Source organism: Osmia bicornis, unplaced genomic scaffold (assembly GCF_907164935.1).
Source record: "Osmia bicornis bicornis unplaced genomic scaffold, iOsmBic2.1, whole genome shotgun sequence".
Taxonomy (NCBI): domain Eukaryota; kingdom Metazoa; phylum Arthropoda; class Insecta; order Hymenoptera; family Megachilidae; genus Osmia; species Osmia bicornis.
Window position 1 is genome coordinate 202,947 of NW_025791442.1, and position 72,089 is coordinate 275,035.

Genomic DNA, 72,089 nt, shown 5'->3' on the forward strand with positions numbered 1-72,089 from the left:
CACGATCCGGCACCCGTCGACCTCGAGCCAGAGCTGGGCCGGAGGAGCTACCCTACGCCGAGGCTCGAAGAACCACATGGCCTCGGTCTTGTGAGGAGCCAGCGCCAGACCCAGCGCCCGGATCGCTCTTCGCACAATGGCGACCCCCACCTCGGAACGGCGGCAGGTTCTCAATCAGTACCGCCCGGTGGCCAGCAGGTAGTAGTCATCTGCGAATACCGCGGCCCACACCCCGGTCGGGAGGATCACCCGCAGCGCTGCGTTGTACCCCACGTTCCATAAGGGGGGGCCCAGTTTGGACCCCTGGGGCACTCCGCAGTCGTCCTCCCTCCAGTGCAGCGTACCGTCCCGGCCCGTGTTCAGTATCCACTTGCCATCCAGGAAGGCCCCGATGATCCTCTGCAGATACGGGGGGACGTTGTGGTGAACCCCCCGTATCGTCCCACGGGGCAGGGTGTTGAACGCGTTGGTAACGTCGAAGGAGACGCCCAGCGCCACCCCACCCCGGGACGTGGCCGACTCGGCGAGGGTGGGCACCCACTGGATAGCGTCGATGGTGCTGCGACCCTCGCGAAATCCGAACTGGATGTCGGCCAGATCGGCGGACGAGGCGGTTTGCGATGACACGCTCCAAGAGCTTTCCCACCCCGTCCAACAGCACAATAGGCCGGTACGCAGAGGGAGAATCTGCGGGCCGTCCGTCCTTTCGGAGGAGGACCAGCCGCCCCTCCTTCCAAATCGAGGGGAACACCCCCTGCTCCAAAGCGGCGCTGAAGATGCGGCACAGCCTCGGACCTAGGATACCGGACGCGATAACCCAGGCGCGGCCGTAGATGGCGTCCGGGCCCGGGGCGGTGTCCTTGGTCCCGATCCTTCTGACGACATCGTCCAGCTCCTCCTCTGTGACCCCCAAGTCGGCGGACCAGGCGACGGGCTCCGCCGGCCCTTGCTGGTGGCGCGGACGCGACGTTCCCCCGGAACGGAGGAAGAGGGTGTCTATTACCCGCGTCAGCAGCTGGGGTCCAGGCTCTCCGAGACAGGGGGCGCCCGTGCGCAGATCTTACCTATGACCATCCGGTAAGGGCGCACCCACGGGTCCTCGTCCAGAGAGCCCTGGAGCTCCTCCCACGCCTGGGATTTCGCGTTCCTGATGGCCTGCCTCAGGGCTACCACGACGACCTGGTATGTGCACCACAGCAGATCCTCCCTCGCCATGTCGCGGACTCGAGCCCTTCGGCCGCGCTGCCACTGGCGCCGGGCGTGCTGACACTCGGTTCGGAGATCCGCAATGTCGCCCGACCACCAGTACACCGCCCTCCGGCGCGGCAGGCACGGGGCCCGGGGCATGGCGGTGTCGCATATTGCGGTCATCGGCTGCCGGAACCACTTGGCCTCCCCATCAACGTCCACGACCGGCCAGGCCGGAAGAGCTGGCCAGGCCACGGCAAGGGCTGCGGCCATCAGCATGTCCTTGTCCAGCCTCCTTGAGTAGCCGAATGTGATGTATAGATGATCACTCAGCGTCTCCCTCGCCGCCACCCTTCAATTTTGCACCATGCGCCCGGCCACAGGGGACGCCCAGCCCAGATCCACAATGGATTCCCCTGAGCGCGAACGCAGGTGCTGGCGGAGCCCCTGTTCAGGAGCAGGAGCCCCGCGCCAGCCGCCCAGAGCAGTACCGCCCCTCTTCTCGCGTCGGTCCTCAGGGACTCCCAGGCTTCGGCCTTGGAGTTGAAATCCCCGAGGACCAACGTCGGCCGGGTATGGGAGCTAACCACAACGCTCCCCACCCGGTCCAGGAAATCCTCGAACCGCTCCAAGGTTCAGCTGGGCGGCGCGTACACGCCCACCACTGCTACGCCCCCCAGTCAACGGCCACGAATCCCCGCCCCGTGCTAAGATATCGGCGGGCGGGGAGACGACCCGATCCCCCAGGACGATGGCGATGGACCCCGCCGCGTCGCCGAACCAGTTGGGTCGGTCCAGTACGCGGTACGGCTCCGACACCACCGGAACCTCAATCTGCCACTCGGCCAGGGTTTGTAGCAAAAGGTCCTGCGCCCCGGCCGAGTGGTTGATGTTGGCCTGCAGGAAAGGACCCTTAGGCCCCATTGCGCGCCGGCTCCACCGCTGCCTCCACAGCTGCTCCTGCGTTGCTGGGGCCCGCTACCTCAGTGGGCGATGCAGCCGGGGACTGCTTCGCGTTCGTCTTTTTGGCGGACTTCTTCCGCCCTTTCTTCGCGGAGCCCGACGGGCATCCTCTGGTCCCCATCCTGTGCCCCGCGGGCCGCCCTGAATCGGTGCACAGGGGGCACCGTGGCGGGGCCGTACAGCCACTGGCTCGATGGTCCAAATCGCCGCAGTTGGAGCAGCGATCCGAACGTTCGACCCCGCAGGGACACCGCTGCCTGACATGTCCAGCCTCCAGGCAGCGGTAGCACTGCAGGGGGCGAGCCGCCAGGGCCTCGATCCGTGCTGAGGACCAGCCGACCCTCAGCCTACCCGTGTCGACGACCTTGTTGGCTGCGGTGAGGGGCCACCTCACCCAGACCCTCCCCAGGTTGGAGTGGGGCGCGAATTTCCCCCACCTTGACCACCTCCGCGGTGCAGGCTCCTCCGGTTGCCACCGCCGCTGCTACCTCCTCCTGGGTGACCGAATCGTCGAGCCCGATGAGGCGGATCTCGCCCATCTTAAATGGGCACGCCACCCTAACCTCATCGGACCCGCGAAACACAGTTTGGAGGCGGCTAGCTAGGGCCGCCGCCTTTGCCGCCCTCTCCGTCCAGGCGATCTCCAGGACGAGACCGCCGGTGGCCGCGCGGCTGGGCCGGAGATCGGTGATGCCGATCTCCGCGAGGTCGACCTCCTGCCTGGCGCTCACAGCAGGTGGTCTTCGCCCCGGGCGTGACCGTTAGCGTGACCGCCGAGGTTTTGGGGGGGCGGGCGAGGCGTGTCTTCGTTGTGGCCTCCTTTGTCGCCTTGCCCCCCGCGGTTCCCTCCTTTCGTGCGGCCGGGGGATTTGTCGTCCCGGCCGTCGTCCTCCTCCCCGTCTTCTACGCCGGCGGCGGAAAGGGGGCCATCTCCACACCCTTCTTCTTCGCCGCCTCTGCCTTCTTGGCTTTGCGGCCTACCACCTTGGACCACGCCTCGGTCTCCTGGCGGTGGTCCTCCTTGATTTTTGCCATCCTGTCGGCAACGAACGAGCCGGAGGAGGCCGCAGGGCGGGAAGGCGCGCGAGTCCCAGCCGCCCTGGAACAATTTGTCTCGGGCTGCGGAGTTCCCCGGATGTCGTGGGATCCCCGCGCTGTTACCTCTGTCCCTTCCCCTGCCGTCCAGAGGTGGCAGGATGGGGGCACCCGGCGGCGCCCGCCGGGGGGCGGGGTCGAGCCCGCTCCCCGACGAGCTCCCGCCGGAGGTCGGCCACACTCAGCGCGACGAGGGCAGCGATGCCATCCATGAGCGCGGCCGTCCCCGACGCCCCGCCGCCCCCCCTCCTTGGCGGCCGGGGCATCGCGCTCGGTGGGGTCGTCCACGACCCGCCCCCCTGCGGTCGCGGCAGGCGACGGTGAACGCACCGGGGCGCGGTCCTCCGTCTCCTCCAACGTGGTAGCCTTCCGACAGCTCCTCTTCGGCCGGGCCTCCTGCTCCAGCTCGTTTACGACAGCTTCCACGTCGCGGGATGCCTACCTGAGGGCACGGACACACGTGCCCATCAGGTTTTTGGAGCACCCCGCGACCTTCTCGACCTTTACGCCGCCCTCCATGGCGCGCGCCACAAGGTCTGGCGAGGGGAGGTGGCGCACCTCCTGCGCAATTTCCTCCGCCTCCTTCAGCTTCAGGGCCGACCGGCTTGGCTGGCGGGAGGCCGCGCCGACGTCCAGTAGCTCCCTAGTTGCCTGGAGCTCCATCTCCTCCCGCTGTAGACGCAGGAATTCGTCTTTCTTCGCGGCCACGTAGTCCCCCGATGTATGGGGGCGTCCCCTCGCTGCCGCAGCCGAGGTGCTGGGGGTCGTGGGCGGCACCGAGATCACCGACCCATCCGACTCCTCCTCGCTGTCAACCGGCTGTCGCTAGAATCCCCTATCAGAGGGGATGTCGCGCCCTTCTGGCCCGAGCGGGAGCCGCTGCCCTCCTGGGACCCGGCTGCGCCGTCTCCTCATCCCGCGCCGACCTGACCGTGTCAGGTTCCCTTGCCTGGTTTGTCATCGCTTCGTCCCGTCCTGCGTTTTATTTTTGGTTTGTAGAATTTTCCATGTTCGTCCCACGAGTAGGTCGGATCCTAGGTCCGCCCAGGCAGGTTGGTCGCTAGCGACTGGTGCACTTACCAGCCACCCCTGATGTTAACTCCAGGGGCACCCTACTCACCGCGTGCCGCAGCTTGGGGCTAGGTATTTATGAAGAAATTTCCATCCTCGCAGGCCGGCCGGTTAAGGCAAGCCTCCCGTTCCAGCGAAACGTGACCCCTGGATTATGGTATAATTGCTAGGGCACTCCGGGTTCGCTACCCGCACCAGACTGCCAGGCAGAATGGCCCCTGGAGAACTCAACGACGCCGCTGCAACCTTCATCGCCTCTCAGCCATGGACCTTACCGGCATGGTAGTACCTTCCAGAGTCCAAAGGCCGTAGCCCAAGGAGCCCGCCGGCATCGCCCCAAGTCCTCATTGAGGCCATTCCAACGGCAGCGATCGTCCCCCTTTCAGTCGCCTTGTACGACAGGCAGGGGTTACCGTGTGTGTATTCTATCCCCCAGTCACAGGGGAGGTTGTAATGGCCATTCCTTCCCTTGGTGTTTGGTCCGCGGGAGCTATCGCTCCTACCCTCCATGCCCTCCGAAAAATGCATGGCGAGCATTCGCCTATCCGCCACCTGGGAACGCGCCGCGTCGGGGTATCACCTCCCCGCCTATCCTGGATAACCAGGTAGGTCCGTGGAGCGGGAATCCAACCTAACCTAACCTTTTTTTTTTTTTTACGTGGGGAACTCTTCGAAAGACGCCCCCAGCCCCCCTGTGGAGGAGCCGAGGGTAGTACCGGATTTTTACCGGCTAAAACCCCTACGGTGGCCTACGCTGGGTATTGGGGAGGGCCCTGGGAACTCTGACGAACAACACCGGGGCCCAAATACCCATGGCGCGTTGACGCCGCCTTGCTCGGGGGAGGGTCTAGCTTTGGCCCTCCCCCTACGTGCCAAACTCCGCCGCCATCGGGGGCCATACCCGATGACGGCACTCCTCGGGCCGCGTGCAATAGGGACCGAGGCCCCAGCTCCGGCCCTACGGCCTTGCATAAGTTTCGTGGGGCCACGCGATCGGTGTTGGGGGAGGGACGTTCGCCCCACCCCGGTGCTTCTCTTCCGGGGGGTGACCGGCGTCCTCCCATAGAACTCCCCATCACGGGGAGCGGGTGCTCCTCCCCTCCTCTTCACCCCGTTGTGGGCGGTGGGCCTGGTATGTAACATCTTCACGGCCCACCGCCCCATCTCCCTCAGGTGACGCCGTCAGGGGGTCTCCCCCGACGACGCCCCCTCCTTGTTCTGCGGATGAGGTCGGTTCTGTCCCGACCCCGCTCCGGTTCCTCCTTCAGGGCGATCACCGTCTCGCAGTAATCGGTCAGCGCCCTCCACTGATTCTCGCCGGCGAGCATCACCACCAACTTCGCACCGCAGGGCGTGACGGGTCCGCGCAAACGCTGGACAGTGCTCCAGGGTATGTTGCGCGGTGTACCGCCGCGCACCGCAGTGATGGCATGCTGCCGTCCCCTCCGCCCGGATCCAGTGCAGGAACTCACCGAAACAACTGTGTCCGGTGAGCACCTGTGTGGTCCGAAACGTGAGCCTTCCGTGGCCGCGGTCCCTCCATTTCTTGAGCACTGGAAGGACCGCCCCGGCTACGCGCTGGGCGGTGGCGCCGCTCTCTAATCCTAGCAACAGCTTCGGTCATCTCTTCTGGCGGGATCCCGTCCAGACGAAGGGCACGCAGACGCCAGAAGACTTTAGCGTCACCCTCTGCCTGGAACTTGAAGGGGACAACCCCCACCAGGGTCATCGCCGCCTCGTAGCGGACCGTGCGGTAACCTCTGATTACCCGGATGGCTAGCCTCCTCTCAGCCCGGCGCAGCAGTTGCTGGCAGCGCCGGGAATCCATCAGGGCGTTCGCCAATACGGGCGCACCATAGAGGGCCATGCTCCGCACGATCCCCACGTAGAGACGGCGCACCTTCTCGTTGGGCCCCCCGATATTGGGCAGTAGACGGGAAAGCGCGTTGCTTGCCCTGTCTGGTCGGGGGGCCAGACGACCGAAGTGCTCCTCGAAGCGCCAGTGGCTGTCCAGGTGGAGGCCCAAGTACCTGTGGCCCTTCTCTACCTGGACGTCGACTCCACTCACATGGACCACCGACTGGGGCGGTGGCGCAACCCCACGTCGAGGCGAGTAAACACACATCCCCTCGGTTTTGTGGGGACATAGCTGAAGCCCCAGCCGCCGGATTCCCGCGGCAATGGCATCGACGCTAATCTCGGCGAGGCGGCTAGTCCTTTTCCAACCCCGACCGACGGCCAACACGTGCGTATCATCTGCGAAGCACGTGAGGCTCACACCGGTCGGGAGCTCGACCCGCAAGACCGGATCGTACCCCAGGTCCCAAAGTGTGGGACCTTTCGCAGAACCCTGGGGTACGCCACAGTCCACGTCCCTCTCGTGCATCTGGCAATCCCGGCCCGTGTACACCATCTTCCTGTCCCGGAGGTAGTCGCCGACGATCCTCCTCATGTAGAGGGGCGCCTTGTGGCGTATCAGCGCCCCCCTTATCGTCCCGTGGGGCAGGGTGTTGAAGGCGTTGCCGATATATAGACTAACGCCTAATGCCACCCTGCCCCAGGACGTGGCCGAGTAGCAGCGGGAGCGCATCGACTGGATTGCGTCGATAGTGCTGCGCCACTGCCTGAAGCCATATTGCGACTCGGCTAAGTCGGGACCCTCCTGGGACAGGTGATGGACGAGGCGGGATACCAGAATCCGCTTGAACAACTTCCCCACCTCGTCCAACAGCACGATGGGCCGGTAGGCCGAGGGACTGTCGGCGGGTCGCCCATCCTTCCGGATGAGGACTAGCCGCCCCATCTTCCACCGTTCTGGGAAATCTACTTCCTTAATGCAGGCGCTGAAGAGGCGTCTTAATCTCGGACCGAGGACGCGTAGAGCCTTCACCCAGGCACAGCCGGGGACGCCGTCTGGGCCCGGAGCAGTGTTTCGGGCCCTTATCCGTTTAATCGCCCCGGCCAGCTCCTCCTCCGTGAACCCCAGTTCGTCGGACCAAACCAGCTCCTCGTGGTCCGGCGGGGGGCGGGTGTGTTCCCTCTCTCGTGGGAACAAAGTGTCGACTACCTGCCCCAAAAACCGGGGGTCGAGGCACTCCGTGACCGGGGGCGCCCAGGGCCTAAGCTTGCCCAACACCATTTTGTATGGGCGCCCCCATGGGTCCTTCTGGAGAGAGCCTAGGAGCTCGTCCCATGCCCGGGATTTAGACTCCTTGATGGCCGCTTGCAGGGCAGTTTCCAAAACTCGGTACTGCCCGTACAGATCCTCCTCCCTCGCTGGGTCGCGGAATGTCCTTCTTCTGCGGGCCCTTTGCCACTGGCGACGGGCTGCGAGACAATCTCGTCTCAGATCACCAATGTCACCCGTCCACCAGTAGGAGGCCCGCCTGGGGATGTTCTTGGCCCGGGGCATGGCGGCGTCGCACACCGCCTTCATGGCTCCCCGGGTCCATTCTACCTCCTCCCCAATGTCCGCGACCGGCCCGGCAGGTGTTGGCAGCCAGGCCAGAGCGAGGGCTGCAGCCATTAGCACGTCCTCGTCCATCCGCTTCAGCGCCCAACGATGCGGTGGTGGTCCACAGGGGCGGCGGGCGTTGGTGGTAAGGTCGAGGAGGATGTATAGATGGTCACTAAGTGTGACCGCCTCTTCCAACAACCCTCCATCTCTGCACCATACGCGCGGCCAGGGGAGTGGCGAAAGACAAATCGAGTATAGACTCCCCCTGGGCACGCACGCAGGTGCTAACGGACCCCACATTGAGCAGGTGGAGTCCTAGCCCCACCGCCCAATTTACGACCGCCCTGCCTCTCGCGTTTGTCCTCGGGGAGCCTCAAAGTGACGCATGGGCATTAAAGTCCCCGAGGACTAGCACTGGCCGGGGGGAACAACGGGAGACAAAGTCCCCCATCCGGTCCAGGTACTGTTCATATTGCGCGAGGGGCCATCTGGGAGGGGCATAGAGCCCCACCACCGCTGTTTCACCCCACAGCACGCCGACAAACGACCGGCCCCATTCCAGTGGGGCGGGGTGTGGGGGTACTGGGGTGCCAATAATCGCCACGGAGCAGTCCTCGTCCCCGAACCAATCTGGTCTGTCGAGGACTCGGTACGGCTCTGCGGCCACCGCCAACCCAGCCTTCCGCTCGGCCAGGGTTTGGAACAACATGTCCTGAACCCTGGCCGAGTGGTTCAAGTTGGCCTGAAGTATAGGGCCCTTGCGACCCATACCTAGGCCTTACCTGCCGCCTCCGCGGCATTTTTGCTCGCCGACTTGGCAGGGGGATTTATCTTGCCCCCCTTCTTTGACCCCGCAGGCTTGGTCCTTGATGCCTGTTCCTTGGGGGCTGTTCCTGCCCCTTCAACGGCACTCTTCTTCTTCCTCTGGGAGTAGGAGGGGGCACAACCTTTTGCCCCCAATCGATGTCCCGCGGGCCGCCCCAGGTCCGCACAGAGGGGGCACCGTGGGGTGGCGCTACACTTGCTGGCCACGTGGCCCGACTCTCCGCACGCATAACAGCGGTCGGACCTATCAGCTTCGCAAGTGCATCGCCGCCCAACATGCTCTCTTTCCAGGCAGCGATAGCACTGCAATGGCCGCGGTGCCAGCGCCTGTATTCTGGTCGAGGACCACCCGACCAGAACCCTCCCAGCGACGGATATCTTTTTGAGTGCCGCTAGAGGGCATCCCGCCCAGACAGTCCCCATCCTTTGGGGGGAGGTGCGAATCTCCCCCATTTTAATTTCTTCAGCGAAGCAACCCCCCGAAGACCGGTCACCCTCACCTCGCAGATTTTTATGGTCCGGGCAACCCTGACCTCAGTGCCGCTAAACACGTGGCGGGGTCGGTCACCCAACTTGCCCGCTTTGTCCGTCCTGTCCTCCCCAGGTATCTCGAGGACCAAGCCACCGGTCCGAGCTCTTCTGGGCATCAACGCCGTGATGCCCAGCTTCTCCAACTTGACCCGCTCCCTTGCCATGAACATGGCCTCGGCGTATGAGACCTTAGCCTCGGGAGCTAGGTTGATGGTGACCGCCGCTGTACGAGGAGGGCAGGGGGCCTTCTGCCTGGCAGATTGGGCCCCTTGCCCCTTAACCGCCGGTGCCGCCCCTCTGTTCTGCCCCTTCTGGGCAACCACCTTGGAGTCCTGGGCGGGAAGGGCCTTGGCCGCTACTCCCTTCTTCTCCGCAGCTTTAGCGCGGCGGCCAACCACCGTCACCCAGGTCCCATCCGCCGTCCTCCGATGCTCCTCAAAAATCCGGGCCATTCTGGCCTCCACAAATGATACCGGCTGGTCCGGTGCTGAGGAGGGCCCTGGCAACGACTCCGTGGCAGGCAGGGACTTATTCCGCACCCGCCTCTCCGCTTCCTTCCTCGATGCAGGGGGGATGGTCGCAGCCGTAGCTCCCCCCTTAACACGCTCCGCCCTCTCAGGCGGGGGCTGAACAGCTGCAATAGCGGCTTTGAACCCCGCCCTGAGCCCCGACAGATCTTCCTCGAGGAGAGCCGCAAATCCCCTCATCAGATCGGTCTCAGGGCCACCAACCTTCCCCTCCTCTTTTCCAGGTGCGGCAGCTGGGATCGGGACCTGCACCACGGGGCATTCAGGCGGGCAAGACGGCAAGTCGAAAACTTCAACTTCGTCCTTCCTCCTCTTTCTGCCCGCCTCTTCGCCGGACAATGGCGAGTCGGGCCTCGCGACCCTCTTCGGGCCGGCGATTACCGGCGTCTCCGTGGTCGCGACCTGACATGTGAGTTCCGCCAGGCTTTGCTGGAGGATGCTGATCTGCGCTGTCTGGGCCGCCAGCTGCTCCTCTCGGAGCTTTACCTGGCGGCGGAGCTCCTCCAGCTCTTTACCTACCCTAGCGGGGGCGGCCCTAACCGCCGTCTGCGTATAGATGGCATTTAAATGGCGTGTGGCCATCCTTAGTTTCCTGACGGGCGTTCCCTTGAGGCCCTTGGAAACGCCCGCTACCCTCTCCACATCCCTTCAGAATTCCAGGGCCTGGGCGGCTAGGTCGACGGTCGGGACATGCCTGAATTCCTCCGCCAGGTCCTCAAGATCGGGGAGGGACCTGCTACTTCGACTCGGCTCGGGAGGGTCCTCGGCAGGGTCCAGTGCCCTCTTCTCCTCCGCGAGTTCCAGCTCCTGGCGTTGTACCACCTGGAGCATTTGCTTCGCCGCGGCGAGTTGCGAGTACACGCCGGTGGTCGGCGGACGGCCCCTTCTCTTCGCCGGCCGTCTCTCCAAGGACACAGTCGAAGCGACTGACTCGTCCGAGGCCTCGCCGTCCCGAGATGCAGCGGCGTCCGAGGCCGCCGGGGAGACCCCGCCCCTATTTCGCCCCGACTTCAAGGTAGACCATTCCGCGTCCACCCTAGAAAGTTGAACGGATAGCTGGCGCGCATCCGTCGCTCCACTAGTGCCGGGCAGCACCAGGTCCACCTCGCTAGCTGCCTGTCTCACGTCCTGATTCGTAGCCATGGTCGTTTCCGTTAAATCCAGTCCAGTTTGTTTATTTGTTGATTTAGTAATTCCATCCATAATGGTCCCACGAGAGGGTCGGTCCATGGGTCCATCCGGGCAGAGCCGCCTAACCCGGTAAGGCTAGTACACCCGGGGGGTCGCCAGATACCCCGGGGCTGGCCGCTAGAGACTGATGCACCCATCAGCCATGCCTGGCGCTTACTCCGGCCACGCCGGCCTCACCGCGCACCGCAGCTTAGGGCTAGGGATTTTTTGTAGAGGTTGTCATCCTCGCGGGCCGATCAATGAAGGCAAGCCCCCCGTTCCAGCGAAACGTGACCACTGGGTTACGGTATGATTGCTAGGGCACTCCGGGTTCGCTACCCGCACCAGACCGCCACGCAGCCTGGCCCCTGGAGAACTCAACGACGCTGCAGCCACCTTTTCGCCTCTCCGACCCAGGCCTTACCGGCAAGGAAGGCCCTCCCAGGATCCGTAGATCCCACCGGCATCACCCCTGGTCATCTGCGAGGCTACTTCGACAGCAGCAAGCGCCCCCCTTTTAGTCGCCTCCTACAACAGGCAGGGGTTACCGTGCCTGTATTCTATCCCCCAGTCACAGGGGAGGTTTTGATGGGTTTTCGTTCCCATGGTGTTTGGTCCGCGGGAGCTATTTTATTTCACTCCTACCATACATGCACTCCGAAAAGTGCATGACGAGCATTCCCCTATACCTGGGGACGCGCGACGTCGGGGTATCACCTCCCCGCCCAGCCAGTACACTTGGCCAGGTCCGTGGAACCTAACCTAACCTTTTTTTTTTTTTTTTTTTTTTTTGGAGTTGATTGAAGAGGAAAATGCCTTTACGCACGCGCGGGCTACCCTCTGTTCGCACTATTGGGCTAGAGAGGACCCGGGCAGTGTGGGACTCGTATCCCCTGAAGGGGGGCCTGGCGCCCATTGGTGGGGGCAAACCCAAAGAGGCAACCCAGAAGGGGCAACCTGATAGCCCTACCCTAAAGGGTGGGCTCAAAAGATAGGGTCACAGCCCGGAAGGGGCGACCCGGCGGTACCCAGAAGGGGCGTCCGCGGCCTGATACACTACCCACTAAAAACCCCTCCCCTGACGTAGGCCGCCGGAACCGTTTCATCCTTTGAGTATATCCCACATGAACACAGCGATAGCCGCAACGGCGCTTCGGCTCCCTAGCTTTCATGACGCTTTCGTCCACCCTCAATCCGCCATGCGCATATCAAGCTATAAGGGATTGAGGATCCACGCCGTTACACCTCCGATCAAGCGGTAGGACATTTCAACCTGTACGGTAAGGCACAGGATTTTTCTTCGGCCACGATCAGGACACCGGAGGAACGTCCCGCTCAACGGGTGAAAGCGCCATGTGTTCACCTGCCTGGCCTTGCCAGGACAGGAGCTTCTTCTTCGACCACGGCCAGGACCGGGACATCTTGCCTCCCGTTGACCGTGCCGTGTCTTGGTCCACCTTGTAGGATGCTGAAGATGTGCATTATCCCTGAGGTCATCTCTCCCACCTGACCTTCCACGAGGACAGGCCATTTTTCTTCGACGACGATCGGCACCGGGGGGACATCCTCAAGGATCACACCATCCCGGCGTGACCGCGCCACCTCTTCTAAGGCTGCAATCCTCGATGACCTGTTCCACGCACACTCGCACACACTCGCGCATTCTCACAAGATCTCAAGCACACAAAATACATAATTAAGTATATTAATAAATAAACGAAAAACTCACCCGTGTTCTGCATCACCCCTTTAGAGCGTCCTCTTCCCACTGCACCGCCCCAACCACGACTGTCCTTGTCCTCTTCGCTGTCTTCCATCTGCACGCCCCCCTTTTAGTCGCCTCTTACGACAGGCAGGGGTTACCGTGGCTGTATTCTAAACCCCCCAGCCACAGAGGTGAAAACCTAACCTAACCTAACCTAACCTAACCTAACCTTTTTTTTAAATATATTTTGACAGCAAGAAAATACATTCACGTAAGCGAGGAACCCGTCGGGTTAGGAGGGGACTCGGGCAGTGTGGGACTCAAAGGTACATACCAAATCAAGTTTCCCTGAGTTGGATCGTTTCAGTACCCCAATACCCACTAAAAACTTGCTCCGTATCGGCCATAGATACCTCCGGCAACCCCAGAGGGCTTTAATGGAGAGCATTCTATGTAGCCACGATGTTGCTTACACATCGACCGACTCGGCCGACCTAAAGGCGTTCCGTCGTCCAAGAACGTCGCGGGTAAGCCCCAGCGCACCTCCGCTTATAACGCAGGCTATTTTGACCGGCGGTGATTTCATTTAGCCACAGAAGGTATAGAGTGCGTTGGTGGACACTCTACAGCCGCTGTGCGTACACACCGCCGGAACTGTGCATTATCCTTGCAGAATCATTTTTCCCTAACCGTATGTTTCCGCAGGAGATGTGTAGGATTGAGCTGAGCCGCTTGGTCACCAGAGGCAGCAACACACATTTGGGCGAGCTAAGCCTCTCGATGGGGGGATCTCAGCCTGGGAGAGGTCGCGAAAACGAAGGAGTGCTCGCATGAATGCGAGAGAGAGGAGAGCCCGAGCCGCCTGGACACCAGCGACCGCTTCACACATTTGGGTGAGCTAAGCCTCTCGATGGGCGGATTTCGGGCCTGGAATTGGTTACGCGCACTGAGGAATGCACGCATGATAGCGAGCGAAAGGAAGTCTTGGGTTGCCTGGACACCATCGACCGCAACACACATTTGGGTGAGCTAAATCTCTCGATGAGCGAATTCCGGGCGTGGGAGAGGACGCGAAAAATTTTTCGAACGAAGGAATGCTCATGCGAGAGCACGCGGTAGCGCTCGGAACGCTCGTGTTGTTTGTCACATGCATTCATCCATCCATTCAGTTCATTCAATTCTATACTTTCTTTTTTTATATTTTGACAGCAAGAAAATACATTTACGTACGCGAGGGACCCGTCGGGTTAGGAGGGGTCTCGGGCAGTGTATGACTCAAAGGTACATACCAAAACAAGTTTCCCTGAGTTGGATCGTTACAGTACCCCAATACCCACTAAAAACTTGCTCCGTATCAGCCACAGACACCTCCGGCAACCTCAAAGGGCTTTGATGGAGAGCATACCGTTTAGCCACGATGTTGCGTACCCATCGACCGACTCAGACGACCTAAAGGCGTTCAGTCGCCCGAGAACGTCGCGGATAAAACCCAGCGCACCTCCGCTCATGACGCAGGCTCGTTTTGGCCGACGGTGAAATCATTTAGCCACAGAAAGTACAGAATGTATTAGGTGGGCACCCTGCAGCCGCTGTGCGTACACACCGCCGACAGTGTAAGATTTTCCTTGAAGAGTTGTTTTTCCCTATCCGTGTGGTTGCTACGCAGGAAATGGATGGGATAAGCTGAGTCGCTTGGTCATCAGAGGCTGCAACGCACATTTGGGCGAGCTAAGCCTCCCAATGGGCGAATTTCAGCCCGGGAGGGGTCGCGAAAACGCAGGAGAACTCGCAAAATTGCGAGAAAAGGAGAGCCTGAGCCGCCTGTACACCAGCGACCGCATCACACATTTGGGTGAGCTAAGCCTCTCGATGAGCGGAGTTCAGGTCTGGATTTGGTTACGCGCACTGGGGAATGCACCCATGAGAGCGGGCGAAAGGAAAGCATGGGTTGCCTGGACACCAGCGACCGCTACGCACATTTGGGTGAGCTAAATCTCTCGATGAGCGGAGTTCAGGTCTGGATTTGGTTACGCGCACTGGGGAATGCACCAATGAGAGCGGGCGAAAGGAAAGCATGGGTTGCCTGGACACCAGCGACCGCTACGCACATTTGGGTGAGCTAAATCTCTCGATGAGCGGAGTTCAGGTCTGGATTTGGTTACGCGCACTGGGGAATGCACCAATGAGAGCGGGCGAAAGGAAAGCATGGGTTGCCTGGACACCAGCGACCGCTACGCACATTTGGGTGAGCTAAATCTCTCGATGAGCGAATTCCGGGCGTGGAAGAGGACGCGAAAAGTTTTCGAACGAGGGGATGCTCATGTGAGAGCACGCGGTAGCGCTCGGTAGGCTCGTGTCGTTTGTCGCATGCATTCATCCATTCATTCAGATTCAATTCATTCGATTCTATACTACACGTATGTAAGAGTACCGATTCAATTCTATACTACATGTATGTAAGTGTACCGTAAGCGGGATGCTACGTATAGTACGTATGCAATCGGAGAATCTGAGGAGAAGAGCGGGTAGGGTCGTGGATCGCTGAGTCGGCCGCTAAGAGAATCAGGCCGGCGAGAAGAAGAATCAGGCCGGCCGGTCTCGATCCACTGCCAGCGGGTACGGCGAGAGGGACCGTTCGAGCTGGGGATGCTGCGAGGAGCGAGCGCAGGGGATCAAAGAAAAAGCCGCGAATTCATCAACCGGAGGAGAGCCGAGACGCGAGCGTAATATATCCGGGATTCGAGGCCGCTGATTGGAAATTGCCCGCGCGAAAAAATTAAAATTTTTATTAAATTAATAAAATGTAATTTGAAAAGTGTAATAAAGCTCAAAATTTATCAAAATCTGAGAATTATCAGGAGGCTAGAATTGATGATTTGTAGTTAAAAAGCCACGTTGAAATTATAATTGAGAATTGATACGTGTCGAAACTAACTTTTAGGATTGTCGTAAAGATTAAATTAAATCTAGAGGTAATTAAATACGATTTTCGCGAAATAATGTTGATACAGATTGTTTTCAAAATTTGACAAAGGGAGAAGTAGGTGTTCGGGCGATAAAGCATACGTAAATTTGGTTTTCAAAGTTTGGATTTTAGAGCCGGCGCGAGAACTGTGAGATTTTAGCGTCTCGTTGGGTGGATGGGAACGGGCGATGCGCGGATTGCGTCACCCGCTCGCAGGTAGTGGCCAGAACTGGGTCAATGAGTCAGCCAGCGGCCGGTATCCGAAGGGTTGCGTGCGAGCCGCGTTCGTGTGCGACGGGCTCGTCGTTGTCTGCCTGAAGGGACTTCGCGCGCGGTTCCTTTTTAGTCGCCTTTTACGACAAGCCAAGGAGGCTAGAGACGTATTCTGTAACCCCCCGTCTCCAGGAGAGATTCAATTCTATACTACATGTGTGTAAGGGCACCGTAAGCGGAACGCTACGTATAGTGCGGATGCAATCAGAGAACCTAAGGGGAAGAGTAAGAAGGGTCGCGGTTCGCCGAGAGTCGGCCAGCGAGAGGAAGGTTCAGGCCGGCCGGTCTCGATCCACTGCCCGGCAGGTACAGTGAGAGGGAAAGATCGAGCTCGGGATGCTGTGAAGAGCGAGCCCGGAAGGGGCGGCCCGGAAGGGGCGACCCGGCGGTACCCAGAAGGGGCGTCCGCGGCCTGATACACTACCCACTAAAAACCCCTCCCCTGACGTAGGCCGCCGGAACCGTTTCATCCTTTGAGGATATCCCACATGAACACAGCGATAGCCGCAACGGCGCTTCGGCTCCCTAGCTTTCATGACGCTTTCGTCCACCCTCAATGCGCCATGCGCATATCAAGCCGTAAGGGATTGAGGATCCACGCCGTTACACCTCCGATAAAGCGGTAGGACATTTCAACCTGTACGGTAAGGCACAGGATTTTTCTTCGGCCACGATCAGGACACCGGAGGAACTTCCCGCTCAACGGGTGATCGCGCCATGTGTTCACCTGCCTGGCCTTGCCAGGACAGGAGCTTCTTCTTCGACCACGGCCAGGACCGGGACATCTTGCCTCCCGTTGACCGTGCCGTGTCTTGGTCCACCTTGTAGGATGCTGAAGATGTGCATTATCCCTGAGGTCATCTCTCCCACCTGACCTTCCACGAGGACAGGCCATTTTTCTTCGACTACGACCAGGAACCGGAGGATTCCCACTCAACGGTTGGTCGCGCCATGTCTTCGCCTGCCTAGCTCTTGCCAGGACAGGGGTTCCTCTTCGACCACGGCCAGGAACGGGACATCTTGCCTCCCGTTGACCGTGCCATGTCTTGGTCCACCTTGTAGGATGCTGAAGATGTGCATTATCCCTGATGTCATCTCTCTCACCTGACCTTCCACGAGGACAGGCCATTTTTCTTCAGCGACGATCGGCACCGGGGGGACATCCTCAAGGATCGCACCATCCCGGCGTGACCGCGCCACCTCTTCTAAGGCTGCAATCCTCGATTACCTGTTCCACGCACACTCGCACACACTCGCGCATTCTCACAAGATCTCAAGCACACAAAATAAATAATTAAGTATATTAATAAATAAACGAAAACTCACCCGTGTTCTGCATCACCCCTTCAGAGCGTCCTCTTCCCACTGCAGCGCCCCAACCACGACTGTCCTTGTCCTCTTCGCTGTCTTCCATCTTCACGCCCCCCTTTTAGTCGCCTCTTACGACAGGCAGGGGTTACCGTGGCTGTATTCTAAACCCCCCAGCCACAGGGGTGAACCTAACCTAACCTAACATAACCTATCCTAACCTAACCTAACCTAACCTAACCTTTTTTTTCGTGGGGGAAATCTTCCAAAGACGCCACCAGCCCCCCTCGGGAGGGACCGGGGCAGTGCCGGATTTTTACCGGCTAAAACCCCCACGGTGACCTGCACAGGGCTGTGGTAAGGGCCCCGGGACCTCTAACGAACAACACCGGGACCCCCCCACCCTTGACGCATAGCGCCCCATCTCGGGGGAGGATCTAACCTTTGACCCTCCCCCTAGGTGCCTGCTCCGCCAACGTCAGGGGCCACACCCGACGCCGGCCACTCCTCGGGCCGCGTGCAATGGCGACCGGGGCCCCAATCCCGGCCACCTGCCACCCAGCGACTCCAAATGGGAGCCGCTAGATCTGTGATGGCGGGAGAGAGCTAGCCCCTCCCCCATTCAAACCCCCTGGGGGAGGTCGGAGCCTCCCTCCACTACATCTGCCTTGGGGAGGAGCCAAAACTCCCCCCCAACCTATCATCCTGGGGGAGGCCGAAGCCTCCCCCCGCTTTACCTGCTTTGGGGGGGAAGCCGAAGCCCCCCCCCTCATCTTGTAAGGGGTGGTGGGCAGGATTATCAAGGCCCACCGCCCCGTCCTCCTCAGCTCAATGTGCCGTCGTGGGGCCTCCCCCGACGGCGCCGTCTCCTGCGGGCGGGGTCTGGGTCGACTCTCTGCCGACACCGCTCCGCCTCCTCCTTCAAGGCGATGACCTCCTCACAGAAGGAGGTCATCGCCCTCCACTGATCCTCGCCGGCGAGCATATTTCTTACCACGCTCGCCGGCGGGAGATCCACCCCCAACTCGCACTACAGGGCCTGACGGGCCTGCGCAAACACTGGACAGTGCTCCAGTGCGTGTTGCGCGGAGTCCCGCCCCGCCCCGCAGTGATGGCATATAGCCGTCGCCGTGCTACGAATCCGGCACAGGAAGTCACCAAAGCAACCATGCCCGGTGAGCACCTGTGTGGTCCGGAAGGTGATCCGACCAATGCCGCGGTCCCGCCATTTCTTGATGACGGGCAGAACCGCTCCGACCGCTCGCTGGCCGGCGGCGGCACTCGCGATTATCTCGCGACGCCACCGGTCCAGGGCATCCTGTCGGGCCTGGCACCTCCATTCCCGTTCGACCGCCCGCTCTGGCGGGTATTCTCCAGCCTGGCGGAGGCCGCGCAAGCGCCAGAAAATCGTTGCACAGGCCTCCTCCTCGTACTTGAATGGTACGAGACCCGCCAGAGTCATCGCCGCTGCATGGGAGATCGTGCGGTATCCCCTCACGACCCTGATGGCCATCCTCCTTTCCACTCGCCGCTGCACAGTTTGGCTGCGGCGAGATGCCATCAGGGCCTCAGCCCATATGGGCGAGCTATATATGGCCACGCTCCGTACGATACCCGTGTAAAGGCGGCGAACCTTCTCACTCGGCCCCCCGATATTGGGCAACACCCGCCCAAGGGCGTTTGCTACCATGTCTAATCGGGGGGCAAGGCGGTCGAAATGCCTTTCGAAGTGCCAGTGGCTGTCCAGGTGGAGGCCAAGATACTTGAACCCTTCACCCACCTGGACCCTGGTGTCACCTACCCGGATCCAAGACTGGGGCGGCGGTGCAACCCCACGCCGAGGCGAGTAAAACCACATCGCCTCGGTCTTGTGGGGCGCTATCTGTAGCCCCAGCCTCTGGATCGCCGCTGCGACGGCAGCCACGCCAACCTCCGCTAGACGACTGGTCCTGCCCCAGTCCCGGTCGGTGGCAAACATGTGTGTGTCGTCTGCAAAACACGTAATGCTTACACCGTCCGGGACCACGACTCGCAAAGCTGGGTTGTACCCCACATTCCACAATGGGGGCCCCAAACGGGACCCCTGGGGTACACACTCATCGACGTCCCTCCAATAGACATGTCCGTCCCGGCCCACATACTCGATGAATCTATCCCGTAGGTAGTCCCCGATCATCCTTCTCAGTACTGGGGCACTTCATGTTCAGCGAGTGCCCCCATTATCACTCCATGGGGCAGGGTGCTATAGGCGTTCACTATGTCGAGTGAAACGCCCAACGCCACCCCACCCCGGGACGTGGCCGAGTCGCATTGGGAGCGCAGCGAGTCGATCGCATCGATGGTGCTGCGCCCCCGTCTAAAACCGTACTGCGACCCGGCCAGATCAGGGCCTACCCGGGATAGGTGCTCGGCGAGGTGGTCAGCTATAACGCTTTCTAGAAGCTTCCCGATCTCGTCGAGCAAAAGTATGGGCCGGTACGCGGAGGGACTCTCCGCGGGCCGTCCTTCCTTTCTTAGCAGAACCAGTCGTCCAACCTTCCATGCGGAGGGAAATACACCCTCCTGAAGACAGGCGCTGAAGAGGCGTCTCAATCGCGGTCCAAGGACGCGCAGGGCCAATACCCAGGCCCGGCCGGGGACGCCGTCGGGGCCCGGAGCGGTGCTCCGAGCCCCCATGCGCCTAACGGCATCGGCCAGCTCCCCCTCTGTGACCCCCATGTCGTCGGTCCATTCCACTTGGACCGGCGGGGGCCAGGGGTGGCTACCGTCGTCACGAGGAAACAACGTGTCCACCACCTGGCCCAAGAACTGGGGGTCTAGGCTCTCCGTCACGGGGGGCGCCCAGGGCCTTAGTTTGCCCATTGCCCCCATATAAGGGCGCCCCCACGGATCGGCATCAAGAGAGCCGAGGAGCTCCTGCCATGCCCGGGACTTGGCCTCCCTGATGGCCAGCTGCAGAGCTACCACTAATACACAGTAGCACCCGTACAGCTCTTCCTCCCCCGCTGGGTCGCGGTTCCTTCTCCGACGGGCCCTTTGCCACTGGCGTCGGGCGACGTTGCAGTTCTGCCGAATGTCGGCGATTTCGCCCGACCACCAGTAGGCAGCCCGTCTGGGGAGGCATTTGGCCCGGGGCATGGTGACGTCACAGATCGCCTTCATCGTGCCCCGGAACCATTTTACCTCCTCCCCTAAATCCGCGACTGGACCGACCGGTTGCTCCGGCCAGGTCACAGCGAGGGCTGCGGCCATCAGCGCGTCCCTGTCAAGCCTCTTCAGCGCCCATCTCAGCGGCGGTGGGCCGCTCGGCGGGCGACGTTTGGGGGTGGAGAATCCGAGGCGGATGTAGCGATGATCGCTAAGCGTCTCCGCCTCCTCCACCACCCTCCAACTCTGCACCATGCGTGCAGCCGAGGGAGTCGCGAACGATAGGTCAACTATCGACTCCACCCGAGCGCGCACGCAGGTGCTGACCGAGCCCCGGTTCAGCAGTCGGAGCTGTCCACTCGAGTACCGCCTCACCCCTCGCGTCAGTCCTCGGGGACCCCCACGATTGGGCATGGGAGTTGAAATCCCCGAGGACGAGTGCCGGTCGGGGGTAGCAACAGGAGACTACATCTCCCACCCGACCTAAACACTTTTCGAACGCCGCGAGGGACCAACTGGGCGGGCAGTAGACGCCCACCACCGCGGTATCGCACCAGAGGACCGCCACAAACCCCCGCCCCGGTTCTATTAGCGTAGGGGGCGGGGCAAAGGCGGTGCCAATCACTGCCACGGAGCCGCCGTCATCCCCGAACCAGTCGTGTCTGTCCGGGACTCGATACGGCTCCGCGGAGAAGATCTTGCGCCCTGGCCGAGTGGTTCAGGTTGCCCTGTATTATGGGCCCTTTGGGCCTCATTGCTTTTTGGAGGGAGAGGCCGCCTCCACGGCCTTACCTCCTTTTGGGGTGGCGTACCTGCCACCCCTCTTCTTCTTAGGCGCAGCAGCCTTAGTTGGCTGCTGCTGCGCCTGTTGGGGGGGTGCTAGTCCCCCCTCGACGGCGCCCTTCTCCTTATTGGGCCTCCGGGACTTGGGGGCGCACGACTTCGCCCCCAACCGGTGCCCCGCGTTTCGCCCCAAGTCGGTGCACAAGGGGCACCGCGGGGAGGCGCTGCATGTGGCGGCCTTATGGTCCGACTCGCCGCAAACATAGCAGCGATCAGACCGATCCACCACGCACGTGCACCGCTGCCTCACATGGCCTTTTTCGAGGCAGCGGAAACACTGCAAAGGCCGCGCCGGCAGCGCCTCGACCCTGGCTGACGACCAGCCAACCAGGATCCTCCCGCAGGCGGCTATTTTTTTACGCGCCGTCAGGGGGCATTTTGCCCAGACAGTGCCTAGACATGCCTAAGGAATGCTCATGCGAGAGCACGCGGTAGCGCTCGGTATGCTCCTGTCGTTTGTCACATGCATTCATCCATCCATTCAGTTCATTCAATTCTATACTACATGTGTGTAAGGGCACCGTAAGCGGAACGCTGCGTATAGTGCGGATGCAATCAGAGAACCTAAGGGGAAGAGAAAGAAGGGTCGACGTTCGCCGTGAGTCGGCCAGCGAGAGGAAGGTTCAGGCCGGCCGGTCTGGATCCACTGCCCGGCAGGTACAGTGAGAGGGAAAGATCGAGCTCGGGATGCTATGAAGAGCGAGCGCGAGAGAGGGGATCAAAGAAGAAGCCGCGGGTCGGAATCCGGGAGAGAGCCGAGACGCGAGCGTAATGCGTCCGAGATTAGAGGTCACTGATTGGGGATCGCGCGTCATGTTAATGCGATTTTAATTGAATGTAATTAAATTGATGAAATGTAAAGAAATTAAAATGTAATAAAATTCAAAATTTAGCAAAATCTAAAATTTAGAGAAAACTAGAATTGATGTTTCGTGTTTGAAGAACCACATTAATATTATAATTAAGAATTCATACGAACCTAAACCTTGAATTTTAAATTTGCCATGATAATTAATTTTAAAGGTAATTAAATACAATTTTTGCGAAAGAAAGTTGGTGCAGATTGCTTTCAAGATTAATTGTCGGAGAGAAAGGTAGATGTTCGGGAAATGTAGCATGTATTAAAATGGGATTATCGAAATTTGAATTTTAGATTAGGCACGAAAGCTAGCAGTTTTAAGCGCCTCGTTGGTCGGGTGGAAGGTGCGTACTAACGGGTGATGAACGGATTACGTCACCCGCTCGGAGGTAGCGGCCGAAACTGGGTCAATGGGTCAGCCGTCGGTCGGCGTCTAAAGGGGGTGCGAACGAACCGTGTTCGTGTACAAAGGGTCCGATACTGCCGATCTGAAGGGGCTTCGCGCGCGATTCCTTTTTAGTCGCCTTTTACGACAATCCAAGGAGGCTGGAGACGTATTCTGTAACCCCCCGCCTCCAGGGGAGGATGGGATGTAATCTTCCACAGTAAATGTGTTAGAGCTAGAAGTTTCCACGATTTAAGATTAGTGACAAATTAAGCTTTATGATTTGGGGTTGTGAAATTGTGTTGATGTTAGACTTGAGACTCGGGAGGAGTTCTGGATTTGGATTTTAAATTGAATTTAAATTGAGGGTAGAGTTGATCACGGGAATCGTAGTCTAAAAGTAATTAAATACAATTTGTGCGGATGCGATGTAGATGAATAAATGCTCGTTATCTTAGAATTAAAGTTATGGGGAGGCTAAAATGGCTGATCAAGGAGATGAATTGTACTTGAAATTAAGGGGGTTCTGAGAATCTTGAATTAAGATAACATAACACATAGAAACTGAAAGTTTAAAAGTAAAAGCAGATGTGTACAGTAAGAATGGGTGTGGATCCTGAGCAGAATGTAAAAGGTGAAAATAGTGGAGAAATAAAAACATAAATAAAGACATAAATGGAGGAATAGGGAAAAAGGACGGTAGAGAACAACGAAAAACAGTCAGAAACAGCTGTAAGTGGAAAGTTTGTAAAGCGGCATACGGTACATTTGGAGTTAAGCTGTACCAGGTGTCGGGTAGGGTAGGCGATAAAGTAGGTGATGGGTCATAAACGGGCAATGAGGAGCAAGGCGCTAAAGGAGGCAACGTAGGGAAAAAGCGGTGCGAGTCCGCAAGGAATAATAGAGTAATAGAGTGTAAGTACAGTGAAGCAGTAAAGCAGAGTAAGGCAGTAGCATAAACTAGGAGGCCTGCTCGAGCGACCAGAAGGAGACAAAGGAGAATGGAAACAATAAGGAAAATAAAGAAGTCGGAGATGTATTGTTCACGTGAAGCGTAGCTGACAAAAAATAAATATGCAGGGGCACGCTGACGGGCGCGGGAGTCATGTCGGAAAAGTACCCGTGCCTGACTATCAAGGTGTAGTGGGTGTGTAGGAGATGCCGCATGGAGGGAGCTACATATTCGCGTACAGCAGGAGGGTCCAAAAAAATAGAGTAGATAGGGTCATGGTTCGTCGAGAGTCGGCCAGCAAGAGGAAGAATCGGGCCGATCGATCTCGCTCGACTGCCCAGCAGGTACAGCAAGAGGGAATGATCAAGCACGGGATGCCGCAAAGAATGAACGCCGGGGGGGAGATCAGAGAAGAAGCCGCGAGTCGGGATCCGGAGGAGAGCCGAGACGCGAGCAGAATGCGTCCGAGATTCGAGGGCGCTGATTGGAGATCGTACGCCGCAGAAAATGCGATTTAAATTAAATTTGATTAAATTGAGTAAGATGTAATTTGAAAAATGTAACAGAGTTCAAAGTTCAACAAAATCTAAAATTGGCAGGGAACCAGAATTGGTGATCCGCAGTTGAAGACCGCGATAATATTATAATTGAGAGTTGATACGGGTCAAACCTTGAATTTTAAACTTATCATTAAATACGGAGGTAATTAGATACAATTTCCGCGAGAGAAAGTTGGTGCGGATTGCTTTCAAAATTTGTTTCCAAAGAGAGAAGTAGGTGTTCGGAAAAAGGAGCATATCTTAGAATTGTGTTATCAAGATTGGAATTTAAGATTAGACGTGAGAGCTAGAAGTATTAGGGCGCCTCGTCAGGCGGGTGAGAGGCACGTACGAGCAGGTGATGAGCGGATTACGTCACCCACTCGCAGGTAGCGGCCGGAACCGGGTCAACGAGTCACCCATCGGCCGGTGTCCGAAGGGATACGAACGGGCCTCATCCGTGCATGTCGGCTTGTTGCTGCCTATCTAGAGGGGCTAAACGCGCGGTGCCTTTTAAGTCGCCTTTGATGACAGGCTTGGGAGGCTGGAGACGTACATATTCTGTAACCCCCGCCTCCAGGGGAGACTTGATTCTATACTTCCACAGCAAATAGGATCTGATATAATCGAAAGTCTAGTCTATGCTTTATTAAGTCAACACCCTTGACCGTTATTGATCAGTGAGTGCAATTGATTTAATTGTAATTTATTCACGTTATTAATGTTGACTTGATTAGGTCCTATCATCGAAGGCTTGGTAAGTTTTGGGTTGCCGGGCTTTGTTGAAGACGACCATGAGACCGCTGCTTCGATCGAGGGGTGGCGAGAAAGCGAGGGGCGTGTGCCGAAGCGCGTATCTCGAAAGCGGGGCTCAAGGGTGAGGGACTACCCCTCGCAGATTCCCCCAGCCACAACGATTGCCGGCCGCTCTGGATATAAATTGGGGCACCTCGTAGGGGCCTTCATTTAGTACATTTCTAACTGGGGAAGTCGCTAGTTCGCGCTGTTTGTGCTGCTCCGAATCGAAGCTTGGAGCAATACGTGTGTGTCGATACGTGCGCCGTGGTGCAGTGAGGGGTTATTGTGCATAACTAAGCGCAGCAGATCAGCACAGCACACCACAGCACACTGCTCATCCCCGCAGCGAAAAGGACCCGCTGTCGCCGACAACATCCACGCGCCAACGCGTCTATAGCAGAGGCGGGTGAAGAAGAAGAGGAAAGAGGAGTAAAACAGAGGAAGAGCGACGCAGCCGATCACTATCAGTCATCCTACGACAAGCATTGCAGAGTAAGTAAGTATTGAGTGATCATTTGTCGATTAACGTTTATCGCACCATCCTTGTTTGTTCAGCCTGCCCGTTTAAACACTACTATTGTTGCTGATGTTGGTGTTAGTTCCGCTGCCGTTGCTCCTATTAATACGTAGCTGGTTAGTCCTTGATTGTCAACCATGCTGGATATTGGCCGAATGCCGACTGTAAGTAGCTGTTCGGTTTGCCGGTGTCCTGATACTAATTGCTTAGTTCTATCCTTACTCTTGATGAAGTTGATTGAATTAGTTCGATCTTGACTAGCTTAATTAATTAAATATATTCAGTTAAATCCTGGCTTGGCTTGACTTCGCTTCACGTTGTCGAGTGGTTCCATGACTTGTTTCTAAGTCGGGTCAGGTCAGCCCGCTGTTGCGCTTCATCCTTGGATTGGGTTGCGTGAGTTGAATTAAGTTGATAGGGCAGGGCGGAGAGGGAGGGCGATGCACGCAGATTGATGCGAGTCAGTTGAAACAATCCCTTCCGTGCTACAGTTGTTCCCTTTTCTCCCCCTCTTTCCCCCTTTTTTGCCCTTCCCTTTTTCCTTCCTTTCTCTTATTCTCTTTCCCTTCCTTTCTTTTCCCCCTATTGATTCAGATTTAAGTTATAGATCATTTGCTTCGCTTTCCGAACCCATGTTACTCATTGTTTGCTGTGGTTTACGATCCTTGTACCGTGAGGGTCATAACCGGGGTTGTCATTGCCGTGACAAGTCGCAGTAAGTGTTGATCACTGCCATGTCAGTTCAGTTCGACTTAAATGTAGATCCTTGTACTTAAGAGTGCCCGTTTCCTTTTGTTCCGATAGCTACGTTACTGTGCTGCTAAATCTCCGAGCCGAAGAAGAAAGAGAAGAGAAAAACATGTCTGCGTTCAGCGTACTGCAGATCAATTTAAACAGATGCCGCGCGACACAGGATCTCTTGTGGCAGGCCGTGAACGAGTTTCGCGCGGATATAGTCGTCATCAGTGAGCCGTTTAATCCTCATCCGAATTGGCATCAGGACAGGAGCAGCTCAGCCTGCGTGTGGTATACGAATCGTCCTAGCTGCGACATGGGGGTGACTAGAAAGGTGTTTGAGACAGACGGATGCGTGGCATTGGAGACTCGCGAGTTTGTGATAGTGAGTTGTTACTTCTCACCATCACTAACTATAGAAAGCTTTGAAGGTCAATTACGGGGTCTTGCGACATGTCTGTCAAGTGTTAGGAAACCGATTATAATCGCCGGGGATTTCAATGCCCGCTCTCCGAGCAAGCAGGGCTGATGCCCGTGGCAAGTCAAGGAGGCCCATCATTCGAGCGTGGTGGCGTGGGTTCTTGAATCGATGCCCTTGCGTGTAGCCGCAGCCTCCACGGTCGAATATCTAGGTCCACAGTGTCCACGCGCTATCTTATCATCGCTATCTTATTCATCGATTTAAAGCGAGACCAGAGGCTATTGGTTGGCCCGAGGATTCTCTTTGGGAGGCGAGACTAGGTCGCCCGGACATGGAGGCGTGGAAGGAAATAGTGAGCGGCCAGTTACCGATGCCAGGATCCTTGGATCCAACAGTTCAACGTAGTCAAGAGAGAGGACCTGCAGCAGCCGGTCCATCGGAACAGTCCGCGCTACCGCCGCTGTGCACCGTGGCCGAAATTGATGAGATGATTGAGGAGTTAGAGACGCTCTTTCAGTCAACCCGTCCACCATTGCCGACCCGCAAGAGGAGGAAAATACAAAATGTACCACGGTGGAGCCAGGAGATAGCAGATCTTTGTCTCCAAGCAAAGCGTCTCCGCCACCGCTGGCAGAAGGTGGCTCGCCGGAGCCCGACGGCAGCACGACAGCAGGCGCACCCGTATCGCATGGAGATGCTGGAAAGCCGACGTGCCTTATCCTTGGCATTGCGTCGAGCTAAAGAGGCATCGTGGAGTGAGATGGTCTCGACTATCGAAGAAGATCCGTGGAGGAAACCCTACAAGGCGGTCATGAATCGTCTGAAGGGGAAGTCGCCCCTGGTTCGCCTCAACCGAGAGGAGTTCCACGCAACGGTGTCCGCGCTTTTCGTGGTGGAGCAGGAGCGACAAGAAGAGGCTGCCATCCCAAGGAGTAGTGCAGCAGAAGAAGAGAAGGAAGACGAAGCAAGAGGAGAAGAAGCAGCGCAGGCTTCATTGATCTGGCCTCGTCAGGAAGGAGCGTCAACATCGTCGGCATCCAACGCACGCGAGATCGCGGGGGTAGCCGCAGGGTCAAGCGCTGATCCTCCTAACACCAGAAAGAGATGCTGAAGCCCAGGGGAGGGCAACTCGCGCCAGGGGGACGTGTTCACGAACGAAGATATGAGGTACGCAATGGGGATGTTGAAGAAAGGAAAAGCTCCGGGTCCAGATGAAATCCCTGGCGAGGCCGTTCACGTTCTGCGTAACACTGCATCCGGCTGGGTTTGTACCCTTTTCAATTCCTATCTGAGGCTAGGATACTTTCCAAGGGCTTGGAAAGTAGGGCGTCTGGCTTTAATACCGAAGGCCGGGAAAGCCTGTAATTCTCTTTCCGACCTTCGACCGCTTTGCATGCTGTCAGACATGGGGAAGTGTTTCGAATATGCTTTGCGCGTGTTAATGCTAGAAGCGATTTGCCTGTCTGGAGGGCTGTCGGTGCGTCAATTTGGGTTCACGGAGGGCAGATCAACTCATCAGGCGATGAAGGTGGTCATGTCGGAGTGGGATCGTGCGCGCAGAGGGCGAAATCACTGTCTGCTAATTACCCTGGATTTGAAAAATGCATTTAATACAGTGCGTTGGACCGCATCCTGGCTTCAGCCGAGCGCCGTGGGTTTCCGACGATAATACTGGACATGTTACGTAGCTATTTAAGCGAGCGAAGAGTGGGAACCCGGACGCCAAGCGGTGAGTAAGTGGAAGCAGCTGTATTTGGTGGGGTGCCACAAGGATCAGTGTTGGGACCACTGTTGTGGAACCTATAGTACGAGGGGCTGCTGGAGGTGCTGCTGCCACCAGGCGTGACAACCGTGGGTTTCGTGGATGATATGGCGCTGCTTAAAGTAGCCCGATCATTAGACAGAGTGCGCGAGCTGGCAGATCATGCCTTACGTGTGGTGGGGGCGTGGTACGAGAGAGAGAGACTGGTTCTAGCGAAAGAGAAAACTGAAGCAGTGCTCTTAACTGAGGGGCGCGTACCCGACGGACTTGTACTTTCGTACGAGGCCGCGATAATCAGGACATCGCGCTCGAGTGATGTTCAGTAATAGCAGACTCTTTCATAGTCAAATGAGCCGGCTATGTGAGAAGGTAGTGAAAGTAGCGCAGCACCTCTCGTGGCTGCTACCAAATCCACGAGGATGCGGTCCGAAACCGCGTTTGCTGTATTACCGAGTGCTAGAATCTATAGTTTTGTATGCGTCTCCGGTATGGAGCGAGGCGGTGGAGTACGGATGTGTGAGACAGCGATTGACATCGACACAGCGGTTGGGGTTACTGCGCGTGACACGCGTGTATCGTACCGTTCCATCAGAGGTATTGTGCGCGCTGTCAGGTTGCATGCCGTGGGACTTGTTAATAAGGGCCAGGGCCGCTTTGTATGGATACGAGGAGGCGGAGGACCCAGAAGAGCGCGTGAATCTGCCGCAGGTGGTGGAATATGACACCTTTGATCGCTGGCAAACTCGATGGACAACCTCGGACAGCGGCGCCTGGACTCACAGCCTGATTCCCAACATTGAGGCGTGGGTGGAGAGCAATGGAGCACGTTACCTAACCTATAATCTGGCGCAGGTGATGACAGGTCACGGATGCTTTGCTCATTATCTCCATCGGATAGGAAGAAGTCCGTCCCCGAGCTGCTGGTTTTGCGATCCTCCAGTGGACGATGATGCGTGCCACACAGTGTTTGTGTGTGATCGTTGGGCAGTGCAACGAACACTTCTATACCTGGAGGTAGGGGAGTTGACTCCAGAGTCGTTTGCAAGCTGTCTTCTGGATAGACGAAGGCGACGCTCTCTTATATCGTTTGTAACCGAGCTGATGACCAAAAAGGAGAGTGTGGAGGGAGCAAGAGAACGCGCAGGGTTAATGGTGCCTCGTCGAGTCCGCCGGCGAGGCTCCCGTCGCTCCCGCGGCACACGCGGATCCCAGGCGACGGGCGGCCGCGGGCGCCGGCGAGGCCGGACCGGCGAAATTAATGGCATTAGTGAGGGCAAGCCAAACGCACGCACGTACACAACCCGACTACCTAATTATGTTTGCGAGTATGTGAGTTAAGTATGTGAGTTTAGTATGTGTATTATTGTATCTGCGAGTTTATCTGTGAATTTATATGTCAAGAAAACGTTTGTAAGGGAAGGTAAGGAGTTACGTAGAATGTTATTAATAAATGGATGCCTTGGAGGCATTATTGCTTGATCATAACTTAATGTTTGTGTTTACCCAGTCCAGTAATAGGAGTGCTGTACTCGTGTCATAAAATAGGGCACATACACAGAAGTTCGAAGGTAGGGTTCACTCATTGAGTTGATCATTACCGGCATAATCGATGCCAAGTATATTATTCGCGTGTCTGGAAAATTGAGGCGAAGTCGTACTCGTGAGGCCACGCTGAGCGAGAGCAGGGAGGAAGGGGAGCCACGAAGGAGCACTTCCGCACGGGCAACTTGCCAAGCCATACAAAATCCGACTTAAAAATTTAATGGGTGCAGTATGCAGGCCAGGCAGTCCGAAGCCGGTTTAACGAGTTCCGTCACCTTTGGCAAATAGCAGTTGGGAAGGGCCCACACGGGGAGTATGGTAAGGAAAATCAACCGCGGATCGGAGTCCGGGAGAGGGTCGAGACGCGAGCTTAATACGCCTGAAACTCGAGGTCATCAATTGAAAATCATGCTGTGCAAAATGCAATAATGATTAAATTGATTAAACGCAATCTTGAAATAGTCAAAAACTCTAAAGTTGACAAGGAACCAGGGTCAATGATTCGTAGTTGAAAGACATTATGAATGAATTGAAAGTAGTATTATGACTGAGAATTGAGAAGAGTCGTAGATTTGAATTAACTTATCATAAGAATAAAATTAAGAGGCAATTAATACAGTCCCGCGAAGGCAATTGATGCGGATCTTTCTCAAAATTAAGCGTTGCCAGGGAGATAGGTAGGTATTCGAATAATGAAGCATGTATTAGAGTTGAGTTTTCATGATTGGATTTAAAATTAGGCGTGAGAGCTAGAAGTTTTAAGCGTCTCGTCAAGCGGGTGAAAGGCGCGCACCGGTGGGCGATGAGCGTATTAAGTCGCCCACTCGCACGAAATGTCCAGAACTAAGTCGATGAGACGACCATCGGCCGATGTAAGAAGAACTGCAAGCGAGCCGCGTCCGTGTACGACGGCCTGAAGGCGCCAATCTGGAGAGACTCCGCGCGAGGTCCCTTTTTAGTCGCCTTTTACGCAGCGCAGGAAATGCAATTATATGTAGGTTGATAGAATGTAGTTTGCATAAAAGAGTATGTTATAGTTCAACATTTCCAAATTAAGGACAACAGGGAGCTAGAGTTGATAATTCATAATTCATAATTATGAATCTATACTAGTGATTAGAAGTTGAGAGGGATTCGTAAATTGAGTTTTGTATTAACCTGGGAGTTGAAGCTAAGTGGCCATAAATGTAAGTTCACAAAATAGGCTGCTGATCACTATTTCAGGATTTAGGATCAGCAGAATGCTAGAAACGATGTTCACAGAGTGAAAGGTTACATTAGAGTTATGAGAGGTTTCGTACTCTGGTTTTAGGTACATATGTGAGCTAGAAATTAGATTTAAGATTGGATGGATTCAACCGTTGATGAGCCGGTAATCGCAGTTGGTTAGTTCCCTAGCTGCTTGCCCAAGCAGGTGCACAATTGAAGTTAGAGTATAATTGAGAATTCAGCAGGTCGGAGATCACCCGAACCGCGTGAGCCACTTGTTGGAGGCGAAGCGCCTCATCGAGAGATGGGAGAAACATGCGGACGAGCGACGAGCGAATTCCGCCGCCCGCTGGCGGGTGATGATAAAAACAGGTCAGTGGATCAGCCATCAGTCAACGTCCAAGGAGTGTGGCCAAGTCGCGCCCATGCACGTGAAACCCGCTGTTAGCTATAATAAGGACTTCGCGCGCGACCCCTTTTGCTTCATTTTTAACGACGTCGGGCCAAGGAAGCTGGGGACGGGTTCAACAATCCCCGGCTCCAAAGGGAGTTCAATTCAATTAATACAGTTCTCTACTTTGCTAGTTGGTCGGACAGACGAGCCATAGTGCCACAGGAGATATAAGAGATATGAAAGAAGGGCACACCGGCCCTCCCGCTACATTACACCGTCCCGTATCCGTCGCGCCGGAGGGGCAAACATCGAAAGCCGCCATCGACCCCCCGCGCCCGTTACGGTGGCGGATCCTGGCGACGTCGTCGCATCCAACGTCCGCGACCTCACCGAGCGGGATCGTACCTTTCACGATCCCGCTCGGACCTCTCCTTGAGGGCCATGACCTCCTCGCAGAAGATGGTCACGGCCCTCCATTCTGTCTCGCCGGCAAGCATCTGTCTCACGACGCCTGCCGGCGAGAGAACCTCCCCTATTTCTGCCGCCAGGGTGTGGCCGGCCACCGCAAACACCGGGCACTCCGCCAGCGTGTGTTGTAAGTGTCCCGCGCCGCCCCGCAGAGCCAACAGGGGGGGTCCATTCCCTGTTCCTCCAGCACAGGAACTCCCCGAACACGCCGTGTCCGGAGAGCACCTGCGTGACCCGGAACGACAGGCCGCCGTGGCCGCGGTCCCGCCACTCCGATATCATCGGCAGGAGCGCCCCGACGGCGCGGCTTCCGGCGGCAGCCCCCTCTGCTAGGGATCTCTGCCACGTTTCCGCCGCGACCAGTCGGGCCTGGCTCCGGTGTTCCTCGATCGTCAGCCCCGGCGGGTCTTCCCCGGCCTGGCGGAGGGCTCGCGAATACCTGTATGTACTGGATTCGACCTCCGCCTGGTACCGGAGTGGGATGAGACCCGCCAGGACAAGCGCCCCCTCGTAGGGGATCGTGCCGTTGCCCCGCACGATCCTGGTGGCCAGCCGGCGCTCCACCCGCCGCAGCAGAGTGCAGCTGTGCCTGCTGACCGCCAGATCGCCGGACCAAGTCGGAGCCCCGATTAGGGCTATGGACCGGAAGATTCCCACGTATAGGCGGCGAACCCTCACTGCCGGCCCCCCGAGGTTGGGCAACAGGCGGCCAAGATTGGTCGGCACCTGTTCCAATCGGGGAGCCAGGCGGTCGAAGTGAACATCGAACCGCCAGTGGCTGTCGAGATACAGGCCGAGGTATCGAAGACCCCGGCCGATCACGATCCGGCACCCGTCGACCTCGAGCCCGAGCTGGGCCGGAGGGGCTACCCCACGCCGAGGCTCGAAGAACCACATGGCCTCGGTCCTGTGAGGAACCAGCGCCAGTCCCAGCCCCCGGATCGCTCTTCACACGATGGCGACCCCCACCTCGGCACGACGGCAGGTCCTCAACCAGTCCCGCCCGGTGGCCAGCAGGTAGTACTCATCTGCGAATACCGTGGCCCACACACCGAGCGGGAGGTTCACCCGCCGCGCCGCGTTGTACCCCACGTTCCATATGGGGGGGCCCAGTTTGGACCCCTGGGGCACTCCGCGGTCGACGTCTCTCCAGTGCAGCGTATCGTCCCGGCCCGTGTACAGTATCCACCTGGCATCCAGGAAGGCCCTGATGATCCTCTGCAGATATGGGGGGCGTTGTGGTGAACCAGCGCCCCCCGTATCGTCCCACGGGGCAGGGTGTTGAACGCGTTTGTAACGTCCAAGGAGGCGCCCAGCGCCACCCCACCCCGGGACGTGGCCGACTCGGCGGGGGTGCGCACCCGCTGGATAGCGTCGATGGTGCTGCAACCCTCGCGAAACCCGAACTGGATGTCGGCCAGATCGGGGCCAGCGCTCGACAGGTGGTGGACGAGGCGGTTTGCGATGACACGCTCGAAGAGCTTTCCCACCTCGTCCGACAGCACAATGGGCCGGTACGCAGAAGGAGAATCTGCGGGCCGTCCGTCCTTTCGGAGGAGGACCAGCCGCCCTTCCTTCCAAATCGAGGGGAACACCACCTGCTCCAAAGCGGCGCACAGTGGTAAAAGATTCGATTCTATGTGGACAAAATTATTGTGGAATAATTTATAAGTTCTCAAGGGTTAATAATTACAATCTCATTGTTAAAATATATATTTCTGTTATATTGAAAGAATTGGAGGTGGCAATTATAATAAAAATATGTTTTTTTCTTAAATTTATATATTTATTACTTATAAAAAGTAATGAACGTAAAAATAATTAAATTACTTAAATATAATGTTAAACATACTATAATTTAATGTATACTATAATTAAGAATTTAACGGAATTATAAATTAATCGCTATCAGTTAGTGATTCATTATCACTAGAATCACTGTCCCCAATATCATGTTCACTACTGTTAAATCTGTCAGAATCAGTTAATAGCGAAAAGACTTCAGTTGATAGCTTCGAATTTGACTTAATTGTTTTTTCTCTATGATTATTTACAAAAGGGTCAGAGGAAACCAATAGCATCTGAAATATATCTCTCATTGTGGACTCCCGTGAAAATTTTCTACTATTTCCTTCTCTATATTTTTTTATTTCTTTATGCCTACACTCCTGTGCCTCCTCGGAGAGCTGACCAATTGGTAGCTGTTGCGCGCAGAGAATAACTTTTTCTTCTGGGCAAAATACCGTTAGTTTCAGTAAGGAAGGAAGGAGTTTAATAATGTTAATATACACTTTTAACGTACGTAATATAATTTAATCAACAAAAAAAAAAATAGTGTTAAGTCACTTCACACTGTAAAGCCTTTAATTAGTAAAGGCAAACGGTTTTATATAAAATGTACTTTCAGTCGAAATACAAGGCGAATTAGTCGCGTGATCAAAATACTTTGGAATACCTGTTTGCTCTGGTGAATAGCGAAACAGAATAGGACGATCGTCGCCGCGTCGCGGTTTTTATAATCGTGAGCGCGCTGACAACGCCGAAGGTTTTTCGGCGTTTGGCATAACTTTGCCTAATTTAAATTGGCGCGCGCTTAATCCCGAACAAACCGCCCGCCTCGCGGTGTCGTGCGACCGCGACAGATGACGTCATTACAATGCCAGTGAATAGAACGTAGTAACGAGCACATTTCATTGATGCGTCGTACCTTGCTGCGTAGTTTCTATTCAGGTAAGTGATTTATATACAATCTTACATTTACGATAATGAGAAATTAATACATATAATTAACGTAGAAAATAGAAAATAGAAAAATAATATATTATAAGTAAATTAATAAATCTTAATGGCTAATCGGTAACTTACATAACCTAGCGATCGGACGTACATATTGCGAATGTGCAGTCTTTACGGTGACTACACGAATGAGGCCGTCTTTACCAGGATGACATTCGGTCACTCGACCTAGTTCCCATTTCTCCGGGGGAAGCGTCGAGCTCTTGAGTAGAACTAAGTCCCCGATTTTGAGGTTGGGGACGCGACTACACCACTTCGATCGCGCCTGTAATGTGTGTAAGTAATCGTTAGCCCATGCTTTCCAGAACTTTTCCGTGAGCTGTTGAACGAGTTGCCATCTCGATAAGCGATTCTCGTTAATTTCCAGTACTGATGGCACCGGAACAGATTTAATGCTGCGCCCACGAGAAAGTGACCTGGAGTGAGGGCCTCACATGACTCGAGGTCATCGTGTAAAGGAGCCAAAGGGCGTGAATTTAAACATGCCTCGATGCGGCAGAGGAGCGTAATTAGTTCCTCGCAAGTAGGCGTACGATCGCCGAGCATGCGTCGCAGATGGGTCTTAACGCTTTTGACCCCTGCCTCCCAGATTCCTCCAAAATGAGGAGCTGCCGGCGGAATAAAGTGCCACGTGATATAATCGGCAGCTAAACGCGAACGAAGGTGAGTGTCTGCCGTTACTTGTTTAAACGCGTTCATTAATTCTTTATTAGCGCCTTGGAAATTAGTCCCATTATCGCTATATAAATTCGTAGGCAATCCGCGGCGAGACGTGAAGCGTTCAAATGCTGCTAGAAACGCTGAAGTGGAGTAATCGCGCACCAATTCGAGGTGGATAGCGCGAGTCGCCAAACAAACAAAAAGAGCGATGTAAACCTTTTGCGCCCTTTGCCCACGTCCACGATACGCGAGAGCAGAGAACGGTCCTGCGTAATCCAGGCCGCAATGGACGAACGCTCGAGATGGAGTGACTCTCACCGCAGGTAAGTCGCTCATTTGTTGACTTGCGGTGACCGCCCGCCAACGCACGCACGTGACGCATTTGTGAATGTGGCCTTTAACTAGCCGTCGCGCGTTGACGATCCAAAACGTTTGCCGTAAAACATTTAACATTAACTGCGTGCCCCCATGTAACGTGTTCTCGTGACAATCAGTGATGATGAGTTCGGTGATTCGATGCACCGGTAATATTATCGGAAAGCGTTGCGGAAGTTCTGAGTTGCGCAACCGCCCGCCAACACGGACAGTACCATCTTCGCCAAGAAACGGATTAAGCCGAAGTAACGGACTAGCTTTTAACAGGGATTCGCCCTTAAGCATAGCCGCTATTTCCCGTCGATAATGCCGAGTCTGGACGTACGTGATCCAGAATTTACGCGCCGCGAGGATCTCAGCCGCGGTAATAACCGTGTCTGAATAGCGATTCCCTTTATTTCGCGAGGTAAATCGGAAAACGTACGCGGTGATGCGTAAAAGTTTTCGCCATGAAGATGTGCGCATTGGCAGATCCCATTCCGTCTCCGATTGAACGTGTAACATGCTGATATTAATTTTAACTTCTGCTTCAGCTTCCTTCGGGACCGTAGGCTTACTTTCTGGCCACTCATTAGGAGCTTGTATAAGCCAGGAAGGGCCGTGCCACCAAAGGGTATGTTGAAGAAGCTGTGACATCGATAGACCACGAGAGGCGCAGTCAGCGGGATTATGACCCGAAGGTACGTGTCGCCAAATAGCGTTAGGCACGCGATTTTGAATTTCTGCGACCCGATGCGCAGTAAATGTTTTTAGTTCGCTCGGTTGCTTATTTATCCACGCGAGTGATACTGTGGAATCGGTCCAGCAGTACACCGTGCAATTATTAAGTTTTAATGTAACTTGCACGTGTTCGATCAAACGCGTCATTATTAGGCAAGCGCATAGCTCGAGACGCGGAATTGTGAGTGGCTTCAATGGAGCTACTTTAGTCTTAGAAAGCAATATATGTACCGTGGTCTCATTCGCGACGTTGGTTACGCGTAAATAAATTACGGCTGCATACGCGTCTTGAGAGGCATCTGCAAAGCCGTGAATTTCGTAATGCAGGGAATCATTACCGATCCCGACCCATCGCGGTATGAAAACGTTCGGTAATGCGTTAAATTCCGTTGCATATTCGCGCCATTGTTTGGTCAACTCCAGTGGTAACGGGTCGTCCCAATCAAGCTTGGCCACCCATAGCCTTTGAATAAAAATCTTGGCTACGATTACAACTGGAGCGATCCAACCCAACGGATCGAAGATTTTCGCTACGGTGGATAAAATGACTCGCTTAGTCGGATTAGCCGTATTCGCGAGATCGATTTTTAATTTAAACCGGAATTCGTCCGTGTTAGGTTGCCAAAGAAGGCCAAGCATTTTTAACCCTTCAGAATCTTGAACGTATCGTTAATTTCGGCGTTAATGTCGCCGTAGTGCACATGCACTTGCATTGCATGAGGATCAGCAGACGGAATGGGACCAGTCAACACCCATCCAAAAATAGTATTTTGCGCGACCGGTTCTGTACGAGAGCCTTTACGAAGCCCTTCAAGTAGAATCGCGCCGTAATAATCTGCCCCGATAATAAGTTCGATGGGAGCATCATTGTTAGAGAGTGGGTCGGCCCACTCGAGATCGCGTAAATGCGTCCATTTGTCGGACTGACACACCGAATTAGTACGGTAGTTCGTCAGTTTTTTAAGTATAAACGCGCGTAAAGGAATCACAGGCCCTTTACCCTGGCACGGCTGCAATAATATATTTGCAGACGATCGTACTGTTGCCGTTGTGCCGGCTCCGATACCCGTAACGGATGCGTGTGCGTGTTGGCGAGGAGCGCGCAACGCGTGAGTAACCGATTCGCGAATAAAGGTACCTTGCGAACCGGGATCGATTAACGCGCGAATTATAGCGTGTCGACCTCCAGGAGTGCCGACTTTGACCCACGCAGTAGCGAGAACAACTCCTTTTTCGCGACACGCGGAACCGCAATGCGTGTTTACCGGCTCTGACACTGAAGTGTCATCCGTGTTATCATCGGTGTGCGTTGCCGTGCTCGAATTTTGAATTCTTTGTGATGCCGCGTTATTAGTCGATTCGCGACTTTTATTCCCCGTTTGATTTATCGCGGGTTTACGTTCAGAATGCAAGAGGGTGTGGTGCCGCCCTTTGCAGATAGAACAACGACGTTTGCTAGAGCAGGCCGCCGGAAAATGACCCTTTTGCAAGCAATTGAAACAATGCCGGTGTTCGCGCGCGAGAGACAAACGCTGCTCGACTGATTGTCCGCGAAACACGTCACATCGGAACAACGCGTGATCAGATCCGCACGCAATACATTGCGTTTCAGACGTATTTAATGAGCTTTAACCGTTTTAATTGGCCCTGTTTTACCTTTACAGGAGCTGTTTTCTTCACCGCGCGAAGACGCCAACGATTCTAAGGTGCGAATACGTACATTTATAAACGCATCCCAATCAGCGAGGGATGGATACAACTCGTCTTCGCCCATACGCATCTCCCACTCCCGATGGGACTCTTTATCCAGCTTACGGACAAAATGAAAAATGAGCACATCGTCCCAGTATTCGACCGGACGCGATAAATTCTTTAATGCCGTTAAAGCGGCGCGAGATCTATCACGTAAGCTTCTTAGATCGTTTAAAACGGCAGATCCGATCGGGGGTGAGTCGAATAACATTTTTAAATGAGCATTTATGAGCGCGCGTTCGTTCGCGTATCTGTCTGTCAACAACCTCCACGCAGCTTCGTAATTCGCCGCGGAAGTGGAAACATTTTTTAACAAAAGAGACGCTGCACCGGTCAAACTTGCTTTTAAATAGTGCAACTTTTGCACGTCGGATAACGACTCATTTGAACCCACTAACGCGTGAAAGAGATCTCTAAAGTTTTCCCACTCTGTATAATCCCCGGAGAATTTAGGCAATTCAATGCGTGGGAGTTTGACAGACGGCGCGGATTCGCGATGACAAGAAACGGAGCTTATGTTACAAGGGTTACTTGCTGCTTCGTTGTCCGCAGGTAAAGCTGCCATTAGAGCGTCGAGGGCAGAGAGGAAGGCCGCTTCCGTATTGCCGAAGATGTCCTCGGAGAAGTAGGAATTTGTCCTGGTCTCCTCCTCAGTTGCAGCAACCTCAATCTGGATGTGCGTGGCTTGGAATTTGTTCCAGTAGTCCTTCAGCAAAGAGAGACGTCCGCGAATCACAGCAGGGGTGTGATTAGCCTTCCCCAGTTTTTTAAAATTGCTGAGTGCATTACTTATTAAACGTGCGTGCACTTTGTTTTCACGGATTAACGGATCCATGATATTGTTATATTACGATTTTGAAAAATAAACGTACTTTAACCGCAAGGTGAACTTTAACGAACACGTCACTGTTTTCGCGGAACGAAATGCGTGAACGTCCTCCGATGTTTATCGGCGGAGGTCGCGATGTCGGTTGAGTTCGAACGACACGTGCAAAATCCTTTGTTCTGCCGATTTAATCCGGCTTAAATTTTTGCACTTTCGCGATTTTAATGTTCACCACACTGCTTTAATTGTTTTTATGCGGCACTGCACTTCCTTTATTTCCTTACTATCCGGCTCGAAGGACCATTTGTTGCGCGCAGAGAATAACTTTTTCTTCTGGGCAAAATACCGTTAGTTTCAGTAAGGAAGGAAGGAGTTTAATAATGTTAATATACACTTTTAACGTACGTAATATAATTTAATCAACAAAAAAAAAAATAGTGTTAAGTCACTTCACACTGTAAAGCCTTTAATTAGTAAAGGCAAACGGTTTTATATAAAATGTACTTTCAGTCGAAATACAAGGCGAATTAGTCGCGTGATCAAAATACTTTGGAATACCTGTTTGCTCTGGTGAATAGCGAAACAGAATAGGACGATCGTCGCCGCGTCGCGGTTTTTTATAATCGTGAGCGCGCTGACAACGCCGAAGGTTTTTCGGCGTTTGGCATAACTTTGCCTAATTTAAATTGGCGCGCGCTTAATCCCGAACAGTAGCAAAGTATTTTTAATAACGTCAGAGCCATGCACAAGCACTTTATGGACGGTTGGTGGGAGGAGATACCAAGGATATAATTGTACAAATTTTTTTAATGTGTCTGTGGCATATTTTTCGAATTTATCTGCATTTACTTCATATCCACATGAAATAGCATGTAACAATATACCAAAACGGGTTATTAAATTTTGATCTATGCCTGTTATAGCAACTGATTGCACTGGATTTTCAAAAAATCGACGAGCCGTATTCCCGTCATTTGAAGTACCATAACCAGGCTTCACAATATCAATTAGCAGACCCATTTCATTCCAAAATCTCTTCTGTATTTTGTCCTTTCGTTTTGCTACTTTTTCTTTGTCCTCTGATTTTATTGTTTTTTGTTTGATTTCTAAACGATATGAAATTTTTAACAAGCACTCAAAGCATCGAATTCTTGTGTGTTGAGGGGATAGTCCGAACCTGTAAGTTGTTGGATCGATCACGACCGAGGATGTAGCTGAGTTAATCGATTTATTCATATCACGTGGTCCACACCCGCATATAAAACATTTTTGAGTAGACATATTCATCAAACTGTTACAAATTTTACCATCAACCATAGTAAAAACGAGAATTGGTTTTATTTCGATTGGTTTCGCTGCTATCATTAATTTTGTGGAAGATAATGTTTTTATTGCATCTTCTATTTTTTTTGTTTCAGCTTTTATTAGTTCAGATTTTTCAGATTGTAATAGTAATTTTATTGGCCTGCAAAATCTAGTGCTCGATGGTGTCGTGTTTTGCCATAATATTAGTTTATTACCATCTTCTTTATAATACATTTGTAATGGTACCAATGAGGACAACAAACATCCAGCTGTCTTCTTGTTTTTCATTGGATTCTTTGAACCGTTGTTTATACTTAGGCATGCCAGAGGTACCATCACATACCCATTTGAATATAATTTCAATATCACTCAGTTTGTCTTTTGCGTGGTGTAACACTGGTTCTTGTACCTTACAAATTCGTTTAATGGTATGGTCAATGATAGATTGTAACGTCACCTCAGCAGAAATTTCCGTAACTTTAATTTCGTCCTGATAGCATTCCTTTTTTGCTTCGAGAACAAAAGGATACGAACGAAACGCATTAAAACCATGCATTTTTAAACGTTGTTGTACCGCCTCATATGCCCGTTTCGTCATTTTCCCATCTAAAAATGCAGCTAGTGCTTCTTCCTTATTAAGTTTTTTCTGGTTTAACCTGTGAAGTTTGAAAATTCTTTTTCATTCGTTTTACCCTTCGCCCTTCAGGAGATCTACATGCTGCTGTTTTCGCTAGAAAAGCAGCATCACGCTTTCCTTCCGATGTTAAACTTACTTGTGTAGCATACACAATTTCGTCATTACTATATGTTTCTAATAATGATTGTATTCGGCGTTTTTTGGTTTTTTCACTTCCTTCATGAAATATTTTTCTAGGGCGACCAGGACCTTTAGATGTTGAAGGCTGCTGTTCTGTCTCACTTTTTTGTAATTCAGGAAAGTATGTGAAACCTTCCAACCACAACGAATTCATTTTTATAAATTTTTCTTTCACGCGGTGGCTCTCCGTCCATTTTTGGGACATAATATAAGCTAATTATCTAATACGGTCCATTATAACGGTTTCCATATTCTCTCGAACCTCATTAATATTAAAATAATTTAAAACATGATAAATAAGTTGTGAAATTTTCGCCTCTTTCTTCGATTCGTTCAGCCATACATCGAACAAGTGTTTCCGCGAAATTGCGTATGCACCTGAAATTGATAATTTCTCAGTAAGGTGCAGATTGTAGCAGCTAATTTTTCTTGGGCATTGTTAAGTAATTCCTATAGAAACAATATAAAACAGTTATACAGCTTGAGCATGCTTGAGTCGAGATATAACCTTGTTACGTCCGGGTTAATTTTTTCAATAACCCGACCTTGCGCTTCCCGTCTTGTGCGCTGCACTTGGAAGAAATTCCCCTACGGGAGACGCAAGGAAGGGCATTTTACTTGATTTTTTCTCATTTCCGTATCCTGTCCGCGCTCCTCCAACTTGTGCCTCTTCGTTGAGTGCGCTGCACTTGAAAATATTCCACACGAGGAGCACAAGAAAGGGGTTTGAGATTTAAATAATAATTCTTCTTTTCCTTTCTCTTATTAGTTTCAATAGTTTGATCGTTAGTATACCAAGTTTGTGTACCTCGCCAGTGCGTAGCACTTGGAAATAATCCCAGGCGAGGCACACAGAGGAGGCTATATTTAGCTCTTTCAAATAATACAAAGTCAACCTTTCCTTGGGGTAATTGCCTAGTCGAAACTGCGTAGTTTAAAACTTCGAAAGTCAAAACCGTTAAGGGAGAGGTATCATAAACATCCTTCGCCGCGCGGTTAAGCAGTGCGACCCACCTGGAAATTTCCCAGCTAACCGCGCCGTTTCAAAGAAAATTCTTGTTCGACCCTGCTAGCGAGATACCTCTCCTACCTGCGAAGCATGCGTCAGCCGACTCTTCGACAAAGAATGAATGCAATTAAGATCGAAACAGCTAGCATGAAACGGAATGAAACTGTTTGAATGACTATAGAATGCGAGGGTTTGCGCGACAACCACTGAGGTTTGAAATTGTCGACCGATGTTCAAGAACCTTCCAAGCGAAGGTCGACTAAGGCAATAAACATCGACAATGAACTAAACGTTAAACGTAGAGCGTTTAGAAAATACGAAAACCATTAAAAATTGATGTATGCGGAACAAATAACGATTAAATGCAGTAACATATTTGCATATATCCGCGATCTGATAATAATTATGAATATCGATTGCCTTTCTCCGTAAACCGCCGGAATACAAATAAGAACGGAAAATTTCGCGTTATTCATTACTAGTTATTCAATGTAGTAAGTTAATCATCTATAAAAGGGCAAATGTTCTTCGTTACCGAAATATCATTTATAAATATCATCTATAAAAGCCTCTCCTTAATTAATAAATTCAAACAATTAAAGTCGTAACAGATTCGAACATTCTAGAAACTTTAGAATTCCGACGCGTGAAATCCGCGTAGCGTTAGAGGGGTAAAAGAAAGAGATAGCTTAAGGAAGATAGAGTCAGAAGAAAGGTCAAGAAGGGATGAGAACTCGGGAAACGCGCCTAGACGAAAGCAATACGCGCGGGCCTTCCCCTTCGACACGTATCCTGCTTTGCCAAATGATGTCCCCACTTTGGGCCCATGATCGCGGGTCGAACCCTGAGATACGATCGCTTGACTGAGGCAAATCACTCTTCGTCGAAAAATCGTGAGGTACGTGACGGGGAGCCCGTGTTCTCGTTAAGCAAGAGTTGTCGTGCGAAAATCGTTGTAATTAGCTGCCCGGTAAAGTCCTGAAAAAGGCAGAGTGCCGGGAGATTGCAGTTCGCGTTTTCCGCGGCAAAAGACTTTACGAATACGTTAAATTCCTTTCATACTTTTCATTTTCTATCTTTTTGCTTTTGCTTTTAAATCGTTCGATAATTAATATATTTTCTTTTTCCGCGTCGCGTCGTTTGTAATAATCTTGCAATTGTCGTTTCGTTTCCGTAATCGTAATACCGTCGAAAGGCCGATCGCGAACGCGTAGTGCGTGTGACAAAGTTCTCATCTTTTCTTCGCCTTCCAGATTTTCAGACTACACCAGCAACCGCTAAGATATTCAAACTTATTATCGTGTATCATTTTACAACGAGCTTGGTGAGTTATTTATTTCATTTTCTCCACTACGACGAATCTGGATATAGTGAGGCAAAACGGGCGATCTTTAAACCGCGTGGCCTGGAAGTTTTCCCCCAAGATCGTTCTGTTCAACATTTTATTAAGGTATCGAAGAATATTTTGCAATTTTAACAATAATTCCGTTGGTTATAACGAAAGGCGGCCCATGATACCGTTTTTTCTGGAAGTTTTTCCCCTTGGGACCGTTTCCTCTCAATGTTATTTAATTGTTCATCGAAATCGCCGCTCGAATCATCTTTAAATTTCCGCTCTATTTTCGCCGATCTAGTTAAACATATATTTAAATTGCATTTTTCCTATATTTTCAACAGCTCGAACTTTTGTAAACCACTTCATTTACTGTCTATGCTTTACTTTTTGAAATTATATTTCTTTTGTTACACATAACTAGTTTTCGATTCATTTTAGTTTAACACACTTCCTTCCTAACATTCACGCTAACCATCTTTGCATAAATTCGCACAAGGGGCCCGTATGGGACTAGAGCATTGACGAACTCAATATAACAACTTTAGGATCTTACTATAAAAAAATTAAACGATTCTTTTAATTGTTCCGATCGTTAACGACCTAACATCGTTGAGCGCGATCGGGACTGGTGGCAGCGAAAATACCGTTCTCATCCGCGTATCAATCAGGAATTAAACTTTTTTTTATTTGTACGTCGTGCGCCGTATCATCATCACTCGCTCGCGACGTAACAACCTTATATTACTTTTCACTGAGTAAAAAAAAAGGTTGCAATTGCGGTTCATTTAATTTACATCTTTCTATAAGTTTTAAGGTGAAAAAAGGAAATGTGGATTAATTTTATATTTACTTACCTTCCATTTTGCTACGTGTAATAAAAAAATTCACTTTATATAACTATTTCAATTAATAACACGTTGTGTTGTTGCGTGTTTATTACCATGGAGAAATTTGCCTACAGCATACACTGCAGCTTCAGACATTCGGATGGTAATAATGGGTGAAACAAAGGAAAGACTGAGATATTATTATTGAAATTATTTATTCCAGTATATATGTTAATACATCATTTCATTCAAATCCATTTTGAATTAATTCAGAAATATCATTTTTGTCCACCTAGACTTAGAAATTTTACCACTGTGGGGCGCTGAAGAGGCGGCACAGCCTCGGACCTAGGACGCCGGACGCGATAACCCAGGCGCGGCCGGGGATGCCGTCCAAGCCCGGGGCGGTGTTCTTGGCCCCGAGCCGTCTGACGGCATCGTCCAGCTCCTCCTCTGTGACCCTCAGGTCGGCGGACCAGGCGACGGGGTCCGCCGGCCTTTGCTGGTGGCGCGGGTGCGACGTTCCCCTGGAACGGGGGAAGAGGGTGTCTATTACCCGCGTCAGCAGCTGGGGGTCCAGGCTCTCCGAGACCGGGGGCGCCCGTGCGCGGAGCTTGCCCATGACCATCCGGTAAGGGCGCACCCACGGGTCCTCGTCCAGAGAGCCCTGGAGCTCCTCCCACGCCTGGGATTTCGCGTCCCTGATGGCCGCCTCAGGGCTACCACGAAGACCTGGTATGTGCCCCTCAGCACATCCTCCCTCGCCGGGTCGCGGACTCGAGCCCTTTGGGCGCGCTGCCGCTGGCGCCGGGCGTGCTGACACTCGGATCGGAGATCCGCAATGTCGCCCGACCACCAGTACACCGCCCTCCGGGGGGCAGGCGCGGGGCCCGGGGTATGGCGGTGTCGCATATTGCGGTCATCGCCTCCCGGAACCACTTGGCCTCCCCCTCAACGTCCGCGACCGGCCCGGCAAGGGCTGCGGCCATCAGCACGTCCTTGTCCAGCCTCTTCAGCACCCAGCGACGCAGTGGCGGGCCACACGCCGGCCTGGGGGCGGCGGGGAGGGAGTAGCTGAAGGTGATGTACAGATGATCACTCAGCGTCTCCCTCGCCGCCACCCTCCAATTTTGCACCACGCGCCCGGCCACAGGGGACGCCCAGCCCAGATCCACAATGCATTCCCCCTGAAACCTTATTTTTTTACGTGGGGAAAATCTTCGAAAGACGCCCCCAGCCCTCCTGGAGAGGAGCCGAGGGTAGTGCCGGATTTTTACCAGCTAAAACCCCCACGGTGGCCTACACTGTGTGTTGGGGAGGGCCCCGGGACCTCTGACGAACAACACCGGGGCCCAAACACCCATGGCGCGTTGACGCCGCCTTGCTCGGGGGAGGGTCTAGATTTGGCCCTCCCCCTACGTGCCCTCTTCCGCCGCCATCGGGGGCCACACCTGATGCCGGCACTCCTCGGGCCGCGTGCAATAGGGACCGAGGCCCCAGCCCCGCCCTCCTGCGGCCATGCGGCCCCGGATAAGTATCGCGGGGCCGCGCGATCGGTGTTGGGGGAGGGGCGTTCGCCGCTCCCCGCTGCTCCTCATCCGGTGGGTGACTGGTGTCCCCCCACAGATCTCCTCTTCAGAGGGAGAGGGTGCTCCCCCCATCCTCTTCTCCCCGTTGGGGGCGGTTGGGCCTGGTATGTAACATCTTCACGGCCCACCGACACGGATGACCGTCTCGCAGTAATCGGTCAACGCACTCCACTGATTCTCGCCAGCGAGCATCTCTTTGACAAGTGCCGCCGGCGAGAGATCACCACCAACTTCGCACCGCAGGGCGTGACGGGCCCGCGCAAACGCTGGGCAGTGCTCCAGGGTATGCTGCGTGGTGTCCCGCCCCGCCCCGCATTGATGGCATGCTGCCGTCCCTTCCGCCCGTATCCAGTGCAGGAACTCACCGAAACAACCGTGTCCTGTGAGCACCTGTGTGGTCCTAAACGTGCGCCTTCCGTGGCCGTGGTCCCTCCATTTCTTGAGCAATGGAAGGACCGCCCGGCTACACGCTGGGCGGTGGCGCCGCTCTCGACGAGCTCGCGTCGCCACCGACCCAGGGCTCTATGCCGGGCCTGGCGACTAATCCTAGCAACAGCTTCGGTCATCTCTTCTGCCGGGATCCAGTCCAGACGAAGAGCACGCAGACGCCAGAAGATTTTGGCGTCGCCCTCCGCCTGGAACTTGAAGGGGACAACCCCAGCCAGGGTCATCGCCGCCTCGTAGCGGACCGTGCGGTAACCTCTGATTACCCTGATGGCTATGCTCCTCTCAGCCCGGCGCAGCAGTTGCTGGCTGCGCCGGGAATCCATCAGGGCGTTCGCCCATATGGGCGCACCATAGAGGGCCATGCTCCGCACGAACCCCACGTAGAGACGGCAAACCTTCTCGTTGGGCCCCCCCCTATTGGGCAGTAGACGGGCAAGCGCGTTGCTTGCCCTGTCTAGTCTAGGGGCCAGACGACCGAAGTGCTCCCCGAAGCGCCAGTGGCTGTCCAGGTGGAGGCCCAAGTACCTGTGGCCCTTCCCCACCTGGACGTCGACTCCACTCACATGGACCACCGACTGGGGCGATGGCGCAACCCCACGCCGAGGCGAGTAAAACCACATTGCCTCGGTTTTGTGGGGAGCTAGCTGAAGCCCCAGCCGCCGGATCCCCGCGGCAGCGGCAGCGACGCCAATCTCGGCTAGGCTGCTAGTCCTTTTCCACCCTCGACCGACGGCCAACACGTGCGTATCATCCGCGAAGCCCGTGAGGCTCACACCGGTCGGGAGCTCGACCCGCAAGACCGGGTCGTACCCCAGGTCCCAAAGTGTGGGACCTTTCGCAGAACCCTGGGGTACACCACAGTCCACGTCCCTCTCGTGCATCTGGCCATCCCGGCCCCTGTACACAATCTTCCTGTCCCGGAGGTAGTCGCCGACGATCCTCCTCATGTAGGGGGGCGCCTTGTGGCGTGTGAGCGCCCCCCTTATCGTCCCGTGAGGCAGGGTGTTGAAGGCGTTGACGATGTCTAGACTAACGCCTAACGCCACCATTCCCCGGGACGTGGCCGAGTCGCAGCGGGAGCGCATCGACTGGATTGCGTCGATAGTGCTGCGCCCCCGCCTGAAGCCATATTGCGACTCCGCCAAGTCGGGACCCGCCTGGGACAGGTGCTGGACGAGGCGGGATACCAGAATCCGCTCGAACAACTTCCCCACCTCGTCCAACAGCACGATGGGCCGGTAGGCCGAGGGACTGTCGGCAGGTCGCCCATCCTTCCGGATGAGGACTAGCCGCCCCGTCTTCCACTGTTCTGGGAAGACTCCATCCTTAATGCAGGCGCTGAAGAGGCGTCTCAATCTCGGACCGAGGACGCGTAGAGCCTTCACCCAGGCACCATCGGGGCCCGGAGCGGTGTTTCGGGCTCCTGACCGTTTAATCGCACCGGACAGCCCCTCCTCCGTGACCCCCACTTCGTCGGACCAATCCACCTTCTCGTGGGCCGGCGGGGGGCGGGTGTGTTCCCTCTCTCGTGGGAACAAAGTGTCTACTACCCGTCTCAAAAACTGGGGGTCGAGGCTCTCCGTGACCGGGGGCGCCCAGGGCTTAAGCTTGCCCATCACCATTTTGTATGGGCGCCCCCATGGGAGCTCGTCCCATGCCCGGGATTTAGACTCCCTGATGGCTGCCTGTAGGGCAGTCTCCAAAACTGGGTACTGCCCGTACAGATCCTCCTCCCTCGCTGGGTCGCGGAAGGTCCTTCTTCTGCGGGCCCTTTGCCACTGGCGATGGGATGCGAGACAATCTCTTCTCAGATCACCAATTTCGCCCGTCCACCAATAGGCGGCCCGCCTGGGGAGGTTCTTGGCCCGGGGCATGGCGGCGTCGCACACCGCCTTCATGGCTCCCCGGAACCATTCTAGCTCCTCCCCAATGTCCGCGACCGGCCCGGCAGGTGTTCCCAGCGAGGCCAGGGCGAGGGCTGCAGCCATCAGCACGTCCTCGTCCATCCTCTTCAGCGCCCATCGTAGCGATGGTGGTCCACAGGGGCGGCGGGCGGTGGTGGTAAGGTCGAGGCGGATGTATAGATGGTCACTAAGTGTGACCGCCTCTTCCAACAACCCTCCATCTCTGCACCATACGCGCGGCCAGGGGAGTCGCGAAAGACAAATCGAGTATAGACTCCCCCTGGGCACGCACGCAGGTGCTAACGGACCCCTCATTGAGCAGGTGGAGTCCTAGCCCCGCCGCCCAATTTACGACCGCCCTGCCTCTCGCGTTTGTCCTCGGGGAGCCTCAAAGTGACGCATGGGCATTAAAGTCCCCGAGGACTAGCACTGGCCGGGAGGCACAACGGGAGACAAAGTCCCCCACCCGGTCCAGGTACTGCTCATATTGCGCGAGAGGCCATCTGGGCGGGGCATAGAGCCCCACCACCGCTATTTCACCCCACAGCACGCCGACGAACCCCAGGCCCCGTTCCAATGGGGTGGGGTGTGGGGGTACTGCGGTGCCAATAATCGCTACGGAGCCGTCCTCGTCCCCGAACCAATCTGGTCTGTCGAGGACTCGGTACGGCTCTGCGATCACCGCCATCCCAGCCTTCCACTCGGCCAGGGTTTGGAACAACATGTCCTGAGCCCTGGCCGAGTGGTTCAAGTTGGCCTGAAGTATAGGGCCCTTGGGCCTCATACCTAGGCCTTACGAGCCGCCTCCGCGGCATTTTTGCTCGCCGACTTGGCAGGGGGATTTTTCTTGCCCCCCTTCTTCGACTCCGCAGGCTTGGTCCTTGATGCCTGTTCCTTCGGGGCTGTTCCTGCCCCTTCAACGGCACTCTTCTTCTTCCTCTGGGAGGAGGAGGGGGCACAACCTTTTGCCCCCAATTGATGCCCCGCGGGTCGCCCCAGGTCCGCACAGAGGGGGCACCGCGGCGTGGAGCTACACTTGCTGGCCACGTGGACCGACTCTCCGCACGCAAAGCAGCGGTCGGACATATCAGCTTCGCAGGTGCATCGCTGCCTAACATGCCCACTTTCCAGGCAGCGATAGCACTGCAATGGCCGCGGTGGTAGCGCCTGTATTCTGGCCGAGGACCACCCGACCAGAACCCTCCCTGAGAGGGATAACATTTTGAGTGCCGCTAGAGGGCATCTCGCCCAGACAGTCCCCATCCTTTGGGGGGAGGTGCGAATCTCCCCATTTCAATTTCTTCAGCGGAGCAACCCCCCGCAGCGGCCAATGCGGCCGCCACCTCCGCCGGGGTGACCGAGTCGTCAAGACCGGTCACCCTAACCTCGCCCATTTTTATGGGGCGGGAAAACCTCACCTCGGTGCCACTGAACACCTGGCGGAGTCGGTCAGCCAACCTGGCAGCTTTCTCCGTCCTGTCCTCCCCAGGTAACTCGATGACCAAGCCACCGGTCCGAACTCTTCTGGGCATCAACGCCATGATGCACAGCTCCTCCAACTTGACCCGCTCCAGGGCCATGAGCATGGTCTCGGCGTATGAGACCTTAGCCTCGGCAGCTAGGTTGATGGTGACCGCCGCAGAACGAGGAGGGCGGGGGGCCTTCTGCCTGGCAGGTTGGGCCCCTTGGCCCTTAACCGCCGGTGCCGCTCCTCTCTTCTGCCCCTTCTGCGCAACCACCTTGGAGCTCTGGGTGGGAGGGCCCTTGGCCGCTGCCGCCTTCTTCTCTGCAGCTTTAGCGCGGCGGCCGACCACCGTCACCCAGGTCTCATCCGCCGTCCTCCGATGTTCTTCGACAATCCGGGCCATTCTAGCCTCCACAAATGATGCCGGTTAGTCGGGTGTTGAGGAGGGCCCCGGCAACGGCTCCGTGGTAGGCAGGGTCCTATTCCGCACCCGCCTCTTAGCTTCCTTCCTCGATGCAGTGGGGATGGTCGCAGCCGCAGCTCCCCGCTTAACATCCTCCGCCCTCTTAGGTGAGGGCTGGACGGCTGTAATAGCGGCTTTGAACTCCGCCTGGAGCCCCGACGGGCCCTTTTCGAAGAGAGCCGCAAATCCCCTCATCAGGTCTGGCTCGAGGCCACCAACCTTCCCCTCCTCTTTTACGGGTGCAGCAGCTGGGATTGGGAGTTGCACCACGGGACATTCAGGCGGGCAAGACGGTAAGTCGGAAGCTCGACTGCGTCCTTCCTCCTTTTCCTGCCCGCCTCTTCGCCAGACAACGGCGAGCCGGGCCTCGCCGACCTTTTGAATGGACCGGGGCCTTCAGGCGCCGGCACCTCTGTGGCAGTGACCCTGCACGTAATGTCTGCCAGGCTATTTTGCAGGATGTTGATTTGGGCCTCCTGGACAGCCACTTGTTCCTCCCGCAGCTTCAGCTGTTCGCGAAGCTCCTTCACCTCTTTATCGGCCCTGGCAGGTGCAGCGCTGATTCTCGCTTCCGTGTGGTTGGCCTTAAGGTAGCGGGAGGCCATCTTCAGCTTGTGAACAAATGTCCCTTTCAGTCCCTTGGAGACGCCCGCGACCTTGTCGATGTCGCGAAAGAACTCCAAGGACTGCGCAATAAAGTCGCGCGTGGGGACTTGACTTCCTCCGCCAGGTCCTCAGGGTCCGGGAGGGACCTGCTACCTCGACTCGGTTCTACAGGGTCCTCGTTAGGATCGAGTACCCTCCTCTCCTCCAGCAGGTCAAGTTCCCGGCGCTGGACATCCAGGACGCTCTGCTTAGCCGCCGCGAGCCACACGTACTGGCGCGTGGTCGGCGGGCGACCCCTCTTGCTCGTGCGCCGTGCCTCCAGAGATACTGCCGAGGAGAGTGACTCGTCCGAGTCCAAATCCACCTCACCCTCTCTGGATGCGGCGGCATCAGAGGCCGCCGGGGAAACTCCGGCCCCTCCTCGTACCGGCCTCAGGGGAGGCCACTCCACATCCGCCCTAGTTAATCGGACGGATAGGCGGCGCGCATCCGTCACCCTGCAAGTGCTGGGCTGCGCCATATCCTCCGCGCCCGTTTCCCGTCTCGCGTCCTGTTGAACAGCCGCAGTCGTCGTCGGTACGTCCCGTCCAGTGTTTGTTGTTGTTGTTGGCGTTTTTAGTTTCAAGTCATCCATAGTGTTCCCACGAGTGGGTCAGTCTGTGGGTCCACCCGGGCAGAGCCGCCTTACCCGGGTAAGGCTAGTACACACGGGAGGTCGCCAGATACCCCGGGGTTGGCCGCTAGAGACTGATGGCGCTGACTCCAGGGGCGGCCTCATTACCGCGTACCGCAGCTTGGGGCTAGAGATTTTTTATAACGGTTGTCATCCTCGCGGGCCGGCTAATGAAGGCATGCTCCCCGTTCCAGCGAAACGTGACCACTGGGTTACGGTGTAATTGCTTGGGCACTCCGGGTTCGGTACCCGCCCCAGACCGCCACGCAGCCTGGCCCCTGGAGAACTGAACGACGCTGCAGCCACCTTGTCGCCTCTCCCACCCAGGCCTTACCGGCAAGGGAGGCCCTGCCAGGATCCGTAGATCCCACCGGCATCGCCCCGGGTCATCTGCGAGGCTACTTCGACAGCAGCGAACGCCCCCCTTTCAGTCGCCTTGTACGACAGACAGGCGTTACCGTGTCTGTATTCTATCCCCCAGTCACAGGGGAGGTTTTGATGGGTTTTCCTTCCCTTGGTGTTTGGTCCGCGGGGGCTATTTTATTTCACTCCTACCCTCCATGCACTCCGAAAAGTGCATGGCGAGCATTCGCCTATCCGCCACCTGGGGACGCGCCACGTCGGGGTATCACTTTCCCGCCCAGCCAGTACACTTGGCCAGGTCCGTGGGTCCGCCTGAAACCTTTTTTTTTTTTTTTGGTTCACTTGGGAGAGAAAATGCATTTGCGCACGCGCGGGTTTGTTCCCCTTTTCGTCTATTCGGCTAGAGGGGACCCGGACAGTGCGGGACTCATGTCCGCCCTGAAGGGGCAGCCTGGCGCCCGTGAGGTGAGGGCAAACCCAAAGAGGCAACGCCAGAAAGGGGCAACCTGGCATCCCAACCCTTAAGGGTTGAGTTTAGCCCAAGAGTAGGCCACAGCCCTGAAGAGGCGACCTAGATGGGCAGCCCAGCGTGGGCACTCCCGAGGCTGGACATACTACCCACTAAAACCTCTCCCCTAACGTGTGCCGCCGGCACCTTTTCACTAGTTAGAATTCATAAAGGAATACCAGCGTATAGCCACAACGACGCTTCGGCACTTCAACGCATTTCGCGTTATTGCGGGCGCCCGCAAAAGCGCCATGCACTAGGCACATGCGGAATCTGCGGATCCACGCCGTTGCACCTCCGATCCAGCGGTAGGACATTTTCAACCTGTACGGTAAGGCACAGGATTTTTCTTCGGCCACGACCAGGAACCGAAGTAAGCCCATTCCGGGTAGTCGCGCCATGTGTTCACCTGCCAGTGAACACCTCCACAGTTGGCCGTGTCCATCTTCGTCCATCATGGTTGGTTGATAATGATGATGTGGCTTATCCTTGCAGTCATCACGCCCACCTGACCTTCCACGAGGACAGGCCATTTTTCTTCAGCCACGACCAGGAACCGGAGCTCCTGCTCAACGGGTGGTCGCGCCATGTGTTCACCTGTTTTAACAGGGCTTGTTCTTCAGCACAGCCAGGCCCCGGGGCGAGTCCTTTCCCCGGTTGATTGTGCCACATCTTGGTAGGCTGCAATTCTCGATGACCTGTCCCATACATACTTTACACACACACACACACACGCTCATGACAAGCATAGCGCTTCGAGTAGCGCTTCGAATGCCCCAAATATGCAACGATAAATAATGAATAAATAATGAGTAAAGAATAAGTGAATAAATAAATGAATAAATGAATGAGTGAATGAATAAATAAATAATGAATAATGAATAGGAGTTAATAAGCACATGAAGCCCACGAATAGAATAGAGGAGCCCATACATTCAATAACAGCTGTCATAATAAGCATACTAAACATACTAAACATACTAAAACTGGTTAAATCAAATCACAAATACAACGGGAAATAAATATATATATGCATCTAATGCATCTAATGCACTAGAGCAGTTAATGAATAGTTAACAGTAAAAGAAACAGTAAGCAATACGAGAACGTGAGAAACTGTGAAGTAAACATAAGTAGTATTGCACGCAAGCAGGCAAGCGAGCATATGTGAACTGGACATAAGCAAATGACCAACAAAACCTCCAAAACCTAAAACGTCAAACATATATACATACAGCCGAGCAGCCAAATAGCAGTAGAGGAATATTTAACATTCAACACTAGCGCACAATATAATCAAATAAAATTAAACTCAAGGTAAACCACAAATGTGAAATGAAATAAACCAAGGATGTGAACCGTAAAGTAAAATAAAGTCGCCAGACAGATAGCAAATAGCAAGCCAGCCATGAGAGAAGAGAAGCAAACATAACATAACATAGAATGCTACTAATTATTATCAGAGGTAAAGGTAAATAAGGTATAGTATAAAATATAGAATATAGGGTTTAACCAGAAAGTAAGCTGGGAAGAAAATAAATAGGTGAGCGTAATGTAATACTAATAATTGAAACCATTCATTGAAACTATTAAGTTACTTAAATTTACTTGCAGGAACATTTACGCGACCACAACCTCAACGTGGTTGGCAAGCGGACATGATGGAGTACAATCAATGATCAAATGAAGGCAATAAAAAACAATTAGAAATTATTGCGAGCAAATCATCAATAAAGATAAGTAGCAACATATACCTCATAATGAGAATAATAGGAAGAGACAGAACAGTTAACATCAGAAATTAACCATAGTATTAAATGTAAAATGTATCATAATCCTAGTCTATTTGCAGGAAGCTCTAACGCCAGCCAATGGAAGTGGAGGTACAGTGTAATTAACGGATAACAGGAGTAGAGAATACCCATCTGATATAATATGGGGAGCACATGAGACCTAAATCGGCATAAACCATAAGGCAGATCAAACAATTCAAATAGTTATAAATTGAGTAGATTAGATTGTTACTGGATTATAATACCGCTCCGATAAGTATGGTATTAATATTAATACTGATACAGGTAAGTCGATGCAATACAGCGCGTGGTGAAAACTAATCAATAATAAACCCCACATACAACCATATTACTACTAAATCATAATATAGTGGTACAAGAAAACTAAACTACACTACAATAGATCAAAATTACTATGAACATATGTGTATATACAGTGTGTCCCACGTAACTGGAAACACTCCAATATTTCCTAATGTTTCGTAGCGGAACGCTAATTTTAAATTTCGCCGGAACTATCCTGACAAGGATATGCAGGAAGATTGTGAACAAGGTAGTTTAATAAAGAATCGAAATTTGTCACTCAATGATAACACAAATCACTTTATTAGCTCCGCTTCCGCGATTGTAGTTTCGATAAGCGTGTAACTTCCTCGCGACACGTTGAAGGCGAAACGAATATTAGTTTTGCGTTTTAGGAGTCGAGCAAGCGATAAACGCGTTGATAGAATTAAGCGAGACACGTGTACGACGTTCGATGTTTTGAACAAGAGTGATCCATCGATCACCTACAGGCAACGCGATCACGCGTGGCGCCAGGATCGAGGATTTTGTGACGTCATTCACGGACGAGTTAATTTGTCAAGCGGGATTCTTAAACTAAGCGAAATTAATGAATAAAATTAAATCTTGACCTAACTGTCGTCTTAATTTACAACCTTAACATACCGCCCGCCTCGGATGTGCGCATCCGACGACACAATCAACGCAAAAAAAAATAACGATACTTAATCTAGTGACAGCCGCCCGCCGTCGCAGAGCGAGTCGACGGCCGTGCCTCGCTGGCATTTCCGGAATCGCAGGCTTCGCTTTCGTTTATTTCTATTGGAAGAAAGCACAGCTTTACAAGTGGCCGTTTAAATTCCGAGTTCGCCGTTTTAACCGTGACAACACGGGTTACATTGTCCGCTCCCGGATGGCATTTTATAATCCGCGCGAGTTCCCACTTGCACGGAGGGGCAAGCGGGTTTCGAAGGAGAACAATCCGACCGACCTTCGCAAGGTTGTTCGCTGTGCGCCATTTCGTACGTTGTTGCAACGTGTGAATATAATCCGTCGACCATGCCTTCCATACACTTTCGGAAAGTTTCTTTAATAATTGCCAACGAGTTAGGCGTGTATCGTGGACATCGAGAAGCGTTACTGACGGAACTGCTGTAATAGCGGTTCCGATCAGAAAGTGACCAGGCGTCAGCGCTGTATAATCGTCCAGATTGTCTGAAAACGGTGCTATTGGGCGTGAATTCATACATGCTTCGATTTGACATAACACCGTGGTCAACTCCTCAAAGTGAGGGTGTGAGCGCCGATAACACGTTTCAAGTGCTGTTTCATACTTCGAATCCCGGCCTCCCACAGTCCACCGAAATGCGGAGCGGACGGGGGAATGAATTTCCATGCGACTTGGTCACCCGCAATTTTATTAAGAAAGTTCGGATCGCGTGTTGCAGCTCTGAACGCTGTGGTCATCTCTTTGTCGGCACCTTGGAACGTCGTTCCGTTGTCGCTGTACATAGTGACGGGCAAACCGCGACGAGATACAAACCGATCATAACAAGCGAGGAATGCATCGGTTGAATAGGACCCTACTAGTTCGATATGCACCGCGCGAGTGGTCATGCATATAAATAACGCAGCGTATGCTTTTACCGATTTATATCCGCGACCGGGGTTCGCTCGAACCAAGATTGGGCCCGCATAGTCCACGCCACAATGTATAAAGGCTCTTTCTGAGCGAATAACGCGTGCTGACGGAAGATCTCCCATTAATTCCGACGGGATTGTCGCACGCTGTCGAGCGCATGTGACGCATTTGTATAAAACTTGGCGAACAGTAGGACGCGCTCGTATAAGCCAGAACTCTTGCCTCAATTTCGACAACGTTAATTGAGGGCCTGCGTGTAATAATTTCCTATGCAGATGGTCTATCAAGAGGGACACCAAAGGATGAGATGCAAGGACGATAGGATGTTTCATTTCTTCTGTCATTGCCGCATGACGAAGCCGCCCGCCAACACGAATCAGACCTTCCGAATCGAGATATGGGTTTAGTGAAATTAATTGACTATGTCGCGAGAGAGGAAGGTTATTCTGCAAAAGCTGCACCTCCCCCGGATGGACCATTCGCTGGATATATTTTAACCAGAAGGTTCGTGCTCGGTGCATTTCGCTTGGGAGCAACGCGTTCGGAGTACAGCGCGTCTCCTCTGAAACTTCTTCAGATGAAAGAAATGATCGACCAGGTATGCGAAGCGACTTAATTTGATAAATGAAACGCAAGATGTACGCGGTCACGCGGATGAGTTTGGTCCAACTAGAAAATCGCGTGGCTAAATCCCATGGTTCAGGCGAAGAAATTGCATGAAGAGTTACAGCGCTACGTTCCTCCAAAAGACCTGTTGTTTCGAGCGGCGGTATGTCGCCAGGCCACGATGCTGATTGCAATTTAAGCCAGGGCGGGCCGGACCACCATAATGAGTGGTTGATAAGCAACGGGACGCTCATTCCCCGAGAAGCACAATCAGCGGGGTTGTCCTCTGACTGGACATGGTGCCATTGACATTGTGGAACAAGCTCGTGAATTTCCGATACGCGGTTCGCGATAAATGTTTTCCATCTGGAAGCGGGTTGATGAACCCAGGCGAGAGTAATAGTGGAATCCGTCCACCCATGCAATTCGCATTTGATATTGCCGAAAGATGTTCGTATAAACGCCATCAGTCGAGCGAGAAGCAAAGCTCCACATAATTCAAGTCGCGGAATAGTTAGCGATTTGAGCGGAGCCACTTTGGATTTTGCTGCGAGCAACGATACGACGACATCGCCATTGTTAGTGGCAACTCGAGAGTAAACTACTGCCGCATAGGCATGCTGAGAAGCATCCGCGAAACCGTGCAACTCTATTTTCGGGATCCGCGATTCGTGTTCAATCCAACGAGGGAGATTTATAAATCGAAGGAGAGGAAGCTCGGTACAATAAGTTTTCCACGTGTGCTGAAGCTCGGTTGGAATGGGATCGTCCCATTCACACTTCTGCAACCATAATTGCTGCATCAAATTTTAGCGACAATGACGATGGGAGCCGCCCATCCGAGCGGATCATACAATTTCGCGATGGTCGAGAGAATTTCCCTTTTCGTTGTCGGAAGAGATTGGTTTATGGTAATATCGAAACGGAACGCGTCCGCTTCGGGATTCCAATTAATACCGAGGACTTTCAAATTTTCATCGGGCAGCAGTGGTTTACTTGTAGCGTGACCGTGATCGAAGGGATCAATATCTGCAATTAATTCGGGACAATTACTAGCCCATTTTCGCAAAGTGAAACCGCCTCTTTGTAATAAGGCTATCACGTGGTCGCGAGTTTGACGCGCTAGTTGTGGATTATCTGCACCGAACGCGCAGTCATCCACGTAAATTTGATCCCGAAAAACCGCTAACGCAAGGGGATACTTCGTTCCTTCGTCTTTTGCAAGCTGTTGCAGAACGCGTAACGCGAGATAAGGCGCGGGCCCAGTACCATATGTAACGGTCAAGAGCTGAAAATGGCGCAGTGGATCCGACGGTGAAGATCGCCACAGAATTCGTTGATAATCAACGTCCTTGGAATTTACGAGGATCTGTCGGTACATCTTAGCTATATCTGCTATGAAGACGTATCGATAAAGACGCCATCGAAGCATCACGGCAGGTAAGTCAATTTGTAGTTTCGGACCGATTAATAAGTGATCGTTTAAAGATTTACCGTTTGTCGTTTTCGCAGACGCATTGAAAACGACTCGAAGACGCGTAGTCGTGCTGTGTTCACGAATGACCGCGTGATACGGGATGTACACAGTTTGAGCGGATGGAACCGGTGACGAGTCTGTGACCTCTACCATATGACCCAGTGCCTCATACTCGTGCAAAAACTTTGAAAATTCAGTGAAGTGTTCCGTTTTTCGTCGGAGACGATTTTCCTGCCGTAGAAACATAGTGGTCGCTACGGACAGTGAAGGCCCTATATCAATTGGAGGTCCTTCGACAAACGGGAGTCGCACTATATATTGCCCATTAGGAGCTCGAGTATGCGAGCGCTGAAAATGCTCTTCGCATTGCTGTTCGGAAGGAGAGAGACGTGTGACGGACGGTAACTCCTCGATCTCCCAAAATCGTCGAAGTTCCATGTCTAAGTTCGACGAAACGTTACAGTGAAAAGTCGCAATGGAAGCGGAGGATATGGATGATGACGATGGAACGGGACCAGACAGAATCCATCCCAATGTAGTATTTGGGCAGTGGGTTCGTTCGTCGTACCCTTTCGTAAACCATCTAATAGGAATACGCCGTACTGATCAGCGCCAATAATCATTTCAATAGGATCCGAACTAAAGGGATTTTCATCAGCTAAAGCAAGATCGCGAATGTGAGAGAGCTTGACGTCAGCTGTGACGCGGTTTGGTGTATAGCTCGACAACGAGCGTAGAACATAAGCAGTCATGGAGTATACGGACTCAGTTTACATGAAGCGATAGTGAAAGTTGCCAATGAACGACAAGAGATGGCAGTGTTACCGATGCCGGTAATACAGGCTGAGACACGCGAACGCGGAATTCGTAATCGTTGCGTCAGATTCTCTGAGATTATAGAAACGACTGAACCTTGATCGAGAAGTACGCGAATCGTTTCTGAACGACCCGATGGCGATCGCAGTTCGATTCGTGCAGTTGCAAGAAGGACTTGTTGCGTAGCAGTAATTCGCGGTACAGAACAAGATGTCAAAGTCGTCGTTGCAGGATCATCGGCATTATTCGACGATGACGCACCGTTTGTTGACGAAGTCGTTTCGTTTGTGGACGCTGTCGACTCGTCAAAATGCAACAAGGTATGATGACGTTTCTTACAAATAGTACAACCATGCAGGCTCGTGCATTTCCGTGTAGCATGGTTCGGGCTTAGACAATTTACGCATCGATTTGCCCTTTTTACGAATTCGAAACGCTGTACTGCGGATTTGGTTTTAAACGACGAGCATTGCCCGAGCGTATGATTTGCTTTACATAATTCGCAAGCACCTTTCGCAATAGCGGCTCCGTGTAATGACGCGGCGCGTGAACGATTCGATTTCGTGGTTGACATTTCGGCGTTTCGAGCGGTCGACCCTGACGTGGATGATCCGATAGATTGTAAAGCGCGTATTCGTGATTGTAGAAAAGTATCCAGAACGCTAAATGTAGGGCATTGAGTATCGTTGCCCAGTTGCAGCTCCCAAGCCTTACGCGATGCCGAATCTAATTGTTTTGTTACAAAAAACACTAATAGATCGTCCCACGTTTCGACGGGACGTTTGAGATTTTTTAAAGCGTTAACTGCCATATTGGCTTTGTCACGAAGGTTTCGAAGTTGATCGGCCGACTCGGAACGAACTTGTGGTAGGTCGTACAAAGTATTTACATGCGCTGTAACTAATAGCCGCGTGTTTTCATAACGCCCGACCAAACGATCCCACGCGAGTTGAAATCCCGCCTTGGTTATCGCAATGTTCGTAACAAGATCCGCCGCTTCTCCTTGTAAACATGATAACAAATATTGAAATCTAGAAACGTTTGACAGACCTTGGCGTGCGATGATCATGGCTGAAAAACGATCTCGGAAGCTCTCCCACTCACTGATGGACCCGGAGAATTGCGGCAGATGAAGAGGAGGCAACCGATCCTCATGGTTGTTGGATTGATGGACAGCTTCATCTGCTAGACGAGTCGTTGAAGTACCGGAAGAGCCAGCAGCCTCCAACTTGGAAAGAATTTCCGCCATGAAGTCCGACGTGTCCAGATAGATCTCGTGCAAGGCCATGAAACGCTCCTTCGTGAAATAATCCAGGCTGGCGCGCTCAGCATCCGTTGCGGCCCCGCTAATCTCCTTGTGTAAAATTTTGCACTCGGCAAAGGATTCACTAAGCCGTTCCAATCGATTTCGAACGACAGCAACCGTCCACTTGTTTTTGCCTATCTTTTTGAAATTGTCAAGGGTACGCTCGACAACACGAGCGAGTTCGGTTTGTTGCTGTAGTAGCGTTTTAAGGTCACCCATGATGAGCGTTCACGTGTTTTTGTCCTTTGACTTTGAATGTTCAACGGCTTAGTAACCGATATTTAACACCGAATTGTCTTTATTTTATCACGAATTTTCTTCTTTTTCTCCACAATTCACTGCAATCCGGCTCGAAGGACCAATGTTTCGTAGCGGAACGCTAGTTTTAAATTTCGCCGGAACTATCCTGACAAGGATATGCAGGAAGATTGTGAACAAGGTAGTTTAATAAAGAATCGAAATTTGTCACTCAATGATAACACAAATCACTTTATTAGCTCCGCTTCCGCGATTGTAGTTTCGATAAGCGTGTAACTTCCTCGCGACACGTTGAAGGCGAAACGAATATTAGTTTTGCGTTTTAGGAGTCGAGCAAGCGATAAACGCGTTGATAGAATTAAGCGAGACACGTGTACGACGTTCGATGTTTTGAACAAGAGTGATCCATCGATCACCTACAGGCAACGCGATCACGCGTGGCGCCAGGATCGAGGATTTTGTGACGTCATTCACGGACGAGTTAATTTGTCAAGCGGGATTCTTAAACTAAGCGAAATTAATGAATAAAATTAAATCTTGACCTAACTGTCGTCTTAATTTACAACCTTAACACCTAAACTATTAAAGATACAGGAAATTGCTTTGGTGGTCATTGCATGGTAAGATGGAGCAACATCTTGACGTAGACAAATTTTCTTTTGCATCATTATTTTCAAAAATATAATGGCAAAGTTTGGTTTTTTAAATGGAACTATATATTTTTCTTTCGATCATTTAATAGTGCTTTTGAAATCGAATTCACTGAGCTTGCATGTATACACTTGATTTTCATTGGTTTTCGAGATATTACACTAACAAATTTGGAGATTTTTCACGGGAAAAATTCAGTTCAGTGGGAAATATCAGCAGGTGTCTTGTTCGCATCTAAGGTTTGGGCCTGCCGTCCCGCTGGCCGCCCGTGGTATCCATTTCAAGTGGTACTGCTTAACACGCGGCACTTCACGCGCGAACAGGACCCCTGCTGATATTTCCCACTGAAGGGAATTTTTCCCGTGAAAAATCTCCAAATTTGTTAGTGCAATATCTCGAAAAACAATGAAAATCAAGTGTATACATGCAAGCTCAGTGAATTCGATTTCAAAAGCACTATCAAATGATCGAAAGAAAAATATATAGTTCCATTTAAAAAACCAAACTTTGCCATTATATTTTTGAAAATAATAATGCAAAAAAAAATTTGTCTACGTCAAAATGTTGCTCTATCTTATCATGCAATGACCACCAAAGCAATTTCCTGTATCTTTAATAGTTTAGGAAATATTGGAGTGTTTCCAGTTACGTGGGACACACTGTATAATATGTAACGAAAACACTCCAAATATAATCAATTTAATAAGTATACCGATGTAGATAATTAATTAAACTCGTCATACCATAGTCAGTTTAAATGATGCAGTTCCATTAAACCCCCTTCAATACCAATTAATAGAAAAGGCATATAGGTGCTAAACCAAGCCAGACACTTCTATAAGAAAGTCATATGAGATCCACGGTCAAGAAATTCAAAGAATTTAAGGAACCATAACGCATATATGTATGTATAGAAAACCATAAAGACATTGTATCATGCAGGACGGACTACTGCAGCGTATGCCTCCCTCAGCACCAGCCGTATTAACCAATACTGAACTAACACTTTCCAAATCAGAATCAAAATCAGAATCAGAATTGTAATTAAGAAAGGGTAATTAATGTACTAAAGATTGCATGAAGTACCGTAAGTATTCAAAATACACAGATTCACAACTGTCACAGCTGCACTAGAATTGAATTAAACATAGTATGCAAAACATTATCCTTGGGGGGGGGGTACGAAGAGCTACAAAAGAGCAGTGAATAATATTATAGGAACATGGAACGTAAACCGTAACACTCAATTGAAGAAGAAGTCACTGAAACATGTCAAGTGACCAAGAATAAAAATAAGAAAAGAATAAGCATAGTGAATAGTGCACGGCGAACAATAAACCAATGTCGTTACACGTCATTCATATCTAAATTGCTAAAGGATATATGATACATCTTATAGTCTACAATTAATTGACAATGCCTGGGAGCCCAAACAACCCCCGAAAGCTTAGAAACAATGCATGATACTACAAGAGGAACTAAGGAGCTAAGAACTAAGAAACAAGAAACCAGAATCAGAATCAAACCCACCCTTAAAATATGCAAAGGGATTATAAACGCAATATACGCATATGATATAAACTCATTAATCCATCCAATCCAGATAGACTCTTCTAAATTCCATAATACAAGACCCATTAAACTAAGTCAAATAAATATAACCGCAAATATAATCGCATGTATAATCATCACAGATATAACCACAGCTATAATCACAGCAGGTAAATATTAATAATATTATAGCAGACACATATTAATAATCTGTATCAAGTAATTTAATTCAATGCAATTCGATATGCCATATGCCATTGTTAATTACTCTGTACATTTACTTACTCAATTATAATAATATAATGGAATAGAAAGTTAGGAAGTTATATAATAATAATGCAAAACAATACAATTTAATACAGAATACTGGTTAAGTATAGCCTAACATAGCTAACTAATATAGCTGAATAACTGGACACAATCCAAGGTCTAAAATAATAATATTATAATATACCATATAATATATTCAATGCCAAAAATGGTCACAGATTGAACGCAGGCTGAACGCAATTGAACGTAGAATGAACGTAGCTTGGATGTAATAACATTAATAACATAAGTAAAATAATACAATATGATCATGGTATAATACAATACAATCACAATACTATAATACAATATTATAACATAATACAATATAACATAATATAATATAACATAATACAGCATATAATATATAATATATAATAGTAAGTAATATAAATGCACCGAATGCATAAATTGCACAAAACGGAGCTAATGATACCACATTAACAAATACACTGCAATTACACTAAAATACAATACCTCCGAGCGTAGCACATTAGTACGCGCACTGTCACAGCAATCACATCCGCACGAATAAATACAAAATTTAAATTAGAAAGTTCAAAATTCAATTCAATTAATTAATTAATTCAGTTCAATTGACACTTATCACTTAACACTTCGTATCACATCACATCATAGATGACCGATGACCATGTCAACGTCAACTAAGATAGGAAACCGGGCGAAGTAAAATAAAGAGCGCGACAATAAACCATAAAGAACATAGATACCTAGTGTTCGAATTCCCTAGTCCATACCATAATGATTATCGACCATCAAATTAACCACCAAATCATCAAATTAATCAACTAATTATACAGAATATATAAACGTTCAAAAGCGAAAAGCGGAAATAAAAGCGAAAATACTTCAACAACTTTCAATAAATCACAGCGATGAAAACCAGAAGTAAGGTACCTACGAAAGATAACAATAGCAAAACGCATCGTAATAAGTAACGCATGCAATACTGCCTGAAGATAAGCCGTAAAGCTATCCCTAGTCGGTAACCAACCGCAGCACCAGATATATTACCAACCGCAAATATTCTATCCACCACATTATATTCGGCCGCTCGCTCCGTAACGGTTCCGTAACGGTTATCCACAGACCAATTATCTGCCGCGCAGCAATTACCTACCGCGCGCCAGTTACCTGGTACACACAGTTATCGACTGCAAAACCATCCATCGTGCAGCCGCGCAATCCTAGGAATTCATACTTACCATCAAACTTATCATCAAAGATAGGTCTGATATACAGTACTTTTACGAAGGTATAAAGCACACGAACATCAAATCAAGCTTCCAGACAGATCAAGATGGAGGATAAATCAGTTAGTAAAATCAATACTACGGTTATTTATTATATATAAATATGAATCATACGTTTGTAATAGGGTGGAATGAAATAAATATAAATTACATATAAATTACAAATTACAAACAATAAGGAAAAATAAAATGAAATCAAATGGATCAACCCGAATAAGATCCACAGATTGCGCAGATTGCAGGACACACTGTATTACTACATATCGCGCCGCAGAAAACAGGTTATACAAAACAACAGAATCAATGGAATCAGGAATCGCCACAGAACGAAGGGCTGAATAAATAAATAGAATAAAACATTTAACTTAGACAAAATCAACCAGTAAAGTCAAACAACGTCAACAACGCATGCGATCAGGAAAGTCCCGTGAGCCCAATAAAAACAACTCTCGGTCAAATAATATTAGTTAGTAAAATAAAATAATAAATCAATCAAACTGGAATAAATCATGGTAACAGGCAACTAGCAGCAATGAAATATGAAGCAGAAATGAATCAATAAATCAAGAAAAATCGAATCAGATCAATGTATAGCTTTAATCAATCAACATCAAAATGAAGGAATGAATGAATAATAAATGAATGAATGTACGTAAACTGAATGCAGGTAAAACGGCTAAGGATATTCACAAATTGGGAACTACAGAAAGTGTGTAACGCGCAACATGCGTAACCAACATAACCGACATACATAGCCGACATAATGTAATGTAATGTAATGAAATGTAATATAATGTAAAATAATAAATACAGCAAATGAGTTATATTCCAACTAAATATAACCGTAGGCCTTATTGGCTCAATCCCCCCTACTTTATGATTTCAATCGTCGTCGCACGAACCGCGGCAGCACTCTTCAGCGTGACCGGCAGCCACCTTGAATGCCGGTCAGGCTGACCAATCACCGAGCTTGACGTCACCGGGAAGAAGCCAACGACTCTTGCTACGACGAAGCCGGTGGTTCGGCCATTACGGTTTTGTATCATTACGGTGAACACGTGCAGTACTGACTCCAAGCTATGGCAAAATGTTAACAACCGTGTTTTGTAGGAAATGAAATTTCCTACTATTTGTGTTTTATGACATTTTTTGTTCAGATGCGTAGTTTTCGAGATATATCGAGATATGTAAAAGTTGCGAAGCCGCACCAACATTATAAGGATGAAGAAATACTGTGGCTCCTTTCTTTGAGGTAACTCTGCACTATTATAAGCTGTATTCACTATTCCGAGCTGTAAATGCCACTTCCAGCGCAGCTGTGCAGAAGAAGAACGAGAGAAGAAGAAATATCTCGGAATATGTGCGTGACGCCCCTTTCCTTGAAGTAAATCTGCAAATATCTCGGAAACGGTGCGAGCTATGGCAAAATACCAAGAGACCCTTTTTGTAGGAAATGAAATTTCCTACTATTTATGCTCTATAGCATTTTTTGATCAGTTGGGTAGTTTTCGAGATATACCAAGATATTTAAAAGTCCGAAGCCGCACCAACATTATAAGGATGGCGTTGCGCACCGCGGTCGGGTTCCCCCGATCGTCGGTCCTAGCCTCGCCGCGCTGGAAGCCGGGCGGTGGCCTCCGGCCTCGGATACTACAATCAAAATATCGTCTGGTGATTAGACGCGTGGAGCCATATTACTTAAGACTAGGGTACAGGTCTTACGTACTCCGGTCGGAACCCGGTCTGTCACAGAAATTACGCGGAACTTATGCGTACCGCCTTACAAGCTAAATGAGTACGGACGCACGTTGGTGTACGCGGAGCACGGGCGCAAGCGGAGCGCGGACGCGAACAATCTAGCGCAGGCGCCAAGGCACCATCGAGTGCCGGGGAAGTCAGGAAGAGGAAAGACCCGATTGGGCCGACGGCATTTTATTCTATCGCGCTGCGGTGTTTCGCGCTGCGGTGGAGTTGTTGCCCGTTTGCCTCACGCGGCTCGTCTTCTCGTATGTCGAGGTAGAACCGAGCAGCGAACGAGACGACGACCAATCCTGACCAGCCTGGGTAGCGCCGCGAAGCTGGACGGAATCGGCTACCAAAGGCAGAATACGGTGCCGTGTAGGCTAGCGTTCGGAATCCCCGCGGAAGCACCAGCAGAGATTATGAACGCGCACTAACTTAGTCACCCCGGGTCAACCACGGGTCTGACGAGGCTAGGCGCCTGCTGCCGCTGGACCTACAGGAGCTGCCAGGTCGTAGCGTAGTGCAATGCTACGGCCCGTTGGCCAGAGATCTCTTCGCCAGGAAACCCATGGCGTCGAGAGCTCTGGTGCTCCGGTCCGGACCTCCTAGGAGGTCCCCTCGGGGCCGGAGCCCCGAGGCAACTCATCGATCATCGCATCGATCGGTCCTACTTATAGTCTAATCGCACGGGAGTGGGGATGCCGCCGCGGTGGGGGCCCGCGATGCGCGACGCCGATCTGCGGCTGTCGTCGCAAACACTGTGGCCCCTTTCTTTGAGGAAACTCTGCACTATTCTAAGCTGTATTCACTATTCCGAGCTGTAAATGCCACTTCCAGCGCAGCTGTGCAGAAGAAGAACAAGAAGAAGGAGGAATATCTCGGAATACAGTATAGACTCGTTATAAGCTAAAAAGATCTCTACGTTAATTGCAAATAAACTATCCCCACCACTGGGGAGTATACCCCTCGAGACGCTACGAAGCTCGCTCGCCGAGTACCGCAACATGATCTGGGATCAGATATCGGTGAGGCAACACTAATGCAAGTACCTAACTTTGTTATTTTTCATTTTTTTTTTATAAAACATTTTCCATGATATTTCTGAGATTTTTCTAATTGCAATGATACCAAACACGATATAATTCGAACCATATTTACTTGAAACAACTTATTATGTATCATTATCATTTCTATTAAATTAGAAAACAGTTTTATCTCACGTATCTGTTCAATCAGCTACAGTATCACAATAACAAGTTTTTATTAGATTATATAAATATTTGCATTTCATTATAAAATGATAGTTTCATTTTATTGGTAGTTTTATTAATAAAATGAAACTATCAGTTTCACCAAGTAAATATGGTCCGAATTATATCGTGTTTGGTATCATTTTAATGAGAAAAATGTCAGAAATATCATGGAAAAAGTTTTATAACAAAAAATGAAAAATAACAAAGTTCAGTTGCCTCATCGACATAGAACAGTTTGTTTTCGCTCCGTCCTCTTTTTCACTCAAGGTCCTTTTCTACGTTCGAAGCAGTCGGCTAACATCAAACAATAGTGGAAGTACATGTTATAGGCAAAAGTCCGGTCCCGTGCGTTAAGTTGTAACTATTTTCACGGTAAATATGGTCCGAATTATATCGTGTTTGGTATCATTTTAATTAGGGAAATGTCAGAAATTTCATGGGAAAAGTTTGATACAAAAAAAATGAAAAATAACGAAGTTACGTTGTAGCATTAGTGTTGCCTCACTGATATAGAACGGTTTGTTTTCGCTCCGTCCTCTTTTTCACTCGCTGTCCTTTTCTGCGTTCGAAGCAGTCGACAAATATCAAACAATGGTGGAACTACACGTTTTAAGCAAAAGTCCGGTCCCGCGCGTTTTGCTTATAACGAGTCTATACTGTATGTGCGTGACGCCCCTTTCCTTGAGGTAAATCTTCAAATATCTCGGAAACGTTGCGAGCTATGGTAGAAGGCTAAGCGAACTTTTTTGTAGGAAATTAAATTTCCTACTATCTATGTTGTATGACATTTTTTGATCAGATGCGTATTTTTCGAGATATATCGAGATATTTAAAAGTTCCGATGCCGCACCAACATTATAAGGATGGGGAAACACTGTGGCCCCTTTCTTTCAGGTAACTCTGCACTATTCTAAGCTGTATTCACTATTCGGAGCTGCAAATGCAACTGCCAGCGCAGCTGTGCAGAAGAAGAACAAGAAGATCTTTATGTAACATTTTGCCATAGTTCGCACCGGTTCGTAGATATTTGCAGATTTACCTCAAGGAATGGGGCGTCACGCACGTACTCCGAGATATTTCTTCTTCTACCTGTTCTTCTTCTGCACAGCTCCGTTGGACGTAGCATTTACAGCTCGGAATAGTGAATACAGCTTAGAATAGTGCAGCGTTACCCCAAAGAAAGGGGCCACAGTGTTTCCCCATCCTTATAATGTTGGTGCGGCATCGGAACTATTAAATATCTCGATATATCTCGAAAACTACGCATCTGACCAAAAATGTCATAGAACTTAAATAGTAGGAAATTTAATTTGCTACAAAAAAGGTCTCATAACATTTTGCCATAGGCCGCACCGTTTCCGAGATATTTGCAGATATACCTCAAGGAAAGGGGCGTCATGCACATATTCCAAGATATTTCTTCTTCGTCTTGTTCTTCTTCTGCACAGCTGCGGTGGAAGTGGCATTTACAGCTGGGAGTAGTGAATACAGCTTAGAATAGTGCAGAATTACCTCAAAGAAAGGGGCCACAGTGTTTCTTTTTCCTTATAATGTTGGTACGGCTTCGGAACTTTTGAATATCTCGATATATCTCGAAAACTACGCACCTGATCAAAAAATGTGATAAAATATAAATAGTAGGAAATTTAATTTCCTACAAAAAAGGTCTCTCAACATTTTGCCATAGCTCGCACTTTTTCCGAGATATTTGCAGATTTACCTCAAGGAAAGGGGCGTCACGGACATATTCCGAGATATTTCTTCTTCGTCTTGTTCTTCTTCTGCACAGCTGCGCTGGAAGTGGCATTTACAGCTGGGAGTAGTGAATACAGCTTTGAATAGTGCAGAGTTACCTCAAAGAAAGGGGCCACAGTGTTACTTCATCCTCATAATGTTGGTGCGGCTTCGGAACTTTTAAATATCTCGATATATCTCGAAAACCACGCATCTGATCAAAAAATGTCACAGAGAATAAATAGTAGGAAATTTAATTTCCTACAAAACAGGTCTCTTACCGTTTTGCCATTGCTCGCACTGCTTCCGAGATGTTTGCAGATTTACCTCAAGGAAAGGGGCGTCACGCACATATTCCGAGATATTTCTTCTTCTTCTTGTTCTTCTTCTGCACAGCTGCGCTGGAACTGGCATTTACAGCTGGGACTAGTGAATACAGCTTAGAATAGTGCCGAGTTACCTCAAAGAAAGGGGCCACAGTGTTTCTTTATCCGTATAATGTTGGTGCGGCTTCGGAACTTTTAAAAATCTCGATATATCTCGAAAACTGCGCATCTGATCAAAAAATGTCATAGAACATAAACAGTAGAAAATCTAATTTCCTACCAAAAAGGTCTCCTAACATTTTGCCATAGCTCGCACCGTTTCCGAGATATTTGCCGATTTACCTCAAGGAAAGGGGCGTCACGCACATATTCCGAGATATTTCTTCTTCTGCACAGCTGCGCAGGAAGTGGTATTCACAGTTTGGATTAGTGAATACAGTAAAACCTGGATATATGCAACAAAAGTTTGTCTGGATATATGCAACATCGCTATCCCCTCCACTTGGGGGGATCCCCCTAAGCCGAACCCAGCCGCTCGTCGAGGAAACCGTGTAATATGATCCAACCATAATATTGGTGTGACTAATACTAATTGAACGATAAAACTTTTTTATTTTTAACCTTTTCTTAATGAAACTTTTACTAACGCATTTGTGAGATTTTTCTGATTAAAATGGTACCAAACACGATATGATTTGGCTACATATGTATAAGGCAAGCCGTACACCAAAGATACATCAAACACGCAACATGCAACATGCAACACGTCGCATGTTGTGTACGAACGTAGAATAGGTAACGCGGCACGGTACAAACGATTTGTACGGACGCAGAATCGACACCAAGACTGGATATATGCAACATTAAATGCGCAGAATCGACACCTCGCTTGGATATATGCAACGTTTAAATGCCCAGAATCGACACCTCGCTTGGATATATGCAACGTTTGAAACCCGAGCCGACGCCGCAACCGGTTTTCATTTCCAATCCTCCTTTGTTTTTCGCCAACTTTTAACATCAATTTTAGCAAGTAATTATAATTCAAACTATATCGTGTTTGGTATCATTTTAATCAGAAAAATTTCACCAATGCGTTAGTAAAAGTTTCAGTAAAAAAAAGTCAAAAATAAAAAAGTTTTATAGTTGAATTAGTATTAGTCACACCGATACGTTTCGGCTCTTTCCTTTGATCATCGGACCTCTCTTTTTCCACCACTATCTGTCCTTTTCTACGTTCACGCTTGGACGCTCGTCGCGTGTAACCCGAGTTTCGACACCTCGACTGGATATATGCAACGCCTGGGCCCCAATATTTGTTGCATATATCCAAGTTTTACTGTACAGCTTAGAATAGTGCAGAGTTACCTCAAACAAAGGGGCCACAGTGTTTATTCGTCCTTATAATGTTGGTACGGCTTCGGAACTTTTAAGTATCTCGATATATCTCGAAAACTACGCATCTGATCAAAAAACGAAATGCAACATAAATCGTACGAAATTTAATTTCCTACAGAAAAGGTCTCTTAACATTTTGCGATAGCTCGCATAGTTTCCGAGATATTTGCAGATTTACCTCGGGGAAAGGGGCGTCACGCACATATTCCGATATATTTCTTCTTCTTCTTGTTCTTCTTCTGCACAGCTGCGCTGGATGTGGCATTTACAGCTGGGAATAGTGAATACAGCATAGAATAGTGCAGAGTTACCTCAAAGAAAGGTGCCACAGTGTTTCTTCTTGCTTATAATGTTGGTACGGCTTCGGAATTTTTAAAATACTCGATATGTCTCGAAAACTACGCATCTGATCAAAAAATGTCATGGAACTTAAATAGTAGGAAATTTAATTTGCTACAAAAAAGGTCTGATAACATTTTGCCATAGGCCGCACCGTTTCCGAGATATTTGCAGATTTACCTCAAGGAAAGGAGCGTCATGCACATATTCCGAGATATTTCTTCTTCTTCTTGTTCTTCTTCTGCACAGCTGCGCTGGAACAGGTCGTTTCAATTCGCCGTCTATCGTGCGGACGGTGACAACACGAACCTTTTGGTCCGTACCCGGATGCAGCTGAGTAATACGCGCGAGATGCCATTTAGATGGCGGAAGCGAACTATTTTTTAAGAGAACGAGGTCATTTAGGCGCAGGTTTGCGCAGCCCAGTTGCCATTTCCGGCGCTGATGTAACGTATGAAGATAATCGACAGACCACGAACGCCAGATCTGCTCGGTTATTCTTTGGACGTGCTGCCATCGGTCGAGCCTGTTCGGATTAATTTCCAAGGCAGATTCCTCGGAAATCGCTACGATAGGTCGACCAATGATGAAGTGACCGGGAGTCAACGCAGACAGTGCGGTCGGCTCGTCGGTGAGCGCTGATATCGGGCGGGAGTTCAAACACGCCTCAACTTGGCACAATACGGTGGAGAATTCGCTCTGAGACAAAGTGTGGGCTCCCACTGCTCGTTTCAAATGATATTTAACACTTTTTACTCCCGCTTCCCAGAGTTCACCAAAATGCGGGGCAGAAGGGGGGATGAACTTCCACGTGATTCCGTCGTTCGCCAATAAATTTTTAAGAGTCGAATCAGAAATCAAGGTATGGAATCATCTCGTAATTCGCGATCGGCGCCTCGGAAATTGGTACCGTTTTGGGAGTATAAGAACGCGGGAAGCCCGCGGCGACTGGCGAATCTTTTCAGGGCAGCTAGAAACGCGGACGTGGTGCAGTCCTCGACTAATTCGAGGTGCGCGGCTTTAGTTGCGAGACATACGAAGATCGCAATGTAATATTTTCTGGTTTTTGGACCTCTACCGACAATTGGAAGTACGTTTATTGGGCCGGCATAGTCGAGCCCGGTATGTGAAAACGGGGCGGAGGGCTTGACTCGAACGTCTGGAAGAGCGCCCATCAGCTGAGTAGCCGATTGGGCTCTTTGGCGGACGCAGGTTACACAACGATGTATATGCCCTCGAAC

General features: G+C 51.7%; 1 protein-coding gene across 1 annotated transcript; it reads right to left on the reverse strand.

The window, feature by feature from the left end:
* Positions 1 to 37,818: 37,818 nt before the first annotated feature.
* LOC123989172 lies at positions 37,819 to 38,787 on the reverse strand. The gene has a single exon (XM_046289850.1). It carries the CDS (start codon positions 38,785 to 38,787, stop codon positions 37,819 to 37,821), a length of 969 nt encoding a protein of 322 aa, XP_046145806.1.
* Positions 38,788 to 72,089: the final 33,302 nt, after the last annotated feature.

Bases quoted from the DNA above. Each gene is read 5' to 3' on its own strand.
- LOC123989172 (XM_046289850.1), bottom strand. From the start codon at position 38,787: ATGGATCCGTTAATCCGTGAAAACAAAGTGCACGCACGTTTAATAAGT.